This window comes from Panicum virgatum, chromosome 8N (assembly GCF_016808335.1).
Source record: "Panicum virgatum strain AP13 chromosome 8N, P.virgatum_v5, whole genome shotgun sequence".
Lineage (NCBI taxonomy): Eukaryota > Viridiplantae > Streptophyta > Magnoliopsida > Poales > Poaceae > Panicum > Panicum virgatum.
Genome location: NC_053152.1, coordinates 2,292,090 through 2,360,709, shown reverse-complemented (window position 1 = coordinate 2,360,709; position 68,620 = coordinate 2,292,090). Strand labels below are relative to the sequence as shown.

At 44.8% G+C, this 68,620-nt stretch overlaps 7 protein-coding genes and 1 long non-coding RNA gene across 19 annotated transcripts in view; 6 read left to right on the top strand and 2 right to left on the bottom strand.

The window, feature by feature from the left end:
* Positions 1-20,513: 20,513 nt before the first annotated feature.
* LOC120686614 lies at positions 20,514-21,335 on the top strand. The gene has a single exon (XM_039968820.1). The coding sequence runs from the start codon at positions 20,662-20,664 to the stop codon at positions 21,025-21,027; it is 366 nt and encodes a 121-aa protein (XP_039824754.1). The 5' UTR covers positions 20,514-20,661; the 3' UTR covers positions 21,028-21,335.
* Positions 21,336-38,693: 17,358 nt separating this feature from the next.
* LOC120685496 (transcription factor TGAL4-like) lies at positions 38,694-44,274 on the top strand. Of its 4 annotated transcripts, none has more exons than XM_039967453.1 (13): positions 38,694-39,012; positions 39,100-39,274; positions 39,490-39,608; positions 40,156-40,253; positions 40,350-40,499; positions 41,590-41,640; positions 41,741-41,800; positions 41,893-41,970; positions 42,052-42,094; positions 42,229-42,500; positions 42,735-42,971; positions 43,296-43,438; positions 43,836-44,274. In XM_039967453.1, exons 2-13 carry the CDS (start codon positions 39,177-39,179, stop codon positions 43,915-43,917), a joined length of 1,431 nt encoding a protein of 476 aa, XP_039823387.1. In that variant the 5' UTR covers positions 38,694-39,012; positions 39,100-39,176; the 3' UTR covers positions 43,918-44,274. The 4 variants fall into 4 exon arrangements, with proteins under 4 accessions (XP_039823387.1, XP_039823386.1, XP_039823390.1 ...); XM_039967452.1 differs by having other exon boundaries at positions 39,094-39,274; XM_039967456.1 differs by having other exon boundaries at positions 39,094-39,274; positions 39,888-40,253.
* Positions 44,275-44,606: 332 nt separating this feature from the next.
* Positions 44,607-46,545, bottom strand: LOC120685497. Of its 5 annotated transcripts, none has more exons than XM_039967461.1 (3): positions 46,439-46,545; positions 45,101-45,689; positions 44,607-44,944 (listed from the first exon to the last, which is right to left on the bottom strand). In XM_039967461.1, the coding sequence occupies exons 2-3, from the start codon at positions 45,636-45,638 to the stop codon at positions 44,766-44,768; spliced, it is 717 nt and encodes a 238-aa protein (XP_039823395.1). In that variant the 5' UTR covers positions 45,639-45,689; positions 46,439-46,545; the 3' UTR covers positions 44,607-44,765. The 5 variants fall into 5 exon arrangements, with proteins under 5 accessions (XP_039823395.1, XP_039823392.1, XP_039823391.1 ...); XM_039967458.1 differs by having other exon boundaries at positions 45,101-45,850; positions 46,326-46,540; XM_039967457.1 differs by having other exon boundaries at positions 46,326-46,539.
* A 2,198-nt stretch (positions 46,546-48,743) lies between these two features.
* On the top strand, positions 48,744-56,686 carry LOC120685661 (ACT domain-containing protein ACR12-like). Its single transcript, XM_039967709.1, has 10 exons — positions 48,744-48,952; positions 49,424-49,475; positions 49,789-49,902; positions 50,022-50,116; positions 50,652-50,730; positions 50,848-50,907; positions 51,127-51,182; positions 52,121-52,226; positions 52,299-52,367; positions 52,483-56,686. Exons 1-10 carry the CDS (start codon positions 48,834-48,836, stop codon positions 52,543-52,545), a joined length of 813 nt encoding a protein of 270 aa, XP_039823643.1. The 5' UTR covers positions 48,744-48,833; the 3' UTR covers positions 52,546-56,686.
* LOC120685658 (pentatricopeptide repeat-containing protein At1g22960, mitochondrial-like) lies at positions 53,680-59,672 on the top strand. 5 transcript variants are annotated; one of them, XM_039967707.1, is made up of 5 exons: positions 53,680-55,968; positions 57,068-57,155; positions 58,344-58,559; positions 58,738-58,899; positions 58,987-59,672. In XM_039967707.1, exon 1 carries the CDS (start codon positions 53,765-53,767, stop codon positions 55,913-55,915), a length of 2,151 nt encoding a protein of 716 aa, XP_039823641.1. In that variant the 5' UTR covers positions 53,680-53,764; the 3' UTR covers positions 55,916-55,968; positions 57,068-57,155; positions 58,344-58,559; positions 58,738-58,899; positions 58,987-59,672. The 5 variants fall into 5 exon arrangements, with proteins under 5 accessions (XP_039823641.1, XP_039823639.1, XP_039823640.1 ...); XM_039967705.1 differs by having other exon boundaries at positions 53,680-56,534; XM_039967706.1 differs by having other exon boundaries at positions 57,068-58,559.
* Positions 59,673-60,141: 469 nt separating this feature from the next.
* Positions 60,142-63,078, top strand: LOC120685660 (2-methoxy-6-polyprenyl-1,4-benzoquinol methylase, mitochondrial). Its single transcript, XM_039967708.1, has 8 exons — positions 60,142-60,410; positions 60,491-60,617; positions 60,702-60,763; positions 61,118-61,273; positions 61,356-61,500; positions 61,824-61,895; positions 62,350-62,458; positions 62,657-63,078. The coding sequence occupies exons 1-8, from the start codon at positions 60,266-60,268 to the stop codon at positions 62,756-62,758; spliced, it is 918 nt and encodes a 305-aa protein (XP_039823642.1). The 5' UTR covers positions 60,142-60,265; the 3' UTR covers positions 62,759-63,078.
* Positions 63,079-66,607: 3,529 nt separating this feature from the next.
* Positions 66,608-68,137, top strand: LOC120685569 (CEN-like protein 2). Its single transcript, XM_039967568.1, has 4 exons — positions 66,608-67,277; positions 67,364-67,425; positions 67,554-67,594; positions 67,681-68,137. Exons 1-4 carry the CDS (start codon positions 67,077-67,079, stop codon positions 67,896-67,898), a joined length of 522 nt encoding a protein of 173 aa, XP_039823502.1. The 5' UTR covers positions 66,608-67,076; the 3' UTR covers positions 67,899-68,137.
* The window catches only part of LOC120685570, a 2,831-nt gene continuing 922 nt past the window's right edge, over positions 66,712-68,620 (bottom strand). Inside the window, exon 2 of the long non-coding RNA XR_005679636.1 lies at positions 66,712-67,994. This is a non-coding gene — a long non-coding RNA (uncharacterized LOC120685570). The remainder of the gene's footprint in view (positions 67,995-68,620) is intronic.

Sequence of the window (68,620 nt, the reverse complement as noted above, 5' to 3'; positions counted from 1 at the left end):
CCCCTTTCCTCCCCCTCTCGCGGTCACCGCCAGGCGGGCCCCGCATGTCGGGCTCGTCCCCGAGCTCGTGCTCGAGCAGGACTCCCGGCCGAGTCCGACCGGGATCCCCGCGCTACCGCGTCTACACGGGCCAGCACGCCCAGGCCTCTTGGCCCTATAAAAGCACCGCCCCTTGCACCCCCTTGAACCCACCGAACCCTAGCCGCCGCAGCCTCTGCATCGCAAACCCTAGCTCCCAAAGCCGCCGCCTTCGTCGAGTTCGGAGCTCGCCGCCGTTCCGCTCCGACTCCTCGACAACATCGCCGCCCCGAAGCTTCTCCGTGGGGTGAGGAAGCTCGTCGTCCCCAGCTCTTTCTCTCTTTTTCTCTCTCGCGCTTGGAATAGCTCGCCGGAGCTATGTGCCGCCTCTCGCCGCCGCGCGAGCCCTCCGCAGCCTCTGCGTCCCGTCCGAGCCCCTAAACGAGTTCGCGGTCTCACTCCCCGACTCGATCCCGAGCCAAAACCCCGCCTGGTTAGCCAAGTTGGCCAACGCCGGCGAGCCCGCCGCCGCACAGCCCCGCCGCCGGCGTTAGCGTCGCCGCTTGCACCGCCACATCGCTTCTCCACCGTCCGATCTAGATCCAAGGGTCCAAATCCAACCCAAACCCCTAGTCAAACCCAAGGTACCGGTCAACCCCTGGCTTTTTGCAAAAGAGACCCTCTGTTTTTCCAAAATCAACCCGCCGTCCAAGCCTTTTGAAAAATAATTCCAGTTTAGTCCTTTTCTTTATGTTTTAGCCCCTGTTGTTTCAAAACCTTTACAAATGAGCCCATTTGATCATGTTTAGGCCATAACTTCACTGTTTTAAATCCGTTTTCGACGATTCTTGCGCTCACGCGATCCTTGCAACGAGTAGAATAGTTTTATACCCTCGTTTTATACTATTTATATTGTTTGGTATACTGTTTCTTATTTGTTGCATGTGTTTGCTTGTATGTGCTCGTGTGATGCGTAGACGACGCGCCGTTCGAGGGTCAGCAAGACTTTGAAGACGTTGGTCAGCAGCAGCAGTTCGAGGAAGGCAAGTGGCCCCTTGATCATATTTTTGTCCCAAATATTTAATAATTTATTCACATTTACTTTATTGCTTGCATGTGTCTATAATATGATAGGAACCCAATTAAGAATTTTACCTAGATTGTTTATCCATGCCTTGATCAAACCGGGTTCTATAATTAAGTTGTGTAGTATTGCTAGTTGCTCATACATAGATCATGGTTAGAGATACTTGATACAAATGTTATACATGTTACTTCATGTTCTATGGTTAATGTTGTTAAGGAAGATCATATGATTTAATTGGAACATGGAGAACCACTCAGGAAAACAGTACAACCACAATACTACATGGCTCTGGTCTTGGCTGATTAATTAGAAACTCTAGCTTGTGACAGCCTTACCGAAAGGGCAAGAGGGGCTACATCGATGGGGTATAGCTCGGTCCTCTTGGGGTAGCGGCCTTTGCTAAGGAGCTGACTATTAGGGAGGGTTATGCTCTGCTTTGACTCGAAACCTTAGCGGGTTGTCATTTGTTAGGGAATCTTTGTAAAGGCCTTGTAGCGTCCCTATGCAACCATACCTTGGAAGTGTGGTATTGTGTCTGATCAACACATGCATGGTTGGGTTCAAAGTTCTTCGGGAGTTTTACGCGAATTGTGGTGAAAATGTACAACCTCTGCAGAGTGAAAACTAACCGGTTAGCCGTGCTTACGGTCAAGAGCTGCTTGGACCCTCACATGATAATTGAACTTGAAGATGATCTAAATCGATGCTTTATTTATGTTGTTGATGATGGTTACTTCATATGCTTATTTATGGGTTAATGGTATAAACTTACATGTAGCTAATGCTTGCTAATAAAACTTGACCAATTAAAAGTGCTTATCGCAGTTAAACCATGTCAGCTATTCCTTGTTTCAGTCATGCATGTAAAATATAGATGTTTTCTTGCCACTTGTTGAGTACCAACCATAAGTGTATTCACCCTTGCATAACGTTGTTCAGACCAACATAACGATTGTCCGGAGTAACCAAAAGACTTCGAAGATTTCTAGGCGTATGTCTCCCAGTCAACTGTCTGTGCTTGAAGATTCCGCTGTTACTCTGAGACGCTATTTATTCATTTAAGATTAAGACATTCGGTTATGTAATAAAGTCTTTAATACTCTTTTTCGTTATGACATTGTTATGATATTCACTTTATTGTCTATCGTATGTGTAAACTGATCTTGGCGCACAAATGAGAATGCATTCGGTTTCCTTCATAAACCGGGTGTGACAGCTTTATCTGTAGACCTATAGTTCAGCTGTGTAAATACTGGATTTTTTTTTAAAAAAAGTTTGTATATACTGGAATTAGGATTGAGGTTTGATTCGACGAATTTGATGTTTTTGGTTGATCTGTTCTTGTTTGTTCTTATTTATTTGCTGCAAAGTTAAAATCAATTCCCGTCAAAAAAATAAAATCAAAGATAATGACGATTTTATATTGATGGAGAGGTCTGTTCAACGGTTGTCACGATTTTCAGTTTTGGATTGGAATCATTTATTCGTGGATCGGTTTGGAGTGTCAAATATTCAGATATACTACTACAGCAAACAGCGACGACCTTTTCTGAATGTTTATGATTAATTCACCATTAAATCTGCAGGTACTCAGGATCCAAGATCCAAACTGCTTGTGTACACAGCCACCACCTGACAATAGTGAGTAGTTACTAGTTACCCACTGTCAGTGTCACACACGTTGCACTAAAAAGGTAAAGTAATGATCAGCAGCCACACGTACCTGAAAGCGATGGAGTTCGTTTGAAAGTAATCAGTGGTACAGTAATAAGTCGATTGCTTGGTTGATAATTGATTGATTCCCCATTAGTTTGAGTGTTTTACATGACGGGATTTTTGAACGTAAAAAGAAGTTTACATGACTGAATATTGAATTACATTAAAAAGGGCGAGCTAGGATCATCAGGTTGTTGGTTTGACAGTAATCATCGGTGGTACATTAATAATAAGTCCAGCCGTTGGTTGATTCCCTAGTAGTAGTTTTTTCTTTTAATTTACAGAACAGGCAAGAGGCCAAAAGGCAAAGAAGAACAAAAAGAAAGAGGAACGCCTAGGCAAAAACTAAGGTGAAACAAAAGAAAAGAAACTGCAGAGCATAGGGTCGATTACTCGAAAGCATAATAACATACGGGGGTTGCCCCGTTTACAAGGGAGATACACTGTACACCCTCTAAACTCCCTCAAAAACAGAAGCAAACTAACAAAAGAAAGCAAGAAAAGCATTTGTTGAAACTTGTCGCCACGTACGCCAACCATCTCCTTGGAAAGGCTAGCTCCCGTCATGCTGCAAGGATGAGAGGCGCTGCTTCATTCGCTGGACTGCGTTGGCCACTTGGGATCCCTGCCGTTGAGTTGAGCGGCTACTCGGGGGCGGGGGCGGGGGCGGGGGCGCGCGCGTCGCTGCCGTGAGCTGCTCCTCTAACTGATGGGCTGCAGGAAACTCAACGATTTGGCCCAGCGCACATGCCAAGAATTAACGGATGCGGGGCAGGCCCAGAGCCCAGAGTGACGCGCTTAGTCAGCTTACTTTCCATTAACGAACACAGCCCATCCTCTCTCTGACTCGTGCTGGATGGGTAACGCGCACACTGCCGCGGCCGGATGCCACGGAACTAACCCACGGGCGCGGCGCAGCAGGATCCTCTGCATTACTGCGTGGTGCAGTTGGGTCACTGACATGTAGGACCGGCCCCACACGTCAGTGACGCACTCGTTCCACCGGCACCGGCCGCCTGCTGCCACCAAGCACGAGCAGGGCAGCTAGCGACGTCCAAGCAGCACGAGCCACATCTATATTCTCTAGCTAGTGCTGCTGCCTGCTTGCTATAGGTGAGTCATGCACGCACGCGCGCGTTCCAAGAACGTCACACGACGAGTCGACGGTCATGCAGATAATGCGGCAGGCATGCGCTCGAGATTCCCTAGCTAGCTCTTCCTAGCCCCACCCACCCCCCTCCGCCCGTCGTCCGTGTCCCTTTCTCGCATGTCTGCGTGGGTCGTGACGAGAGATCTCTGCAACGAACCTACTAGCTACCAGCAGCAGCGAAACAGCAATGGACGATCGGAACAAGCTAAGGTAGAAGAAGATGCATACATTGCATGAATGCCGCACGGTGGCCACCCCCTAGCCTTTGCCGGCATATGGGCAGCACGCCGAGCGCGGATCGGTCTCGACGGCGACGTCCACGTACGAGCTGCGCGCGCGCGCGGTCTGCTTTGCGGCGGCGCCGCCCCACTAGCGCGGCGGCTCGCCCACTCCTGAGCCGCCGCGTCGGCCGGCTACCTGCTGATGACACGGCCACCTCGCCCGGCCGGCCCCAGCACGGGGAGTGCATGCGTGCGAAGAATCCCTTGCCGCGCGCGACACGGTTATAAAGTATTCAACGGGCAGGCAGAAGAAAGAAAAATTCGTCACTCGATCAGCCACCGGCCGCACGTAAATCCACCAGTCCACTGTTACTTTGCCTCACCAAGCTAGCCACGTCTGACCGATTTGATCACTCCCAACCTCCTGCTTAATTAATACTCCATCCGTTCCGAAATTTTAAGTCATGTTCACCTTTTTTAGAGAGTCAAAACATTTCAAGTTTGACCAAACTTACACAAAGCACTAATATTTAATTATTTATGATACCAAATAACTATTGAGTATAAAACTAAAAGGTCTTATACATAGTACATATTCTAAAATGGACCGGGCAGGGCATATATATGATAATGTTGACAAGAACTTTAGTGTTGCATACATGCATCCAAAACGCCGTTTATTTCTCCGTTCGGTAAGGAGGAAGCATATTTATTTTAGAGAGTCTAGTGTTATAGAGAGGTTACCAGGGCGACACAGAGATAATAGCTGAATCCACTCAGTTTAAAAGCTAGGCTTGAATAATAATGAGTCTTCTAGCAGGTAATTTGACTGGCCAGCAGCAGGTTCAGTGCATGCGTCTCACCTTGTCCCTCATGATAACCAAGCCCATCCGATCCGTATGTTGCTGCACAATGCAAAGTGCTTTGCCATAGTGCGCACTAGCAGAGATCATCAGAGAGCGTACGAATCAAACAAAGAAAAGCGATGGAAACAAGTGACAAAAGGGCGAGATAGGATCATGGTGGGCCTTACGGAATGTCCGAAAGGCCACTTCCCTTGATGGATGGAGATGGAGATCGATCGACCATGGCGACGCGGCGGCTTTTGTCTTCTCTCGTGCGCCTCGACGTCTGCTTTCATGGATGGTTGAATTGGGAATACTTTTCGATGCGTTAAGTTTTACGGAGAAAGTGAATAATTAAGTGTGCGAAGTGAATCAGAAGAAGCTAGTTTTTCCAGCTCTCTGGCTGTCTTAGCTCATTTCGCCGTATAATTACTTGAAGGTTCACATAATCAGCTTAGAATCAGTTATTTTCAAAATGTTATTTGGCAGAGCTACTCCTGAAACCAGATAGGGAACTACTTTGAGAGCTCTGCTAAACAGCCCCACATTTCGTCCTTGAAAGGATCGTGGCCCAAGAAGGGGGAGTCGAATTAAGACTTCTTAAAATTTCTACCAAGTCCTTAGCCTACCACTAGTGTTGCCCAAGACTATAGTTCAAAGACCTAAAGTCTAGAGCACACTAACATGAGAAATCTAAAGTAGGTAAGCACACTAACAAAGCCATTTCCTTAGATGGATCACACTAACGTGCAAAGGCTAGCCCAATTGAAGCAAACTATCAAGTGCAAGTCCTAGTCTCAACAAACAAGCAAAGAGCAAGAACTGAAAAACAACCAATTAAATTGCTTGAAAGTAAATGAGAATGGACAAGAGACAACCGGATTTTTTCCCGTGGTATCGAGGAGTTGACGCTCCCCCCTAGTCCACGTTGGAGCACCCACAAAGGGTATCGCTCCCTTGCATCACGAAGAGCAAGTATCCACTAAGAATATCCTTTCTCTATCTCCGGAACGGCGGGTTTCAAACTGTGTACAACTTTTTCTTGGGGCTCCCACAAACTCCAAGAGCTCACCAAGAGCCTCCGATCACCAAGACCGTCTAGGTGTCGTCAAACACCAAGAGTAACAAACTCTAAGCCTTCACTTGACCATCACTCAGTTGGCCCTAAGTTTCTAGCACACTTGCACTCTTGCAATGGATTGAATTCATGTTGAATTGCTTGATCTCAAGTTGTGGATGTATTCACTCAGCTCATGGGGTGGCCTCAGGTGTTCAAGGGTTCAAAAGACAGTGAAGAGACCCGAGGTACCCCCTTAAATAGGCTAGAGATCACCAAGTGGCCGTTGCCAACTTTCTGGAAAAAGCTAACCACGTCGGATAATCCGACCTAGCAGAATTAACAGGGTCGGATCATCCGGTCCCACTGTCTTTTTCATTTTAGCTGTTAGCATTTAAATTCCTGCTGATGTCATTCATCCGACATGTTAATCCGACGCTCTGTGATCAATGCTTTGGATAATCCAGTGCTACTTTGAATTTGAATTCCAAAACAAATGGTTCTGATCAATGCACCTGAGTATTTGTCCGACGCTCAATGAAACAACCCGTCGGATCATCCGGTCCCACAGAGAGAAAAACCCAGCTGAAAACATGCTCTCTGGTACACTATCCGACTATTCATCTGACGTGCTCTTTTGACCAGGTCAGATAATCCGAACCCAGTAGCATTTTTTAGCCCCCCCAAAACATGCTCTCTGCTGACTACTGTAGTGCGGTACTGTAGTGCCGAAGTACTGTTTATATAGCCCTTTAGGTGGGCTGCCTTGGGCCCCACCTTGGGTGTCCCCTTTTGGGCCTAAATGGCCCATTAGTGCACCTAAGCCCAGTCTAATTCGGATCTCATCCTTATCAGGCTTCTTTCCCTTAAGTGTGTGACCCTATGGGCTCACATGCGAATAGATATGCCCCGAGTACTTTTACTCGGCCCAATAGTAGACAGTGGCCTCTCGCAAGACATGTCAACTCCTATACGCACACAAAGATCATATCAGACGAGCCGCCACAATATTATATACATGTTGTTCCCTTTGCCTCACGATATTTGGTCTAGCTTAAAGCCGACCACTCTTTCTCGATCCTGTGATTCGGAATCCTTGGTTAACTCTTAACCCCAGCATGGCCATACATTTCCTGATCCGAATCATTCGAGGGACCCAGAGATATCTCTCTCTTGTAGAGAGGGGTAAATCCCATCTTGACCGACTATGACTCACAGCATGCTTCTTGACAGACCCGAAGGCCACCTTTATGACTACCCTGTTACGGTGCAGTGTTTGATGGGTCCTAAGTAAGTCGGTTCACATCTTGAGTACATACGACGATCTCAGGTCTTAGGACACAGCGTACATATTGTGTAATGAGAAGTCATCATCTCGTGCTAGGTCAGTTCAGTATCATGTCTCACATGAGCCCACATTATTAGTTTGACATCCCCATGTCCATGACTTGTGAAACATAGTCAATCAACTAATACATGTGCTAGTCTAATATTCATGTGTGTCCTCACATGAACTCCGACTAGGAACATTTTAGAATATTCATACAAGTATAGAGTTTCACAAATACTTCACATAAGCATTAATCAATACAAGTTGTCATCCATGAATATTCAAGGTACACTTTATTAACCATGAATACAAGGAAATATGATTGCCTCTAGGGCATATTTCCAACAGAAGTAGCACGCTCGGTCAGAAAGGGCGACGGGGCAGCAGAAGTAGTCGGAGCTGAAGAAATGGCTGCCTCCGTGGTGACGACCGTGTAGTCCGTCTGAGGAGCGACCGAAGCCGCAAGCGACGTGAGAAGCGAGGACTCCACCGAGGCACGAATAGGAGAAGGTCGAAGAGGTGGCTGTGATGTGCTGTTGAACTGAAGTGCCTCAACCGGCAGAGTGGAGCTGACAGTAGCTGGAGGTCGGGACTAGGCAATGCTGAGCTGCTGAAAGTCCTGGAACTGTCTCTGCTAGTCAAGAAACTGTCGCCTCTGATCCGGTGTCATTGGCGTCTGCTGAGGATACCCAAACACCCCTGGGTGAAGTAGTGGCGACATCGGGAACGACGCCAAGGGTGTCTGGGGCAGGCTAGCAGCCGGACTGGTAGGAGCTGCCGGGTCCAAGGTAGGTAACTGAGCTGGAGGAGGTGGAGGGAGTCCAACGTGGCTGTAAAGTGCTCCAAAGCATCCCGAAGTACTGTAATTGCTGCTGCTGCTGGAAGAGCTGTAGTCGGACTGCCTCCTGGTGCTGCCTCATTTCCTGGAACATCAGTGCCTGTGCCTCTGCCTGACGAGCCTGCTCTGCCTGGAGACGAGCCTGAGTGGCTGTCTGTCGCTCCTGCTACTCGGCGAAGGCACGCTGCTGCTCTGTCAGTGTCTGGAGAATCTGTGCAAGCGTGTCCGGCACTGCTACCTGAGCTACTGTCACTGGAGGCGGTGTTGGGGGCCTAGTGTCGTGGCGTGGTGCTCCTGCCCCAGATGAACCGGCCTCATCGTCGTGAGCTCGTCGGACGGGAATTGTAGGAGTGTAGTCCTCGTCGTCCTCGGAGTCCTATGAGTCTGTGTCTAGAAACTGAGGGAGCCGGGCCTCTGCAGCGTCAAGTGAAGCATCAGCGGCTACGAACGGGTCCTCAGCAGCTACTGCCTCTGACTGAGCTCGCTCTCTGAGTCTCTGCTCGGCTCTACGCTGACCACGAGCTCCTCTGCGACCATCATTCGGAGAAGTGGGAGAGTAGTCCTTGAACGAAGTGGTCGAGCTCTCTAGGTTGTGCATCATCCGACCCTGGTCAAGCTGAGCTAGGATCCAACTGATCCAGTGAGCGTAGGGCTGCCTCCTGCTCGACGTGTGCCCCTCCATAATCACATCCTCAAGCTCACAGATAAAAAAAATCAATGATATCAAATGGCAAACCTCCGAGGATGTAAATAAGAAGCCACTGCTGAAGGGCTGTGATCCCCTCACTGTACTCGATCCGGAACAATAGACTCCTCTTCAAAGCAAAGTGCAGCACGTAAGCAACCGGAGTGAGCCTGCTGGGAACTCTGGGAGTGCTAGGAAGAAACAGTGGCTCACGTCCTCGTCGGAGGGAAACGTCGGCTCCTTCGACCGACGTGGTGGGTCTGCGTCACTGTAGGTGTGAAAGTCTAAAGAGTAGGGCTGCTCCGAGAGTGTACACCAAGGTACCTCACCAAGCTCTGTCTGTTCAAGCGGTACTGCTTCTTGTTGAACATGAACATGATGTACTTCTGGTCCTCTCCAACAAATAGAGTAGCATAAAACACACGGACCCACTCCTGGACATACTCACATCTCTCTGACAGGAGTGCAGGCAAGCCGGGGTATCTCTCAAACAAGGGCTCAATAGGCACACCTCCGGCTGCAACTCGTAGTGTTCCCCAGTGCAACATCCTGTGCTCGCTCATCATAATCCCCAACCAGACGTACCCGAAGTAAAAGGACTCCTGGAGGAGTGTGTGAAAGTACGGGTCTGCGTCCCTGTCCCGCTGGTCGGGAAACCAAGTCTGCTCATCCACATATCTAAACTTCCTGACTCGGTTCACCGTGAACTCCCAGACATCGATCAGAAACACGGACCTATCCCTGTCCCCAGACTGACTCTCTGGCTCACTGTCTGGCTCCTCGGTCTGAGCTGTTGTATCTGACTGTGGCGTGTGAACTCCAGGCCTCGGAGGGTGTTCACCTTGGGTGCGAGGACCACCTCGAGCAGGTGAAGTGTGAACTGTGGTCTGAGGAGGTGGGCCTCGGATGCGCACAGAATGACGCAAAGTCGGAGTGCCTGGCGGTGCCTCTGCATCTGGCTCCAACTCCCCCTGAGTGGCTGCTCGGGACTCTCTGATCTGAAACGGCCTCTGATGGCGGCCTGCAGCATCTGTGGCTGCTTGTGCACGCTCCCACTCACGCTCATCACGAGACCGCTTTTTCTTCTTAGGCTGCTCGTCAACCTTGGCTTTGCCCTTTCTGTCACCTGCCATCTATTTCAAAGAGAATGGTGGAAGATAATAGAATAAGACAGGGCTATATAACAAGTACTAGACAATATTCTAGAGACAAGAAGGCCCTAAGCAAAGCATAGGATAGATTGAGCCTAAAACATGATTATAGGGGATGTGCACTTGCCTTTAATGACTTGCAATAAAAAAAAAGTGCAAATGAGAGTGATCCATGTGCTAGGAGTGATCAAAGATAGTGAAAAGTGATGTGTGAACTCCTAACACAGCGAAGATGTGCTCTAATGTGTAAACGTGAAACATGTGTGTGAGCATGTAGGTGTAGACATGTGTGTGTGTAAGCTTGTTGCAAAAGATGATCTATGGGTAGTCAACACAAGCTAGCATGCAAGAACCAACACATGTCCTAGCAGATTTGCAAAGAAACCGAGAGAACTCGGAGAAATTTCCCTTGGGGCATTACCTCGAACACTTAGCGGGCAGCCCTTGGAGAGGAAGAGAGTGACAGGACAAGGGCTCGAGCTCTGGGCTCCCCTGGGGCGCACATGTGCGCAGAGGGTCGCCGGGGTGCTGCTGCGACATGGGCAGGCGGCGGTGGCACTAGGCGGCAGTGGCGCAAGGGTTAGCTGTGCGTGGCGGCGAGCAGCGGTGGAGTGGCGGCGCTGCTGCGGTGGTGGTGTGGTGCGGCGGCGTCACGGTGGAGTGGTGGCGAGCGGGTGGCGAGCGGGTGGCGCGGTGGCGAGATGAGTCGACGGCATACGGGCGGCGGTGGGTGGCGTACGAGTGTCGAGAGGGGTACGGTTGGTGGAGCGGTGAGGGATGAATCTGACGCCAGTGGCCCACGGGTGGAGTAAGAGAACCTGACAGACTGGGCCCGTTGACATTGAAATCATCGGATAAACCGAAGGGTTGCGGTAGAAGGCGTCGGAGCAATATTGACCGGGGATAGCGCGGGTCAAAAGCTGGCGCTCCATTAGTCCGACGGTGCAGGGTCGGATAATCCGTCCAAATGACTCGGATGAACCGACGGGCTAGGATTGATTAGGTCGGACTAATTCTGGAGAGAGACTTAGAACAGAAAATTGATGAAGGGATCGGATGATCCGGCTGGTGAAAGTGCAAGTGTCGGATAATCTGACCTTAACGAAATATTTCTGCTGAACTAAGTCTCTACTTCTGATCCAAATTTCGAAAATCCAAAGCAATAAACACTCAATTTGGACCATTTTCGAGTGACAACCTCACCCCTCAAACACTCATACTTATAGATGCTCAAAGATCTTTTACATAACATAGGCAAATGAAGATCCAAGCGATTAAGGGCTTAAAAATGGGAATGTATGAGCCATTTGCCTATGAACATAGAGATTGAAACTTTAAGTTCGCTGGGACATGACTCAGTAGGCATGAAAGCGCAACATTTATCTTATCACTCTTGTTGAGTTGTCAAAACATATTGAGCATGTATGACATTCTCTAAGCGTGATTTCTCCTTTGTGATGCCACTAACACAATGCAATGCTATGCAAGACAAGAATTAAATATGAATGCAATCTATAATGCATTGGAAGAAATTTAAATCTATCTTGTCAAGTTTGAACCCTCGGCAAGCTTCTTCATGATAAACCTTTCCTCATGCCATGAGCGAAACAAGAGATCCACCGGCTCATGCAAAACCCATGTTCATCACTACCTTGACAAGGTTAGACAAGCCCCTAATATGTACATATGAGATGCAACTATATGACAAGGCAATTACATGACGTTAGAAGCATCTAAAACGTTAAACTCACTTCGCAACCTACAAAAGGTGCTATCATCTAGGGGTTTTGTGAAGATATCCGCCAATTGATCTTCGGAATGAACACCACAAAGTGTAATGTTATTCCTTGCCACATGATCTCTTAGGAAGTGATAGCGAATATCTATGTGCTTTGTGCGAGAGTGTTGAACCGGGTTGTTAGCAATTTTTACGGCACTCTTGTTATCACAAAGGAGAGGGATCCTATCTAGTTCCACACCATAGTCCAAGAGGCTTTGCTTCATGTAGAGGATTTGAGCACAATAAGCCCCAGTGGCAATGTATTCCGCCTCCGCGGTGGACAAGGCCACGGAATTTTGCTTCTTTGAGGACCAAGAGACCAAAGAACGCCCTAACAAGTGGCACCCACCTGAAGTACTCTTACGGTCAACCCAACATTCGGTAAAGTCCGAATCCGAGTACCCTAAGAGAGTAAAGCTAGCACCTTTGGGGTACCACAAACCTATGCTAGGCGTGTGCTTGAGATATCTAAGAATCCGCTTCATGATGCTAAAGTGTGACTTCTTGGGATTAGCTTGAAAACGAGCGCACATGCAAACGCTAAACATGATATTGGGCCTAGATGCGGTTAGGTAAAGAAGCGACCCAATCATAGAATGATAAAGAGTTTGGTCTACCGATTTACCTCTCTCATCAAGGTCGAGATGCCCATTAGTTGGTATTGGAGTCTTGATCGGCTTGCAATCATCCATCTTGAACTTCTTGAGAATGTCTCTTGTGTACTTTTCTTGATGGATGAAGGTTTCTTCCTTCAATTGCTTGACTTGAAAACCAAGGAAGAAGTTGAGCTCACCGATCATAGACATCTCGAATTCCCTAGCCATCATGTCTCCAAATTCTTTGCGAAGAGTAGGGTTAGTTGAACCAAATATGATATCATCAATATAGATTTGACATACGAATAGTTCTTGATTGATGATGTTGGTGAAGAGAGTTGTATCCACCCTCCCGATCTTGAAGCCCTTGTTGATGAGGAAGTCACGAAGGCGTTCGTACCAAACCCTAGATGCTTGCTTGAGCCCGTAGAATGCCTTGTGCAACCTATAAACATGATTAGGATATCTAGGGTCCTCAAACCCAGGAGGTTGTTCAACATAAACCAACTCATTAATTAAGCCATTTAAGAACACACTCTTCACATCTATTTGAAAGAGTTTTATGTTGTGATGTGAAGCGTAAGCTAAAAGAATACGAATGGCTTCAAATCTTGCAACGGGGGCGAATGTCTCTCCAAAGTCCAATCCTTCAACTTGAGCAAAGCCCTTAGCCACAAGTCTTGTCTTGTTTCGAACCACTACTCTATGTTCATCTTGTTTGTTGCGGAAGACCCACTTGGTGCCAATGATGTTCTTGTCTTGAGGACGTTCTTCAGGAACCCAAACTTCTTTGCGGGTGAAGTTATTGAGCTCTTCTTGCATTGCCATCACCCAATCCGAGTCCTCAAGAGCTTCATCTACATTAGAGGGCTCCAAACAAGAAACAAACGAGTAATGTTCACAAAAAGAGGCATATTGACGTCTACGAGTTCTTGTACCACCCGTAGGATCACCCATGACTAAGTCAATGGGATGGTTCCTTGAAGTTCTTGTAAGCCTCTCTTGTGGTTGAGATGTTGAATCTTCTTGTGGTTCGACATTTTGTGCTTGAGCTTGGGCTTGTTCACTTGAGATGTGGGTGTCATCAAAGTGGAGTTCTTCTTGAACCACTTGCTCATCTTGGACATCTTGGGGAGGAGGAGGTTGTGGAGCTTCATCTTCTTCATCGGATGACTCATCATGATGAATTGTTCTTGAAGCTTCTTCTTTGGAGTCATCCTTGGAAGGGACTCCATCTTGAGTAGATGGTGTGATGTTCACTTCATCCTCCTCCTTTGGCTTAACTTGTCCAATGGCAATGTTCTTCATGACTTCCCGTAGTGGTTCATCACCTACATCATCACAAGCAAAAACTTCCCCTTGGGAGCCATTAGTCTCATCAAACTCCACATCACAAGTTTCTTCAATCATGCGGGAGGCATTATTGAATACTCGATATGCTTTGGAGTTTGATGAATAACCAACTAAGAAACCAACGTCACACCTACTCTCAAACTTACCTAGGTGCTTCCTCTTCTTGTAGATGTAGCATTTGCACCCAAAAACTCGAAAGTAGGAGATGTTGGGCTTCCTCCCAACAAGAAGTTCATATGAGGTCTTCTTCAAGAACTTGTGGAGATACACCCGATTTGCCGCATGGCAAGCGGTGTTGATAGCTTCCGCCCAAAACCTTTGTGAAATTCCATAGTCATCAAGCATTGCTCTTGCAAGGGTAATTAAGGTCTTGTTCTTCCTCTACACAACCCCTATTTGTTGATGTGTATAGGTTGCGGAGAACTCATGCTTGATCCTGATTTCGTTGCATAGCTCCTCAACTTGAGTATTTCGAAATTCGGAACCATTGTCACTTCCAACCTTGACCACACTTGACTTGAACTCGTTTTGGGCTTGCTTGATGAATATCTTGAAGATCCTGATGGTTTTGCTCTTGTCCTCTAGAAAGAATGTCCAAGCATATCTAGAGTAATCATCAATAATGACTAAGCAATAAAGATTATCTCCAAGGCTCTTGTAGGTGGTTGGTCCAAATAAGTCCATGTGTAGCAACTCTAGGCACCTTGATGTGGATAGGTACGCCTTCATGGGATGTGGTGAAGCAAATTGCTTCCCGGCTTGACATGCACTACACAACTTATTTTTGTCAAATATAACATCTTTAATACCAACCACCATACCTCTTTTGAATGCCTTGTTTAGTTGACTCATCCCAATGTGAGCAATCCGTCGATGCCATAGCCATCCCATAGAGTTCTTTGAAAAGAGACAAGTAGCCAAATTTGCATCGTTAGAGGAAAAATCCACAAGGTAGATATTACTATGCCGGAAGCCTTTGAAAACTCTTGTCCTCCTTGCTTGTAACAACTACACCATTATCACTAAAGGTACAAATCAAACCAAGATCACAAAGTTGTGCAATTGAGAGCAAATTAAAGCTTACCGACTCCACAAGCAACACATTTGAAATTGAGAGATCTTTGGAGATAGCAACCTTACCCAAACCTACCACTTTCCCTTTAGAATTATCACCAAAGGTGACATGCTCGTAATCGCCCACTTCTTCATCTAGTGAGGTGAACATCTTTACATAGCCGGTCATGTGTTGTGTACATCCGCTATCAAGCACCCAATGCTTTCCACCGGCTTTGTAGTTCACATACACACAAATGAATTAAGCTTGAGGTTTGGGAACCCAAGCAACTTTAGGTCCTTTGATGTGAGTAACTAAAACTTTGGGAATCCATAGTTGTCGGGGAAGCTTTTTCTTCTCTTGTGTGCCAATGAACTTGGCATTCACCTTGCCATCTTAAGCTTGCTCAACAAAAAGTGATGGTTATCAAATTGAGACTTATAGTTGAAAGGAAAGCTAGGAAGAGGGCGATTAGGAAAAGTACACTCCCTTGTGTGATGTCCAACATCTTGGCAATGTTGACAATAGGACCCTACTTCCTTGTTGAAGCAATCCTTGAGCTCCGGAGACCTTGGGACAATCTCCAGTGGCTTGGGGAAGGATCCAAGACCCTTAGTTTCAAAGTGCCTTGCATTGTTGAAGAGAATCTTCTTGTGCAAGTATTCTCCTCTTGTCACATTGAACATGCACTTGGTCAAGCTTTGGAGCTCCTCCTCAAGTTCCTTTTTCCTATCATGATTAGTCTTGGAAGAACTAGGGACATCATGATTAGTGAAAGTTTTGGAAGACTCCACATGTGTTTCACAAGAAGTTGATGCATTGATGTTTTTAGTTTTTAGAGTTTCAAGTTCATCATCAATAGCATCAGAAGCAAACTCAAGTTCTTGATATTTTGAATTGAGATTAGCATAGTCAAGCTTAAGCTTCTTGTTGGACTCTTCAAGCGACTTGTTGAGCACAACTACTTTATCATATTTTTCAACAAGTTCATTGTGCTTAACAAGTGACTTATCATGATTCTCTCTAAGTTGCTTGCTAGATATAACACATTTTTCATGAGTCTCTACTACCTCATTGTGTCTAACAAGTAACTCATCATGTGAAGACTTAAGATCAACATGCATATTTTTTAAACATTTGAGTTTGGACTTAAGCTTCTTGATCATGTCATTATATTCATCTAGAAACAACTTAAGATCACTAGGAGATAACTCATTATCACTATCATCATCACTAGAGCATGAGTCATCAGAATTCACCTTGGAGTTACCTCTAGCCATGAGGCACATGGGTGGTAGAGATAGCGGTGGTTCATCATCATGGATGGCAATCCCCACAACGACGTTCTTGGAGTCATCATCATCGTCGTCGTCGCTTGAGGTCTCACCATCGGTGATCCACTCCCCAAGGAAAGCCTTGATCTTCTCTTTCTTCTTGAAGGACCTCTTCTTCTTGTACTCTTTCTTGTCATGGTCCTTCTTGTGCTCTTTCTTGTGCCTTGGTTGATTGTCCTCATCTTGCTTCTTGTTGGACTCTTGAGGGCAATCATATGAGAGATGACCATACTTGCTACAAACATAGCCTATCTTCTTGAGATTATTTTTGAGCTTCCTTGTACAGAACTTGTTTTTCTTGAGGTCAAAGTTGTACCCCTTCTTGTTCAACCTTGACATGAGCTTTGTAGTCATCCTCATGAGGAGAGCAAGCTTGGTGTCTTCATCACCATCCTCATCAGTTGAGTCATCACTAGCTTCACTTGAACTTGACATAGGTGCCTTGCCCTTGCTCTTCTTATTTGACTTGTGTTCACCTTTAGCTTTGAGAGCAAGATCACCTTTGGCTTGAGGAGGTTCAATTTCGCCCAAGAGAAACATCTCATGTGATCGAATTTTCCCAACAACTTCACTCACTTCCAATGTGGAAAGATCTATCTCATAGAGCAAAGATGTCACAATGTTGTACTTGGGCTTGTACAATGAGTGAATAATCTTCTGGATGATGTCACTAGAAGACAAAGGAGAAATTTCAAGTGCATTAATGTTTTCAACAAGAACATTCAACCTAGCATATATTTGTTCAACTAGTTCCCTAGGATGCATCTTGAATTCATTGAATTTTTCCTTAAGCACTTGGTACTTCTCCTCACGGAGCTTCTTAGACCCAACATGGATGGTCTCAAGCTCTTTTCATACTTCATGAGCGGTTTTCTTGCTATGCACACGAGCAAACATATCTTCACCAATAGCATCAAACAAAGCATTTTTGGCTCTAGTATTCCATTTTGTTTGGTCCTCATCCATAACACCCATAGCTTTGTCGGTAACCTCCCAAGCAAGAGGGTTAAGAGCCTCAAGGTAACCCACCACGCGGGCTTTCCAATAGTTATAGTTTCGCCCATCGAGTTTGGGTGGTCCACTACTCCCCGGGACCATTTCTCTAGGTGTTAGACTCTAAAAAGAGAGCCTATGCTCTGATACCAATTGAAAGGATCGTAGCCCAAGAAGGGGTGGGGGGGTTCAATTGGGACTTCTTAAAATTTCTACCAAGTCCTTAGCCTACCACTAGTGTTGCCCAAGCCTATAGTTCAAAGACCTAAAGTCTAGAGCACACTAACATGAGAAATCTAAGTAGGTAAGCACACTAACAAAGCCATTTCCTTAGATGGATCACACTAACGTGCAAAGACTAGCCCAATTGAAACAAACTATCAAGTGCAAGTCCTAGTCTCAACAAACAAACAAAGAGCAAGAACTGAAAAACAACCAAGTAAATTGCTTGAAAGTAAATGAGAATGGACAAGAGACAATCAGATTTTTTCCCGTGGTATTGAGGAGTTGACGCTCCCCCTAGACCACGTTGGAGCACCCACAAAGGGTATCGCTCCCTTGCATCACGAAGAGCAAGTATCCACTAAGAATATCCTTTCTCCATCTCCGGAACGGCGGGCTTCAAACCGTGTACAACTTCTTCTTCTTGGGGCTCCCACAAACTCCAAGAGCTCACCAAGAGCCTCCAATCACCAAGACCGTCTAGGTGTCGTCAAACACCAAGAGTAACAAGCTCTAAGCCTTCACTTGACCATCACTCAGTTGGCCCTAAGGTTCTAGCACATTTGCACTCTTGCAATGGATTGAATTCTTGTTGAATTGCTTGATCTCAAGTTGTGGATGTGTTCACTCATCTCATGGGGTGGCCTCAGGTGTTCAAGGGTTCAAAAGGCAGTGAAGAGACCCGAGGTGCCCCCTTAAATAGGGTAGAGATCACCAAGTGGCCGTTGCCAACTTTCTGGAAAAAGACGACCACGTCAGATAATCCGACCTAGCAGAATCAACAGGGTCGGATCATCTGGTCCCACTGTCTTTTTCATTTTAGCCGTTAGCATTTAAATTCCGGCTGATATCATTCATCCGACATGTTAATCCGACGCTCTATGATCAATGCTTCGGATAATCTAGTGCTACTTTGAATTTGAATTCCAAAACAAACGGTTCTGATCAATGCACCTGAGTATTTGTCAAACGCTCAGTGAAACAACCCGTCGGATCATCTGGTCCCATAGAGAGAAAAACCCAGCTGAAAACATGCTCTCTGGTACACTATCCAACTATTCATCCGACGTGCTCTTTTGACCAGGTCGGATAATCCAAACCCACTTGCATTTTTCAGCCCCCCAAAGCATGCTCTCTGTAGAATACTCTGACTCAAAATCCGACGTGAATTCTATAGGGTCGGATAATCCGGCTTCTTTTGAGTGTTTATCCGACGTGACCTATTCGGACTATCCGGACCAACAGAGTTTTCTGTTTTCAGCATTTCTGACTTGGAGTTGATTTGAGTGTCGATCTTTTCTGCTTCCAAGTGTTTTTCTGAGTTTCTTTGCCTGTCTTGAGCTGGTCTTGAGCAAGTGTGCATGAAATCTAAAGCCAACTCTTTGGATGATCAAGCTACTCACTTAAAACCCCCCTTAATAGTTCGACCATGAATTAAAAACTTATAAGACCTATACTAAATCAAGTGTCCTTCATCTCCTTGTGACACTTGAGTCTAGAAAGGTCCTTAGCCTTGTGAATTTGAGTCCATGACTTTGAATGTTGATTTTGAGGGGTCTCCTTTCATTTGCGACTTTAACAGTTAAATGATAATCGCTACAAAACACACGTTAGTCACAAACGTCGTCAATAATCACCGAAACTTACCGTGTAGCATCTACGGGCCTAGATGCTTTCAGTCCTACATATATTCAGAACCTTTTTTGGTTATTAGTGAATAAATTTAAGATCAAGTTTTCACGTTGGAGCTAGCTAGCTAGGGAGAATAATGATTGAGAGGAAAGAAAGAGTAAGCTGCAAAAAGGGTATACCACCAAAGAAAACGAAAGAACAACTCAAAAAAGTTCAATAATGAATTTGGTTTGTGCATATACATACTTACAAAGTGTTACTTCTTTTGGATATGAGATCCCAGATGGTCCCAGAAAGAACATGCAAAATACAGTCAATTATGATTACATTCATCCACTTTTAAATATAGTCATGTTCAGTTATTAACAATAGCTATATATAGCACATGCACAATGGAAATTATATATGCATGACTTACAAACATGCAAGAAAACATGCGTAACACGAGATCTATAGATGCCGGGATTTGCAGGGAACTATACAAGCAAAACAACTTGGTGCAGTTCATGCTTTTATGGTGCGCCGCTGTTGTTGCTGACTAATGGAGTAAGGTCGTCTTCAGACTGTCCAGCACTTTCAGCAGCAGACGCATCATGGTTGGATTCATTCGTTTCGTTTTCAGCTGCAAAATCGACATCATGCGCGCGAATGATTCTTACCTCCACCAATTTCCGAGAGCTAGCAACTAGCAAGCACACAATACGGATTAGTGGGCCTTCCCCAAAAGGTGGGGCCCCAAGCATCGTAATGTTTTATGACACAATCCTTGCGTTAGCAAATTCCTGATAATGCCGACTTATTTGCCCCCTTTCTAAAAAAATACTTTCCAAAATTCAAACATGTACACATTTAAGTTGAACGTAACCATTGGCATTTGCAAGTTTGTATGGAGCAAAAAAATCGCATATATTCCTTATTGTATAGGAGAAACGCAACTACATTATCGAAGTAACATTTCTTTAAGGTTGTGTGTGGTTGTGTCTAGATTTGTGGGTTTGAGTGTGTTTCCTCCCTTGTTCTTGCTGCTCTTGTTTGGTGTTGAGGTCACCCCACTAGCTTGGTGGTGTTGTGTAACCGTCTTAATACCCTCGCCTATTAAGGTTTATAACGATCGTTCTACTCTGCTTAGGCACGTTCTCATGAAAAAAGTAACATTTCTTTATTTAAGCAAGATAGTAACAATTATGATCAGTGTAATTTCTGTCAGAGTCGTCCATAAAAGATAACTATGTGTGAATTGTACCCTAGTGCATTGCGCACATACCCCACCATCTTTTCTAGATCGACCTGTCAGTGTCCCTCGTTTCTACTGAGTGGGCTAGTCATTATAGCCAATAAGCTTTGGCATGAAGCAACTTCCATTGGTCGGCCAGTGGCATTAATGAAATATCCTCTTAATCGTGTGGCCAAATTCACAAAGCACTTCCTTTAAATACAACAATCCACTTGTGCCTCTAGCCCCCCTCTCACTTGCACACAGGCACTACTACCACACATTTGTGAACTGCGATCTTCCAAACCGTGTGTGCCTCAAGAGCTCACCACAATTCTAGCTCTCCTTGCAGCTATCCATCGTCTAGCTATTGATCAGTCATCGTCATGGGAAATTGCCTGGTGATTCAGGACAGGAAGGAGATCAAGATCATGACCGTCGTCGGCGGCAGCGAGGTCCTCAAGATGCCGTCCCCCGGCAGCTTGAAGGTCCAGGAGGCCCTCACCGACCCGAGCGTGCTCCCGGTGAAGGCGCCGGCGCCGGCTGTCGTCGACCCTGCAGGCGCCGTCAGGGTGAAGCTGGTGATCAGCAAGCAGGAGCTGAAGAAGATGCTCGACAAGGAGGGCATGTCGCTGGACGACATGGTGTCTCTCATGCGCAAAGACGCGGCAATCGATCGTGAACAGCAGCAGGAGTGCTGTGGAGGGTGGCGGCCTGCGCTGGAGAGCATACCAGAGGGCAGTGATCTATAGTAGCCTTGGGGATTGTTCAGAGGATATCAGAAGTTGCAGAAAAGAAAGGTTGCAAGATCATCGATCGATCCTACTTACAAGTTACAGGGTACTTTTTGGAATAAGCGTAAGCAAAACATATGGTAGATAGCATATATATACATGTAAATATATAGAGGTAGTGTTGATAAAGATATGGTAGGAGTTTTGAGATGGGGATTCTCTTCATCTTTTCTTGCTGCTCACATGCATGCAAGCATGCTTGTAATTTGTAAAGAAGAGGTAAAGATGATCCTGGAAACCAAGCTGGTCTCTATTTTTTGGTGCCATACTCTGTGACTCTGTGTCCTCTAGTAGTCATTAGGAGCAAAACTAGCTTTGGCTAAGTGTTGATCTTTGTTAATGGTCAGGAAATCCATGCATACTATGGGCTATGGCTGAAAACAGGAAACCCTGCTGCAAGCCACTGCAGCTTATTTCAGGTACACAGCGCACAGTTGTGATACGTAAGGTAAGGAGAACCAACAAGTGTTCCGGCAAAAAGAAACAGAGGTTCAACGAGTGACGATGAGGGACCAAACCAAACAAGGGTAATTTAGTTATTCAGTAACCTGAACTATTGAACTGCAGAGCTACAGACATGTCCTATGTATGGAAATTCCTTGAGATCCATCAGTACTGTTCTTGCAGACTCGGCGAAACAGAGTAATTACTAGCTGAGGACATCAGAGAATGGTTTCGACAAAACTAGACCAAGCTATCGCCACTTATTCAGTTGTCCGAAGCTACTGTACTATACAGTTCCTCCTTTCTAAATTGGTTTTGAAAGAGCTAAAGTTGAGTGCCAAATTTTAGCATATATTGACCCTGTTTGGTTTGTGCTACGCTAGTCATTAGCACAACTTTGACCACTAATTAAATATATTAAATAAAATCAGTTTATAAAATTAATTTCACAACCCCTGCGCTACTTCACGAGACGAATCTAATAAAATCTTTGACCTCATGATTAGAGGATGGTTAGCTAATTTTGAATTAGTTATCGTCATTAGTCTCGTCGCGTAAAGTTATACCCATCCGTGAAGAAATTTTACAAATAGACTTTATTTAGTACTTCATGCCTGCAACATTCCCTTGTAGCGTTAGGAGTTGTAGCGCAAAATAAACATGGCTATTAATACTCTGCACATGCTAAAATTTTTGAGTTTTGACCTAACATTTTTTTAGTCTGTTCAAAATTTAGTCCACTCCATTAGCACTTCTGTTTAGAGGAGCTAGCATTAAAATTTAGCACTCTCACCACTTGAATCCAAACAAGAGCTTAGGCGGACGCACGTCAATTTCGAATCTGCGGAATACTGCAGACACCAAGGTCTTCCATCTCGGCATTTTCATGCTAATTGTTGACGACCAAATTTGACACAGGTCAAACAGATCGGTCTGACCGGTGCCTGCGAGCGGTCTGACCGGTCTGGATCGTGTAGCCGGTCTGGCAACACCGACCGGTCAGACCGTACAATTAGGATTTTTTGTAGATTTAGATCTGTAATAGGATTCTTTGCGGGATAAGTCCACCTCACCCTATAAATATAAAGGGTTACGGCCCGAGTCAGGGTATCCAATCGATCGATCAATACAACTTTTATCTTTTTATTTTCTCTTGCCCTAGCTTTTCCAATCTACTACTTGTTGTTCTTCCTTCGTCTCTACGGTGATTGAAGGCGTTCTAGTTGGTCTGCCGACCCTAGAACACCCCTGCGTGTGCCTGCCCCGACGGGTTTTCCCGGGCAAGCGTTCGAAGGTGTCGTCACTGTTCTTGCCGGTGGCGACCGGTCTGACCGGTCTGTGCGGAGGTGCTGCATCGCGCGCCTCTGCTCGCTGCATGTTCGAATGCGTTCGTGTGTTGACCCTAGTTTGCGTCAACATACTTTTTGGCGACTCTGCTGGGGATAGAATCAATTGGCTGCCATGGCCGATAAAATTACTAAACCTAGTGATGTTGATGCCGCCAACATCAAAAGACCGACTGTTCAGCAACTTTCAGTCGAACATCAGAAGGCTTTTGATGACTGTGGCAGAACCGCCCAAATTAATCCGGCTCAAGTGCGCTAACCATTACCCTAAAGGTAATCCCGGCTAACACGCACTTCAAACGGAGTAATCCGGCAGTGCTGTCGTATAAAGTCCCGAAGAATCCACTTGAGCGTCGATCGAACTCAAAGCTTACATGCAACTCACACAAAGGTGAGTCCAGAGAGTACAACATTTCATAAATATATTAAATTACAGAGTCTTAACTTAATTATTACAAACCAAGTTCGAAATCTCAGAAAGGTACTTGAAATTCAAATTGAAAGTAGTTCAGAGTTCAACTGCAGCGGAAATAAATCGAGTTCTAAACGACGATACAAGATGACATGATGAAGCCCGTACATGACATCACTCGGCATTGTCATCGTTGGCCGGAGTCGTATCCCACTCCATCGACCAACCAAGAGGTAAAGTACACGGCCAAATCAAGCTAGCTATCTAATCTTCAAACGTATCACCTAAAAACAAAGTTGAGCCACAAGCAAGCTGAGTATACTAATACTCAGCGAGGCTTACCCGGCTAGGATATACTTAGTCCTCTAACTAGACATGCAAGGCTTTTTGCTGGAGGGGTTTGGTTTTGCCGAAATGCAATAAAGAGTAAGTCTTTATTTTCAGATTTTAGCTTTCAAGTTCTAGTTCACTTAACCATTCTACATTAGCATATATCCAATAGCATACATGGTAGAAAAAAATTATCTTTCATCATCCAACCAGATTCATCATTATACATTCCACTTGTTACTCTATATGGCAAAAGGGTTAAGCAGTCCCAATATCTGTGAGAGGCGGACGATTCGAATCGAATTTGTTAACCTTGCAAGGCAGACCTAACACACACGCATGGAGACCCAGTCACCCACGCGACTTTTCTCCTTTCTTTCCGGCTTATGGATCAGGATCACCCCCTTCGACTACAAGAGCCCCACGCCACAGTCGACGTCGGGTCGTGACCACGCTTGCACCCGCATGTGGCCGCATGAGAAACAATATTCAAAGAGGGTGAGGGAAAAGTCCACTCCCCGGGCCGATCAGGTACTTAAGCTTACCGATTACCATATTTCTTGGCATGTGGTTAGTACGTTTAAACGCTTAACCACCGCTACCACACACCGCGGCCTTATCCATTTCACTAAACAGACGAGGTATCACAAGTACAACAACCCCACCCGTAAACCTTATATTGCAGTGTGTAGTAAACATCCAACTCCTATAATTCTCGCGAGTGACAGGAAATCACTCGACTTCTACCGAACCATTAGCATAGCCAACTACTGACATATACATGCTAGTATTCAAACATAGGTACTTAAGATTATGCAACTAGGGTTCCAAACAATTCCTACAAACTTAAATGCACAAGTAGATAGGAATATAAGCAGTTGCATAAATTTAAAATAGATAGGACATGCTCCGGGGCTTGCCTTCCTGAGCGGAGCTAGCCTTGAGCTCTTCTGAACTTTGGTTCAGGTCTTCAGTAATTTTAGTTAGATTAACTTGAGCTTCACGCTGCTCACTCTCGGACTCCGGCACCAGCTCGTACGTACTGTCAGCGAGAGTAGTCGTATCTATATGAAATGCACATTCATGAGTGGATGATGATAACAATTTACGATTAAAGCACACTAGAGTTGTACTCCAACAACTCAAGTTAAGTGGTACGACATCATATTTATCTCTTTACTATACAATCATTTATGTTAACTCATAAAAGGAGACTAGGCGTGGGTTTCAAACCTCATCCATTCAAGCAACTCGAGTAAACCAACATATACTAGCTAGACATGTATATGTTCAAAAGTAAAGTTACATTTAGCCTCTGGTCATGATATTTTTTTACAAAAGGTGCAAAACCTAATTAGTAGACCACTGTAAAAATTCCAGCCAGTTTCATGGAGCAGAAAAAGCATGAAAAACATTTTACATAGCCACTGCTAGAAACAAAATTAATTTGTGCAGGTCAAACTATGCAAGTTCTGGTAATGAAACTTTTACTTAACGTTGTTTACCTAAATATGAGATCGGTGTAAAATTTGCACATTTAATTAAGCATCACACAGGTCATGAAAAATAGAACAATGTACAACTGCAGTAAAGAAAAATAATTTCTACAGATAGTTCTACTAAGTTTCAGAGGTTCATATTTTTCCAGCAATATGCAGTACACAAATACAGCACTGGTAAAAATATCAGATTTTTATAGGTACAAAAACTATTTTTCATGATTTAATGTATTTATCACTACCCAAAATCATTTAGCACAGTTAGGCTTAACTAAAAACTCTCAAACTTTTTCTACAGCAATTAACGACCAAAGTAAAGTTACTGTAAAAGTTTTAACTCATGAAACAGAGTATAACAACTTGGGGAAATAAAACCATTTAACCTAGGCATTAATCAAGATCTATTTCAAAACCTAAGTTAGGAGTGAGTACTGGCCATCAAATTTTGACACAAGACTACCCTACTAGCATATAGATCACTAGCCAAAAATGGTAGACATGCAGTACACAGAACTTGAGATCTAATTAAGTGACACATAAAATTGCATTTAACCTAGAGAAAAATACATTGAGAAAATAGAAACATGCATGTAAATAAAGTTGTATATCTACTTATGAGGAACTAAGAACAATTGATTTTGCATTTTTCCAATTTTTCTACAATTTTTAAACGAATTTCAAAGTTTGCAGCAAGAAATAAAGAAAGCCTAAACTAGTTTTACAGAACAGCCCCTGGATCTTGCATAAAACCCCCAGGAATCTAAAAAGAAATCGTGCAGAGGTCCCTGGCCAGAGGTAGAAGAATAGGGGAGCGGCGGCCGGCCGTTTTCCGGCGGCTGTGGTCACCGGCGGCAAGGGGGAACAGGGGGGTGAGCAAGAAGACGTCGAGAGGGACCTGTAGATGGTCTTGGACAGGGTTGGGGAGGCCGGATTGGGGGTTCTCCGTGGAGCAGTTGCTCCAGCGCCAGCGGCCAGCGGCGGAGGCGGCGTTCTGGTGAGGGAGGGGCGGCGAGGACTGGTTGGAGAGCTTCGGGGTGAGGTGGGGGACCAATTCCGAGGGCTATCTCGGGCGGAGGAGGGTCGGGGAGGGGTGCTCCACGGTGAGCTCAGGGGAGGCGGCCATGGCTGGCGGCGCGCTTGCTCTGGGCGCAGAGGGAGAAGGGGTGCGGGTTCTTGGCTCTGGGGGGAAGGAGGGAGTGGAGAGGGGAGGGGCGAGGAGGCTTTGCCTCGAAGCAACGGGGCTCGGGCGAGTTAAGGAGAGAGGCGCGGTGCAGGGAGTGGAAGGGGCAGGCGCGTGCGGCGAGCGGCGTCTTGATTTCGTGTTCGCCAAGCGGCAGTAATGGCCGGTCAGGGGCGCAACAAGGAGGGTTGGGGCGCTGCAGCGGCGACAAGATGGGGCGTGTTGGCGTGAGCGGCAGGAAGCCATGAGTGGAAGCGCAGCGAGGGGAGTTGGCGGCGTTGACGAGTGGTGGCGGCAGGCTACTATCCTCCACCCCTTTGTCAACGGCGTGCGGGCGTTCGGCAGCGCCTGGTTGTCGTCACTTCCTCGTCGTTCTCCTGTGGCGTGTGGTGGCCAGGCGTGCGGCAGCAGGCGGCGTCGCACGGGCAGCGAGGCTTCGCTGCCCACCCTGCCGTGGCGCCAGAGAAAGAACAGAGGAGGGAGAGAGAAGGAAGAAAGAGAAGGGAGGAGGGTCAACCGAAGTTTGACTCAAAATGATTCAAATTTTTGTATTGAAACTCGAAAAATGTTGAACATCAAAGTTGTAGGAAATTCAAAGATTTACAACTTTCGTGTTGGGCAAAATTTCATTCGAGTTATGGTTTAAAAATTATTTTGAATTTCCAAAAACTGTGATTCGAATGACATATCATTTCATGTGCAAAATTTTGTTTTCTCCCCAAGATTCCAACTAGTCATTTGTTAATTAAGGAAAAGGTCCCTACTCAATTTCATAGGCACGAGTGGATTGATTTGAAAATTAAAGCAATGTATATGTCACTGCACGCGTACACTTGCACATATGCACATATACATATACGTATATACACATGCAATTGTAGACAATACAAGAAATGCATTATTTACTCTTGATGATTATGCATGATGACATGGTTAGTGACCTTACTAAATTTTTTTTTAAAACACCTGAGGTGTTACAATGACATCCAAAAGAAGATCAGAGAGGAGAAGGAGAAGGAGATCCAGAAGCTGGAGGAAGAAGCTGTGAAGCACTATATCTCGCACTTCTCCATCGACCGTCAAGGGAAGGTCACACCGGATGCCGCCTTTGATGCTTCACAGTTTGAGGTACAATTCGATGAGAACGAACAGCCTGCTCTTACTTCAGAAATAGCTAATGCTATAGATGATGATGTTTCTTCTCATGTTAATAATAAGTTGGAATTTATTGGTCAAAATATTCATAATATATTTGATGATCGCTTTAGCCGAATAGAATCACATCTTGGTATGAAGCCTATCGGCAGTGATAATAATGCATCTACATCTAATACCGATAAGGCAATGAATGATTCGGCTAATTGCAAAAGTCCAATTAATAATGCTTTAGTAATTAATTCGGCTAACCAGCGCAACCAAATTATTTATAATTCAGCACCTCATGCAAATGTACCACATGGGGCAGCAAGTTCGTTGCAGCATTCTACGCTGCCAAATTTTGCTCAACATTATGGCACACCTGATCGGCCTATGGCTGATGATTTTGGAACCGGTAGCATTAAAGATGAAGTGATTAAAATCTTTAGACAAACTTTTAGTATAGATCCAAAAGGGAGATGCCGATCCTATAAGAGACGAAACCCTGAAGAATATGAGCATATTGCATATCCACAGGGTTTTAAAATTCCTGAATTTGTTAAATTCACTGGTAATGATAGGAGAACTACATTAGAGCATATCGGCCAATTTATTATACAATCTAGTGAAGCTAGCACTAGTGATATTTACAAATTGAAGTTATTTCCTTTATCTCTATCGGGTGCTGCATTTACTTGGTTTATTTCATTGCCACCCAATTCAGTTCACACATGGACCGATTTAGAGCAGAAATTTCATGATTATTTCTTTAATGGTGAAACTAAATTAAAATTGTCACATCTTACATCGATTAAGCAAAAGATACATGAAGGTGTTGCTGAATATATTATAAGATTTAGAGACATTAGAAACTGATGCTATAGTTTGACAATTTCTGATAGAGACTTGGCTGATCTAGATTTTGCTGGTTTACTCGATTTTCATAAAGAAAAGCTAGATGGATAAGAATTTCTAGATGTTAGTCAAGTTCTGCAAAAGGCTCTGGCTAATGAAAGCTGAGCTAAAGAAGTTTTGCAAAAATCCAATGGAAAGTCTACTCGTCCTGTTTATGTTCTTGATTGTGAATCAAATTGTTCAGACGATGAAGACAATAATGTTTATGCTACTGAATTTGTTTGGCCTTCTAATAATAAATCTTGCACTTGCTATTCTCTCAAACCAATTCCAAAAAATTGGCAAGATAATATTAAGTTTAATTTTGATGTATCCAAATGTGATCGCATATTTGATGAGTTAAATAAATTAGGACACATCAAATTGTCTCATGTTATTCCGCCGCTTGAGGAATTAAAGCGGTATGCTTATTGCAAGTGGCACAATTCATTTTCTCATGCAACCAATGATTGCAATGTGTTTAGAAGGCAAATTCAATCGGCTGTTAATGAAGGACGATTGTTTGTTCCACAAATACAAATTGATAACAATCTTTTCCCTGTGCATGCTGTTGAAATACATAATCCTAAGATTTTAATTTGGCCAAATCAAGCCAAATCAACAAATGGGAAGAATGTGGTCATTGGCGAACCAAGATCTGAACAGAAGAATAAATTCTTCGAAGCTTCATCAAAAAGTTCAACATTCGGGGGGCAAGATCAGAAGAAGGGCGCCAAGTCTGTACAGATCGGTCCCTCTGGAGGTTCAGTGCTCGGGGGGGCACGAGCAGCGAAAAAAGGACGGGTCTGCACAGACCGGTCTGGAGACCGGTCTAACCGGTCATTCTGAGAGTTCTGGAAAAAATTCCAGAAACAACAAAAAGAAAAGGCCGAGTTTAAGCAACTCTTGGCCAAGTATGAGGAGAAAGGAGCTACTCAGAAATAGAAGAAATGACCAGATCAAGTTAAAGATACAAATCCATCATCGGAGCGTCGTGAGCAACGGCTTCTCATGTGAAACAAGGTAATAATGCTTTTGCGCCATATTCATTTGGTGGGCCGGTTACTCCATGGTTCTGGTCGTATCCTTACTACCACACACCTTTAGATTACAGTAGATTGTATATGCGTCCATATTTTATTCAATATTCTTCTACATATTCAAGTTATGGTGCCTTTCAAAGATCGATTTTTGCTAGCGATAATTTGGTCAAAAGCAAACCTAAATGCAGTCAAGATGGTGAGAAGGATGTGAAGCAAGATAATCAATATTTACAGCCGAGGTGGTACCCCTCAGGCTTGTCTCACACTCAAAAAAGGAGGCTGCAGCGGATGCGCAAGAAGGAGTCCATGGAACAACAAGCGGAGGTTATACCAGCAAGGTCGGCGATCATGAAGCAGGTATGGAGGCCTAACCAAGTTGTTTCGTCATCAGTTTGAAGAAGAAGCAAGATATGGCCGATAAAATTTATCGCCCTTAGAACAAAATATGGCGATGCATGTTTATCATCGTCCTTAGATAATTTTGGAGTTTTGTTTTTTGGCATGCTAGCATCACCAAAAAAATAGGGAGGTATATGTTGACGACCAAATTTGACACAGGTCAAACAGACCGGTCTGATCGGTGCCTACGAGCGGTCTGACCGGTCTGGACCGTGTAGCCGGTCTGGCAACATCAACTGGTCTGACCGGTCTACCTGGAATCCGAATACAACTAGGACTTTTTGTAGATTTAGATCTGCAATAGGATTTCTTGCGGGATAAGTCCACCCCACCCTATAAATATAAAGGGTTACGACTGATTGAGGGTATCCAATCGATCAATCAATACAATTTTTATCTTTTTATTTTCTCTTGCCCTATCTTTTTCAATCTACTACTTGTTGTTTTGCCTTCGTCTCTATGGCGATTGAAGGCGTTCTATGTAGCTTGCCGACTCTAGAACACCCCTGCGTGCGCCTGCCCCGACGGGTCTTCTCGGGCTAGCGTTCGAAGGTGTCGTCACTGTTCCTGCCGGCGGCGACCGGTCTGACCGCTCCCTGAGACCGGTCTGACCGGTCTGTGCGGAGGTGCTGTATCGTGCGCCTCAGCTCGCTACACGTTCGAGTGTGTTCATGTGTTGGCCCTAGTTTGCGTCAACACTAATATCAACGACACATGGTGTTGTCAAGATTAAATCGATAGACTGTTCGTGATAAACTAGCAACATCACCTGGGCAACTTATTCTTCAGTGACTATCCTGGAGTAGCAAGGGAGATATTTCGGCAAGTTTGCGATGATGATGACCTGTCCTTTATCAAAATCCGGGTATGATCACGATGATCTAGCCCATGAAAACTCAATGCCCAGTCCAGTCGGATCAGTGAAAGCGACTCCGCCAATTGTGTGTGTGCGCGCTTGGTGCCCAGGGGCGGGCCCCATTGAATTCAATGGTATTCAGTTGAATACCAATTATTTTTGGACAAAAAATTTATATATATAGCTTATACTATGTATATGATTCAAAAAAAAATAAAAATACAAGTCACAATCTCTCTTTTAGGCCGAAAAACTGAGCAGCCCACCTCCCTTCCCTCACCGCCGGCCCACATACACGGCCCAAATTCATTAATCCACCAGAGACCACTCCCGACCACCCATCTCCTCTTCCGATACCCCTCAAGAAAAAAAATCTCCCCTGATTCCCCCCACGCACCCATCTCGACCGCTGTCCTAGCCGCCACCCATCCTGCCAGCCTGCTAGCTGCTGCAAGTTGCCGTCGCCTCGCGCCCCCGCCGCCCGCCTCCCCGGCCGTCTCGCGGAGGGGCCCTGCCGTCCTGCTCCGGCCGCCTACCGCGTCGCGCAGCCGAGCCAGGGAGCCGCCTCCCGCCTGACCGCTGCCGTGCAGCCGTGCGCCCATGGAGGCAGGCTTAGGCACGCAGAGGAGGCTCGTGCCACCGCAGGCGCGCACAGCCACGTAGGTGCCGGGGGACAAGGGGCGCAGCCGCCGTGCTATTGCTGCGTAGGGTGTTGTAATGCCCCTGTGGGCTGCGGCCAGGCACCAGGGTCGCCGCGCACGCGCACTTGCGCAGAGCCAGAAGCCGGCCAGTACCCTGTGAAGTGAACCATTGTGAGGATTCACGAATTTATCCAAATTTTGTGAATACGTCATTGCAATTTGTGATTATTATGGAATTATAGATTTGTGAGCATCCTTATTCCTTATGACCTTATCAATACCACCTCTATTTATTTTAAATGTTCGCACTTTGAAATATTGATCATTTATAACATCTATTATCTATATATGAAAAATTTCAAGTTACAAACCATTTATATTATCGGTACTCAATTATGTACTATTAATGTGTATTGGACTGTAAAAAAAATTTACACCATTTGAAATTTTGAATACCAACCTTATGAATCCTGGGCCCGCCCCTGTTGGTGCCCGAACAGCCTAGATTGGGTTGGGCCCCTCTCAGAAAAAAATAGATTGGGTTGAGTCAGGCCAGGCCCGTAACAATTAGTGCCACCTCGTCCGTGAAAGCTTGATCGCGGCAACTAATAAACAATGACCGTGAGACATTTTTGGCTGCAATCTCCAAATATGAAACAGACAAGTTTACACACTCTTTGGCTGCAATGGCTGGCACACTACATGTGTGCCTCGCTTTTTTTTGGCACACTGCATGGCCGAACAGGTGCCATTTTTGTGCGTGGTGCGGTGGTACCTCCTGCCTAAAGCTGGACGGAATATCTGCATGAAAATAAATAGAAAATCTGACTCTAGGTTACCTCTAGTTGGGCCGTGAAGAACGCACAACTGGACGGGCAATGCTCTTCTGGGCCCATCTGTGCAACTCAGCGACAGTTGAAAACGGCTCATAACAATGGTCTCTCGAGCCTGCTACGACGACCAGTGTGGGCCGTAATCATGTCATCGCCCATCCAATCCAAGGCCCACTTTATACTCGTCCAGCCCAACTTCCCAACAAGTCCAACGAACGCCGGTAACGGATGAGGGGGGTTTTACATCTTTACTATTATAACAGAATTCCTCTCGACTCTTCTTTCCCCTGCTACAGTATCAGCGGCGGAAAAAGGGCGATTCCACCTCCCGGCGCCGATTTCACTGGATTCCATCTGCCTCCGGTGGCCTCGCCGGCGCTGGAGGAGGAGGGAATCTGGGAAATCGGCGTTCGGTTGTCCATACCAGTCTAGGTCTATAGTTTGCTATAGAATAAGCTAGGGTTAGGTTTCATGGTGGCGGAGGTGTGGTCTCCGTTGCTACTTTTGCCACTCCGAGATGGCGCCGGCGAAGATCTCTTCTCCGGTGACTTTCGGAGGTTAGTCTTTTGCTTCCTCCATGTCGTTTCTGGAGTCCATGATGGTGGTGGTCGGAGTTTGGCGGAGGTTGATGGGCGCCTAGAGCATGAAGGTGTGTTATGCGGTCGATTCAGCACCGATGTGATTTTCTGCTATGCTTTATTATGCATCGGTGTTCAAATCAACCGGGGGCTTCTTTGCGCCGGATGCTTCCTTGTCGTCCGAGATGTCGTCGACTTTGCTATCACCAGCATGGCTACTGGAGGATGGAGGAATGTTCTGTCCCTAGTGGTTCTGACGACAACGACGCCGTCTGTGACTACTTTGAGAGGTTAGTCTACCAACCTAGGTTGAAATCGGGTTGGGTTTTCAATCCCACCTTTTCTAGTGGTTTGCTTTCCCACTGGGATGTGCTTTTGTCCGGTGAGATGGAGGTCTCGTCGAATCTTGAGGCACCAGGCCTCTGTTCTTCCGGCGAGATGATGGTCGTCGGCCATCCACAGCGGCCTGGACGTTTAGCGGTGTTAAGGTATGCCGATGAATTTGACATACTACTCTCGGTGCCACCAAAAAACTCTGATGTTCCGTCGGAAAGGGGATCGGCTTAAAGCTGCAGAAGATTGCTCCGATTGCCGGCGACGGGCACGACCGGGCTGTTCTTGCAAGGACCTGGGTGTAATTTTATTTTATTTCAAGGTCGTCTTTGTAAGATCTGGGATGTAAACTATCACATTCATATATGAAATTCAACCCGGTTTCTCAAAAAAAATACTATTATAACATGGCACTCGTCCGTTTAGCTCTCTTAAAATGACGCCTACATATTTAACACTCTTGTCTCGCGGCTCTTACATTTTTACCACATTTGCCTATGTGGCAGGCCACGCGGCGTAACATGCTGGCACACAGTCAGCAAGAGCATGCGAAATGTCCTTCCTACCCCTCGTCTGTTCCTCTCCTCTCCCGCTCCGACAGCTGGGTCCCGCAGCTCTTCTTGCTGCCAGGTGGGGCCCACTTGTCATATTCATCTTTCCACCTCCAGAAACCGAAGAAGGGAGGGCCCGTGCGCCGGCTACCTGCGAGCACGCTCCGCCGCCGGTCCGCCGTCGGCCGCCCACGTGGCCGCCGTCCCAACGCCCCGCGCACGCTCCGCTGCGGCGGCCCGCGAGGCCGCCGCCCCCTCCCATGCGCCTGCTCCGATGCTAGCTCCCCATGCGGCCGCCACCCCGGCCCGTGCACCCGCTCCGGCGCCTTGCTAGCCGCATGAGCGAGGGCGGCCGCAGCATCGCCTGCCGCGGAGGCGGCCATGGCCGTCGCCATTCATGGACGGAGCTGCATGCTGCTACACATGCTGCCGACCGGTCCAGTGCACATGCGCCCGTGTCCTGTCAATCCCATAGCTGGTTGGGATCCAGTGCCCGCCCATGGCACCGGTGGCCCCACGTGGACAGAGATTGGTGGACCAATCGATTGATCCCGTTCGGCCGTCAGAGATACGGGAGAGACAAGGACGCGCGAGGCGGCGGAGAAGACGATGAGCTGCGGTCGTCACGGTCCGCGAGTGCCGCGCGCGCTCTCGTGTCCGTCGGCCGGCAACGACGAGAGCAGGTGGAGCGCAAAGCGGGCGAGGAGGAGGAGGCGGCGGCAGCGTCCAGTGGAGCAGCGGGGGATGCAGGCGAGCGGGCAGCGGCGTCGAGATGGAGCAACGGGAGAGGAGGGCGGCGCGGAGGTGGAAGACGAATCTGACAAGCGAGGCCTATCTGGCAGCGAGAGGAGCTGCGGGACCCTGCCGTCGGAGAGGGAGAAGAGAGAAGCAGGTGAGGGATAGGATGAACATTTCACATGCTCTTGCTGACTGTGCGCCAGCGTGTTACGCCGCGTGGCCTATCACGTAGGGCAAATATGGTAAAATAAGAGGCGCGAAACAAGAGTGTTAAATATATGTCTAAATATATAGGCGTCATTTTAAGAGTGCTAAATGGATGAGTGCCATCCGTTATAATGGTAAAGATGTAAAAACCCCACGGAGAAGGGACCGAGGGAGCGGCAAGGCAGCCGGCGGCGACGGCGGCGCGGCGAGCTTCCGGATGGTGATAGGGGAGTTAGCGGCGGAGATGGAGATGATGCTGTCCGTCCGGAAGGTGCGGCGGCCGGACTGATTCCGCCTCCGCCGGCAAGAGTGAAGGAGGTCGGCGGCCCCACATGGCCCCACCCCCCTAAGTTCTCAAATCCCCATTTTACTTCGATTCCCATCTGGCGATTAGTGTTGCAATTTTGCGACTATCATGGGCCAATGTCGTGACTGCCTTACAAAAGCCACTGTTTAGATTGAGACCCTCGATCATGCATGCACACTTGCACAGTAACACAGCTATCTAGAGGGTATCAGACCAAGTTTTTGCTGCCTTAAAAATTGTACAGCTCTGGACTCTGGTGATCTTTCAGAGTTCAGTGCTACTTGTTCAGTAAAATTAAAAGGTAAACATTGTATGGTGAGCACTATAGAACATGCAGCTCTGTGTTGTACATATGAGCACTAAACAACTCCTATTAGGCTGTCTGCACCGGGTGCGCTAAAGCACCCGGTACGACACCTCCAGTACCGGTGTAGCGTATAAAACCGCTGCACCGGGCACTGTAAATGGGTACGCCATTTCACCGGACGACTTCCCAAACGCCATATAGAGCGTGGTACGGAGGAAACGCCACCCTGCCATGCGCAGGCCCCATTCGTCGTTTCGTGCTCGTCCCCAACCGCCGCGGAGCTTGGCCGCCCCTGCTCCTACTCCGCCGCGCCGCCACGACGTGGAGGGAGGAGGGAGGGAGGGAGCCGGACGCACACTGCCGTGGACGCGCGCCACGGACGCCGCCGCTGACGTACGCCACGGCCGCCGCCATGCGCCCGCCGCCGCCGCGAACACGCGCTTGCCGCCGTGGACGCCGCCGCGCGCTCACCACCGCTGCGGACGCACGCGAGGGATGGAGGACGGAGGGAGGAGGGGCCGCCGCCGCCGCGCTGTCCGGCGAGAGGGAGGAGGGGCCGCCACTGCAGCTCCGTCCGTCGCCCGCGCGGCATGGCTGCCGCCGCGGCGCCCCCCCCCCCCAACCCCGCCACGAGCTCCACACCATGGACCCGTGCCGAAGCTCGTGCGCGCCGCCGTGCCGGCCAGATCCACGCTGGAATGAGCCGCAGCTGGCGCTCAAGGGCCTGGGTGGGGATGGAGGACCTCGAGCTCGCCGCGAGTCCCGCCGCCGGGGGCGGGGTCCCTGCTCCGCCGCGCTGCCAGTGGCAGAGGGAGGGATGGGGCGGAGGGAGGGGGACGGAGGCCGCGCGCCGCCGGCCACCTCCGCACGTACACCGAGCGCTCGCCATGGCCCCGCGTCGGCCAAGCTCGAGCTCCATGCCCGTGGCTTGCTCGCAGAGAGAGCGGGCAACGTCCGCGAGCTCCAAGGGGCGACGACGACCGCGGTGGACCCGAGCTCTAGGGGCGGCGGCGAGCGCCAGGGAAGGGGTGGTGCGGCCCGCGGGCGGATGGAGCAGAGGAGAGGAGGGGCGGGGCAGCGGGCGGAGAAGCAGAGGAAGTGCGGACTGCGGAGAGAAAGAGAGAGAATGGGAGGGAGGGAGGGGGTTTGGGGTAAAAAGATAAAAAAATTCTGATATGCGGGTCCCGCGGCTGGTAGTTGATATAAAAGATTATATATAGAGGATGATGACTGCAGCAAAACTAGGTATAGAGGAAAGAATTTTGATGACTAGGCAAGAATATTCTCTTTTAAAGGATGGTTTTCGTAGTATGACGAGTGCAGACAGCCTTACATCAGCCCCTACTACTATCCATATCAAATGCAGGTGGTTTTCTTTTTCTTGCGTAGGGATGGGAGTTATATGCTTATGGTGCTGTTGGACATTCCTTATTAGGAAGTTTCCAGTGGAATGAATGACACAATCCTCATGTCATGCATGCATACAGCAGCCGAGCTATAATAAGCTACTTAATGCCTCACCTCCGGCCATTCTGCTTGAAGCTGTACGCAACAACAGTTCTAATCATAGAAACTACTTATTAATATAGTCGAATCCGACCAAACAACACTCAGCTCTTCGATTGATAGTGGTTAGACGAGCTACTTCAAATCATGCATGAGGTTTCAACTACTATGTGCACCAAATGTTAGCATTCATCCAGACTTTTGTTCTTTTTTAATGATAAAAGGCATAAAGATTTTCCATGTACTAGCAACTCGACTCAATACATCACCCAATCCAATCATATGCATTCTCCTTCTTTTGTGCCTCTATATAAGTTCTATTGTGCAATCTCTTCAGCAGATTTTCATGCCAATCATTGGTAGGAAAATAGTGGGTGGGGATAGAGGAAAAGAAATAAAAAGGCTTGATAGAAACAGCATAGATTAGTAAAGTACTTAATTTTTCAACTGTAAAATGAAAGGGACATTTTCTTCAAAAAAAAAGGAGAGAAAGGGCCACCTGTTCTGATTCCAGCTAACCCTCTACCCCAATTGAAAAAGGTTACGATTTGTTGGTGAATTGGTGATAACCCACAAGGAATCAAGGTAGGATCACACTTACATGCCAAATTTATCTCCTCCTTTGTGAACATCTGATGTGGAATCACACACGATAGTGCAGTTAGTTCTCTTTAATTGGATTGGATATGCTATGCCTTGTATATTTTCCACAGCTGTAAATTACATCAGTTGAGTCATGTGACCACTAGAGTTCAGGTATGGTGTGACTGTCAGACTGTGTGACTTTAGGAACCCACAGTGAAGTTTCTGGTTTACACTTTTGCATAATCACACTAGGAATGATACGTTGCTTTCAGTTGCTGTCTAATTTTTGTGCAAGAAGTTAAAAATATACAAATTATTTAATCGTAGTCCAGCACATCAATGACAAGTGACATATTAGCTAGCTAGCAAAACAAGCCCATCGATTGATTAGACTTAACACTGGACTCATGAATTCAATATGTTAGCTCGTGTTTTGGATATGGATATCATTGGATTAGGTTTTGTTTGACAAGCCATGGATGTTGACTCGTTAACAGGGGACAGTGGCGAGCAAATTAAATTAAACCAGGAATAAAAAAAATGGCTATATTGGTGTTGCCCGTCCAGTTTGATTTAGTCATTACTTTTTTATTATTGCATAATTGCGCAACGACACGAATGTTGGAGAATACATTGAATTTTAGTTGCTAGCTTAGCTAATTGGTATAAGATTCCTCAAAGGTAGATTTGTTTTTTACAGGTTTATGTTCAGATTATGCTTTCAGTCAGTTCAGTTATTTTTTTATCTTTGAATTGCTGATCTAGTTTAAATAAAAAACATAATGCATTTATATTTTTATCCAAAATGTTTTTTGAGATCTAGGTAAGACCTGAGCATTTACCATCGGGCCAGAATATATTTATATATAAACATAGGATGGAAATAAAAAAAATGTGAAAATATGGTTAGTGGTGTTCATACCTTATGTAACATAATAATTTTGGCTTTTGTGGCCTGGCCACATACCTTTCTGTTCTTATTCGTTGGTTTTTCTCCCTCTCCAGCTTTTGGAATGGAAGAGATCCTGCTTTTATTTTTCAAAAAAGACAAAAAATTGTTCAAGGTGTACATTTATGACTACAATGTTTACTCTCTATCCGATAGGTTTATACCTTTAATATATCATAGATTAACAGACATGGTCAAAGTCTAAACGTGACAGACGGTGTGGAATTGTTGAGTAGAAAACCAGTTGCTCTAATTTTTCAAAAAGAAAAAAGTTGCTCCAAGAAATTATTTTGAAGCTAAATACATAGCAACAGTTACTTTGAGTATGTAGCAGTAGAATTGTTGTCATCAATGTGAAACTGTAACTTTTTCTGCGGCACCTAAACTTTGAAAAAAAAAGGTTCTACCCATATCACTTACATGCGTTTCAAACTTTGGAACAAAAGAAGGGCAAGGAATAAAGAAAGATAAATTAGAGGGACTTGCTGGGGCCAACCGAAGTCAGTTCCAATGAGATAAGAGTGCAGCCTGGGATTCCTGTGGCTTCATGACTAGTTTTCAAGTGAAGACAAGGTCATAGGCCTGCATCTCTCTCTCTCTCTCTCTCTCTCTCTCTCTCTCTGGATAGGGAAGAACAAAATAACAGTACAAAAGAAGGGTATAAGGACAAAATCTTCCTCTGAACTGTGGGATCGGCACACATATAGAAGTTGAAACTACTACACTGTCATATCTGCATCTGAGCAAGAGCAACTCAGAGCAGAAACGGTCAAGAGTGCCGGCCCTGTTCTCTCCAACTCCTCTCCAAGGCTTCCAAGTTATTTTGGTGTCTCCTGGGATCTTGCTTGTTGTAGATCTCTCAATCCTGGTATGTTCTCATCTGCATGCATGTTTTTCTGCTAGCCGTGTGTAGCATCATCACCAGCCAATTTGATGTTTTTGTGTTTAGAACTAGGTTGCTAGCTAATCTACAAGAAACAGAAGGATTTGAGGCTGCAGGCACGGATATATCACATAAGAGCTCCTCACAGCATGGGAGAGACTAGTAGTTCTAGTCATTCAAGGCAGGATCCTTATGCTCTTGGCTATGGCTTCCATGGTGCCATCGCCAACTCTACTCCAAATTTCTTGTAAGAATCTCCCCCCCCCCATCTCTATGTCCACTGTTTTGGTAACTATGATTCATGCAAATGAAGAAAAAAGAAATGAATGAGCGACCTTGCAAGTTTTTTCCGAAGTTTTTGCAAATTTGCACGGCTTCCCAAATTCCTCTGGTTATTCTGTCATATTTCGTCAAGCTTCCTGCCTCTAATGCTTACTACTTGCCGTTTCACATGCCTGGTAGTGACCAAGAAGGAGCTACCTATTTTGGAGAGCTGGAAGAGGCTTTCATGCATCAGGTTGCCTCTCTAAGAAGAACTCAAGCTGCAACCACCTCCACAGCTCATCATGGAGATGCCACGCGTAAGCAGCTCCCTGGCGCTCTCTCTCTCTCTCTCTCCCCCTCTCAACCCTCTCTCTCTCTCTGGCTATGACCAAGACCAAAAAACACACAAACTTTTCTCTCTCTCGCTGGCCAAGGCTAAAAGCGCACAAACTTATGAGCCACTTTTGCAATGGGTTAGGGCATTGTAGTCAAAAGCAACCATGCAGGAGCAGCAGAAGGGCAGTTGTGCAGCTGTGCTATGGTGTGTGTGACTCTGACAACCTTGTGATTCCTCTCTCTCTCTCTCTCTCGTGCAGCAAGTTGAACCCCATGGGTCATGGCCATGGTAGTACACCGGTACCACACTACCAACTCTCTGGCTCTCTACAGACTACAGTCTACACTCTACAGGCACACAAGTTCAAAGAGAATAACCTCCACTCACTTTCACTGCCACAGTGGCCCCCCACTTCCCCAGCTTCCCTTGTGATCCCAATGCTTTCTATCAGTTTCAGTTTCATCTCGGCTAGAGTACTTCAGATACATGTCTTGATCTCCTTCCTCCCCTATGATATCTTCTTGCAGCCTTTTCCACTGCAACAGCTGCAACGGCTACAGCTAGGCCACCTCCTACACTGGACATCTTCCCAGCTTGGCCTATGAGGTCTCTTCACACGCCCAAGGTATGAACTTGCTAGAGTTATTTGTGCGTCTAGCTGGTACAAGCAGAAGCAAGAACACAAGTTTGCAACTGCCTCCCATTTGCTTTTGCACGTTAGAAGGGCTCAAATTTGACGGCAGACAGCACAGAGGACTCGGAGAGCAGCAGCAAGAACAACAGCAACCACTCCTCCGACCAGCACGGAGCAACAGAAAACATGGTAAGCCAGTTCGATCAAGGTTCACAGCAGCAGGAGATTCAGCACAAGGTAGGCGCTTCTCTCTGATTTCCATGGCAGCATCTCTCAGTTTTTTTTTTGACAGATTTGTGCCTCTTTGGTGTGTTCTTTGCTTCTGCATCTATCTCTCCTTTCTCATCCTTATCATGTAAATGTAATGTATTGTTCCCTATCCTGGCCTCATGTCGCTGCCTAGCCCACCAACACAAAGACCACAACTTCCAAGATGCTCAGCTAGCTCCTATTGGTAGAAGAAAACATTATTCCAGGGCATTTATGATCTTGCTGCTCCCAAGATCGCCAATCCCAACATGTTAGGTGAATTTTTTGGCCCCTAGGCCCCCTATAAAAATAAGAAAAGTTTCTAGTTGCTTCTTGAACTTGACTAGTGTTTTTTGTGTACTGCTAGTGTTAGATGGAGAATATGATCGCCTATCTTGGAATTTTCAATCTGATTTACCTTTTTGTGTAGGATGGACTACATTCTCTACAACCAGTCATTCTAGTTATTCTTCTAAGAAGAACTAGTCATTCTAGATCAACAATCTTTTTGATGTAGGTGTGGATAGATCCAGTATAGGATATGTTAGGTTAGTGCATGATAGATCATGTACTGCCATTGGTGCTGCAATAGGAGACAAGTTAGCATTCTTACAATATTATGGTCTGTAGCTTCCAAGATTGTGCCCTAATAGAAATGCACCAATTGATGCTTAAATAATGGCGACATCAGGTCAGTGGTGCTTTAGGTACTTTCTGGTCAATTGATCAACTGCCAAGATATATTGGCTGAAACATTGTATATTAACTGGATGATTCACACTTAACCAAAAGAGACTTTGCAAATTAGGGCGTGACAACAACATAAACAAAAAGGAAAACCAAGTTTTGTCTGTTGTAAGAGTGGGTGGCTTCCACCAAATGTACACTGCTGTTTTTTTTATTTCTGCTGGATGTAACTGGAATGTCGAGATCCTACCATTTATTGTTCACGCCATGGACAGCTGGACACACATAGATGAACAACAATATTCTTATTTCATTTATCCTTTTGACTAATTGTGCTCTAAGGTTTTCCAATTTACATGTTGTGACTTGTTCGTGTCTACTTGGTATGCAGAACATGGCTACAAGTTACACTACAAAGTCTGGCAAGACTCTTGATCCAAAGGTCAGGGTGCATATGCTTAAGAGTGCTTCAGTTTACCATGTGTGTGAAATAGTGGAAAATCCTAGATAATGAGTTTTATCTTCTCTCTTGGTGTCAACAGACAATCAGAAGGCTGGCTCAGAATCGCGAAGCTGCACGCAAAAGCCGGCTGCGAAAAAAGGTGATGTTTTGAGCATCAGCTATTTGGGAACTGAAGTTTTCAGCTGCAACTTTCCCAAGCTCTTGACAGTTAATTTTGTTAATGTGCCATAGGCTTATATTCAGCAGCTTGAAAGTAGCAAGCTGAAGCTTGCTCAGATGGAACAGGACATGCAGCGACCCCGTTCCCAGGTACACTTGTGCTTTTGCCTTCTGACTAGCTACTAACTGAGCATCTGAATCAATGAAATCTAAACTTGTGTGTTTCTCTAGGGCCTCTTTCTTGGTGGAACTCCAGGTGCAAATACCAGCTCAGGTGCCTAATCCTATCCTCATTTCTCAACGTTCTCGTCAGTGTTTTTATATACAGTTTTGTATTGTATCTGCATGTACCATCGGCCATAGTTTATGATCCACTTGTCTGATTGGTGAGTGCCGGTCCATATCCAGGCGCCGCAATGTTCGACGTGGAGTATGCCCGGTGGCTGGACGACCATGGCCGGCGCATGGCCGAGCTGCACGGAGCTCTGCAGGCTCACTTGCCGGATAGTGACCTTAGAGCCATCGTGGACGACGCCCTGACCCACCACGACGAGCTGTTCCAGCTTAAGGCCATGGCAGCCAAGTCCGATGTGTTCCACCTCATCACCGGGGTGTGGACGACCCCTGCCGAGCGATGCTTCCTCTGGATGGGTGGATTCAGGCCCTCCGATCTGCTCAAGGTATGAACTTGTGTCTCACAACTGAATAAAGCACCTGATGTCGAACTCACGCATGCTTAGATTTGATTACAAAACGCACCTGGCTCAGACCAAGGACAAAACTCACTTGACATGTAGACATTGCAGTGAAAGAAAATAGTACATCAATCGATTCAGTAGTTTTAAAATGAACTTAAGTAAATATGAGCTCATATGATTTTCTTAATTTTGTTAAAAATTCTCTTGTTGCTGCAGACACTGCTGCCCCAGCTAGATCCCCTGACAGAACAGCAACTGGTAGGTATCTGCAACCTTCAGCAGTCATCACAGCAGGCAGAGGAAGCTCTCTCCCAGGGCCTGGAGCAGCTGCATCAGTCACTAGCTGATACCATGGCCGGTGGATCTCTGATCGACGACGCCAACATGAGCTTCATGGGTCAAATGGCCCTTGCCCTTGGCAAGCTGTCCAACCTTGAAGGTTTCGTGATACAGGTTAGGAATATTTTTATACTTTCCATCTATACTTTAATCTTGATCATTAGGTCAGTGTTATACATTGTCCACTCAACTATCAATACTTGGTATGACAAAAATAATCAACTGTCCCTTTTGGACAATGTCCGGTTTCAATATTTTGGACTTTGCAGCTAACTCGCATCCAAATATATTATGCCTGACCATGTATAAACATGAAAATCTCAAGTCCGGATGGTAGAGAAAAACGACTTGTCAACTAATCATGTGATGATATTCTTTCGGAATGCATCTGTATATTGTTCCTGCAACATGTGATTTAACTAGACTCGTAATTTCCAGGCTGATAACTTGAGGCAACAGACTCTTCATCAGATGCACAGAATTCTCACAGTTCGACAGGCTGCTCGATGTTTCTTGGCCATTGGAGAGTACCACAACCGCCTTCGTGCCTTAAGCTCCCTCTGGGCTTCTCGGCCTCGAGAGTAAGCACCATGCGGTTCCTATGCCAATTGCCAGTCCCCCATCTTCAGTTGATTTAAGAAAGAGGGACAAATTAAGCACACATTAACATAATAGTGAGCCAGGGCTTCTGTACAGGCATGCTAAATTAATGTGACCTACTAAATCAGCAGGGAATGGACCTCCCCACTACCAGCAATCAAAAGTCAGCAAGCAACCATAACAAACAAATAAAGTCCATACTACCTTTAAAGGAGTACCATGCTATAGTATATTTCGGTTACTTTCTTTAGATGTTTGGCCAACTAACTGAATTTTATATAACTCTAAGATTAAAATAATTAGCTCAATAGCTATAGCATTTTTTTTAAGATGCTGCCCTGATATATTTGTTATTGATGGTGCCTGTACTGCCTGCAGGATGCTAGTGACAGATGAAGGCAATTGTGGAGAGATAAGCATTGCGGCACAACCATCCCAAAGTCAATTTTCAGCCTTCTGAATCACAAATGTTGTGGAACTAACCTTCAACTTAGGAGCAAGAGAAAAACGACTTGGAAGAGAAGTTTTGGATGCAAGCAATATCCGAGGGCCACAAAAGAGAGCTGGGAATGAAGGAAGCTTCCGAGAAAAAGAAGTATTTCTGGAATATTTTTTGGGGAAACAGAAACAGTGTTTCATAGAAATGTGTGGAACTTGTAAAAACAATTTCCAGGAGGTGAAATTGTGGAGTGAGAAGGGCAGGCAAAAAAGAACAGCTAGAATCTGTTATCCGGTATTGTGCATTCTTTGGGTTCTGTCCAGTCTAAATTCTCAAACAAGCTCTTCCTAGTTAATGAAAAAAATTATTCAGCAATTCTGTCGATGATTACTGGTTAGAGCATTACTACACAACCAGCATCAGAACATGTTGAATTGGGTGGTTGAGCTAACTAGTAACATGCATGACTGTATATCTAGTAATACACGAGCTGAATTAAATTAGGTTATTATGCTGTGATCTTTGTCTGTAAGCACATATTTAGTTGCATAAGAAAAATCATTAAGGATAATGTCAAATCGCAGTTGATTGACAGGGTTTGACAGGGCTAGAAAATTTGCCTACCAGACATGCTGTAAATTCATACTATGTTTTAAAGAGACCACTCCACTCAGAAGAGCTTTATCACAAATACAACTAGGGAGCATTCATAGAGTTAAAAGCTGAATAGTTGAATCATGTGCAAATGGTTGCCACGTACATTGTATTATCTGAAAAGAAGAATGTTACAATCGTACAACGGGCCTAATATGCCACTTTATGATGTTTTAAACAGGCTTTAAACCAGAGGAAAATGGTATCACATACAACTAATTTCCTTTTTTCTGAGCAGCTCGATGTTTGGACCACTCTTCCAAGGTTTTCCGGTGAAGAGCATTCATTTTTATCTTTCTTCTTTCACGTACGATATTCTCAGCATCTTTCCAAGTTTCAGCGACACCCAGTGCTACTAGAACTGCACACACAACACAAGCGCTTCTTCCATGACCTAATGTGTCCATCACAAAGGGAAAAGGGTAACAGTTAATATAGTGCTTAAATGCAAGGAAGTACAACTTTGTACATTAAAGTAACACCAAGACAGAATCATGAAATTAATTTTCTGCATACGTTGAATTATAGCAAGAGATAAATTACTACTAACCAAATGCACAATGTACATAAACAGGTTTCCCCTTGGATCTCTTTTCACAAGCCCAGCGTGCAGCAAGTTCAATTTGGGATGGTGTTGGAGCTCTTGTATCCCAAGTTGCAAAGCAAAGATACTCATCTTTTGGGACGAAGGAACTTCTTGGCAGCTCACAAGTGCAATCTATGACAGAAGGGTTTCCAGGGGGCAGATGCTTCAGCAGAAATGGCCATCCTCCCAGATATAGGCCTTCCACGATCTTGTCATGCACAGACTCCTTTCTCATGAATCTCTTAACCATTGCATATGTCCGAGCAAGCATCAAGAAAGGACCAAACAGTATAATTGACCAAAAAGGGAACCTTCCCACTGAGTTCTTGCCCAAGATCCAAGGTAGGTTGACAGCATCATGGGATGCAAAAGTGACGATGCAAGCAACAATGCCGGTGAATAGGAAAGGAAGCGTAACGATTCTCATGCCCAGCTCCCACAAACTAACAGATATGACAAGAAAAGCTGTTGCAGCGGTGCCAGTCACCTTGGATATCCCCATTGCTATGGTTTTATGATTAAGACCAGTTCTTCTGCATTATCAAGGCCAAATCTGCAACAAAGCTTCCATCAGCGACATTTGACTTAGCAGTGAAATTTGACTTCCATGAGGGAAAACACTTGTGCCTTGTGCCATAGAGATTACTAATTCCAGAAAGCAACATATAGCAAGCATACCAGTAGCTTGTTGTCATGCCAAAAGGAAAAAAATTTCTGCAGTGCCAACATTTTTGGAATATAAGTTGAACGCAGCAGTAACAAATCCCTACAATCCCATAAGAGCTGCATACTAACATCCTAAGAGCAACACTGAAAAAAAGACAAATCCCACAAACTCGACTGATCTAAACATTTCAAATCGAGCAAAATCGCTGACCAACAGGGCCGAAGAAGAAGCGCGCTGATGTGGGTGGTAACTCAAATTGGCACGCATCTTAAAAAAATGCGTTTTTGGTTGTCAGAAATGCCACCTGTCTCTGTTCAGCTCCACCATTGTAACGCACGACAAAACCGGGCCGGGATCTAAATCCCCACCAACGAGCCAAGATCCGCCCGACCCAAATACTACAAACCTAACAGAAATACCGGTAACACCGTATCGATCTGAACGACGTACCACGGCGCAGAAAGCACGTCCTCGCACGCGAGGGAATCAGAATGGAGAGGGACAGCCGTTTCCGGGGATTACCTCGGCGGCGGCAGCGAGGCGAGAGGCGGGGGCGGTGAGGACTGCGCCTGGGGGCGGCCGGATCGCAGAGGAATAGGAGGAAGCGGGAGGAAGATGGGATGGGATGGCCGCGCCCGTGGAGGGAAAGGGAACAGGGGATCCATCCGCCCTCCGTCGTTGTTGGCTCCCGGCATCGTCGGGGACGGAGAGACTGCTGCTGCGGCCGAGGAGGACTCTTTTTTTTTAAGCCTTTTCTGATCGAGTGGGCCGTATTACCTTGAGGCCTGGCCTGCCGACCCCTTCTGTTACTATTTGGGTGTCGGCCCATTTAGATGCCCACCATTCGAATACGTGTCTCTCGTTTTCTCTCAAAAAAAAAAAGAATACGTGTCTCTCGAAACTTCGCACTCCTTCGCCGTCCACAACGGGCCGAGCATCCTAAGAAGCATCTCTTCCTCGGTTTCCACGCCAAGCACCAACCTCGACGGGTTCTCTCGAGTCAAGTCATACCTCAGTCACGATATAAAAAAAAAAGAGTCATACCTCAGTCACACCATAAGAATTAACCTGCTCGCTTCAACTACGTGTACAGCTAGAGGCTAGAGCTAGACAAAATGTCCGTAGCTCGTTAGCTCATTCGGTTCGCACGTGTGGCTTGGTTCGGTTCGGTTTGGCTCAATGCAATTACAAACGAACTGAGCATGATTTTTATGCTTGTTAGTATAACGACCTATCTCCAGCTAGCTCGCGAGCTTAACGAGCTGCTTATTAGGGAGGAAGTCACAAGTTACAAGTTACTTTCCTATATATTTTGGTAATATATATCCTATGCGTGACATGTAAATATGATGATATACATTTGTGCTTGTGAGATACTAAGACTCATTATTAAGTAATATTTTTACTACTCCATCCGTTTCAAATTGTAAGTCGTTTTGAAAAATCTAGATGCATAATTTTTGCTATGCATATAAATAAACATTATGTCTAGATACATGATAAAATCTATGTATCTATATTTGTTAAAACGACCTACAATTTAGAACGGAGGAAGTAGTATAGTTTGGAAGGCTTGAACAGGAACAGTAAAACTAGTCGTAGCATAATACTATAATAGGTAGGAGCTGTGGACTAATTAATGGAACATGCAACCATATAATGTTAGCACTCACCACCTCTTCTTTTTCTGTTTGATATAACGGGAGTAACTTCTAATGTAATCTATTTGTTAAATACTAACATCTATGAATAGCTGAGCAATTATTGCTATACTGGTCAGGGTTTAAGAATCCGACCGGTCCGGTCAAACCAGCGGGCTCCGGTTCTGGTATACCGGACCGGTTTGACCGGAAACCGGTCAAAATCGGTTGGATTCAAATTTGAATTCAAAAGCCCCAGTGCTGCCGGTTTGACCGGTATACCGGCCGGTTTGACCGGTTTACCGGCCGGTTTGACCGGTTGGATTTAAATTTGAATTCAAAAGCCCCAGTGCTACCGGTTTGGACCGGTATACCGGCCGGTTTGACCGATTTACCAAGTGGGTTTTAATGGGCCGTTCATTTTTTCTTTTTCTTTTTTGGTTTAACTTCAAATGTCCGAAAAGTATGTTAAATGAACGATTTTTTGAGAAAATTTGACACAATTATATTCGTCACACCTTGAAGTATTTTTAGGAATTTTTCATTTTTTTGAATTCAAATTTAAATTTTGAATTTGGACCGGTTTGATATCGGTCCAAACCGAAACCAGACCGGACCGATTTGACCTGTAACCGGTCAAACCGAACCGGTTTCCACCGATTTGGTTAACCCGGATACTGGCTCGAGAGGTGGACCGAGTCGAGCTGGCTTTTCTGCTCGTTACTTGAACGAGCTGAGCTTCGTTTAGATAACTAGTTGGAGCGAGCGGAGCCGTGCAAGCAAACTCTTTGATTGTTATTAGCTGTCTCATCATCTTTCACAACGGCATCATCAACTCATCACTAGTCTGTAAAAAAAAGATACGGGACGATCTCTATAGAATAATCTTAGAGGTGTAAATTAGTGATTGTTGGGTGCAACTCCAACTCTTTTTAGTTCAAATATTTTTACTATTTTTAAAAATAATAGTATAAATATTTGAACTAAAAAAAAGTTGAAACTACACGATCACCAATTTACATCCCTAGATAATCCCATTTCGTATCCCATATCCAAGAAGGAAATATGATCCCGATCACGTTGAGGACATCGGAAGTCCAAACCAAAAGGTCGCCTCGGTGACGTCGTGCCGTGGCGAAACAAGGAGCAAAAGTCGATTGCAAATTGCACTGTTAATAAAGGGACACAATAAATTAAAAATAAACAAAAAACGGCCCATCAATCTGCCCAGGCCCAATAACGCAAGGGATGGATCCAAGTGGCGCGTAATAAAAAAGAAAAAAAACACACACGTCACGTCACGTCACGCTCCCTTTCCGCCTTCCCCAAGCGGCCCAACCCACGCGCTGACGCGCACGCAGCGATTCCACTCGGCTCCGCCGCGCCCCCCATGGCTGTCGCCACCTCCCACCACCTCGTCGGCGTCGCCCCCGCCGCCTCCCGCCTGCCGCGGCGGGGGCTCCTCCGCTCCCGGGCCGCCTGCCCTGCTCCGCTCGCGGCCGCGCGGAGGTGAGCGACTCTGGTCCCCGGCCGAATCCGGTTCGCTCCGTGCTTGTTTGTGGGAGGGTTGGGATCGAGTGATGCCTGCGCGTTCGCGGATCGAATCGACGGGTTTCGTGCTCGTGCCCGCCTGCGCTGCTCGTGACGGGACGGGCTCGGTCGCCGGCCGCAGCTGCAGTTCCCTTTTGTTTGTTTGTTCGTTCGTTCGTTACGGAGGAATCGAGCTGTCGAGCTCATATGGTTTAACGGGGCTGTTTCGATTTCGAACCATGGAGCGAGAGTTTTGTTTGATTCTCTAGATTCGCTTTAGATGATTGTGCCCGCGCCTATGCCAAGCTGGGCTGTGCAATTAGTCATTGGGATATCGGTATTGATTCCCATGGGGAAAAAACTCTAGTGTGCGGTAGTATCTCGTCTTATCCTGTGTTTATATGTAGCTGGCTGCTGACATATATCTTTTTTCTGCTATCATCTCACCAGAATATGTTGCCAATCTGTCAACTCAGCTAATGTGTTGGGAGCTTCTTCGACGGTATGTTCACATAGCTTTTTCTTTGTACATGCACTATTTCTTGGAACATATCTTTATATGGTGGAACCAAGCACGCCTTTGCAGTTTTCGTTATATATGCTTGCTCTGTATCAATCTGCTGGCATCATGAGCTGTTTGCGTACAAGCTGCCAATCTGCTACTACTCTTGCATACTCAATAGATTAAATGTTGGCTTAGGAAGTACTCTTTCTTATTTCTTGCCTACTGGTATTGTGACACTGCTTTTGGATTTATTCTATGCTCTGGTGATTGATGTTTTTTATGTGTATTATTCAAAAACATTTAATCCCAGACACCTGAGGAGGCAATCCCAGTCCCAGTCGTCATGATAGATCAAGATTCAGACCATGATGCGACCATTGTACAGTTGAGTTTTGGAGACCGTTTGGGGCCACTACTTGACACGGTATAAATTTCTTATACTCCTCTTGCACTTTTTCTTTGTATTGGTGCTGCTGGAAAACATGTTTTTCTAAACTTTGTCGTATCTGTCAATTATTTTGCCCTGGTATTCACTGTTTGCAGATGAAGGCACTCAAGGACCTTGGCCTTGATGTCACGAAAGGAACTGTGGCAACTGACTCAGCTGTCACAAAAACAAAGTTCCACATCATGCGATTGTGGGTCCTTGCCACTTTATGTTTACTGTATTTTTCGTATACGGCATCAATTTGTCTGTGTCCCTGTAGAAAACTAAAGAGGGCATTCACTGTTCATGCACGTATTCAGCTATCACTTTTTGAATGTTTCAAATTTTCAATCTGTTAAGTGCACAATGTCAGCTCATTTATGCTTGTGCATGTAATTTAGCTTTCGTGTGATCAGTTTCCTTGACTATACTCCGTCCCTCTACACTCATTTGTTTGTTGAAATAATGTTTCACAATTTTTTAGCTACCGTAATGCCTTTTGAAATCTTATAATCCTGGAACAGATGCTACAGCTCATCTCATCAATCTTAGGAGGAGTATAGGCTATCGTTCTTGAAATACCTTGTTCAATCATAGATGGGGAAGTTAAGAGAAAACAGCAGCCTAGGGACCTTTGGACCAGTATTCCATTTAAATTTTATACCACATCTCATTAATCATAAGAGAAATTTTATTTGGATTATTTCTTACTGTAATATCTTTCCCTCCTTTTTGCATGTATCTAGTGGGCGCAAAGTTGAGGACCCTGACATGTTAGAGAGGATACGGCTAACCATCATTAACAATCTTCTGCAATATCATCCTGTATGTTTCAGATTCTTGTGTTTGTGACTCTGTGTTGTACTGTAGTTACTACTTTACCTATTTTATTATTATTTCATTGTTTTAACTAATACAGTAATCATATCGATTGGTCCATAGGAATCAAGCGAGAAGTTAGCAATGGGTGAATTTTTTGGGATAAAATCTCCTGAGAAGAAGGCAAGTATAGTGCATGTTCTCGTTCTGCAATTTCAGATGCTATACTGTACCATACTGTTTGGGTGTAGATATCATTCCAACTAAAATATATGATTTTTTCTTAATTTTATGAAATTGCAAGAGTTTAAACAATTAGGCCTCAAATTTGTATTGTTATGCTATGGTTTGTGCTTTGATGCCTTCATCCTAAACTTACTTCTTTGGTCTTTGAACTGGCAGGTTGATATTGATATTGCAACTCACGTGGTTGTTGAAGATGATGGGCCAAAAAGAAGGTTTGATTCTGCCAGCTCCTAGTGATGTCGTACTGTTTGTTTAGCATTATACAAGAATGTATCATCACTTCTAGAATAATTGTTGTATTGCGTGTTCGATGATATGTTGTCATGTCATATTGTTTGCATGCCTACGTGTATGGTTTGTCCGAGCATGCACTTGATATTTGAAATTCATGAATAAGTCCTATACATTTGAAGATTCAAGATGGATTAGCTGTTGGTGTATGGTAAGGCATAAGCCAGAGCCTCTTAGGTTCAAGCCACGCTGATGCTCGGGAAGAGCTATCATCACTTATCACGCATGGCATGCAATTAGTAAACTGGATCAGGTTAGAGAACAGAAAGTTTTGAAGCATGACAGACAGGCCAAGAACGTGATAGCCATAGGCAACACAACTCTAGTCTAGGCCCCTTTTCTTTGTCTAGCTTGTAATCTGTCTCACTCTGGAGTCAGATTTTCCCTATATTTTGGTTTTGGCATAAGAACCTACTCTGCCTACCTATTTTCCCCCCATGTTTGAATTTTGACACAAGACCATTCAGAAATCGTGGCAATCCGATTCCATACCCAAGAGCTTAGTTTGAATTTCTCCTCTTTTGCACTAGTATATGTAAAACAATCGGCAAACCGGGTGACTCATCTTTATGCATGCCACGCTGACTAGGAATTCAATTATTCAAATACTTGGTACCCATGCCCCTACTTTCCTGTGGCGTTGTTTGCAGGAAGTTTGTATCCTGAATGACTAAATAAGAGGGCTTGCTTTTGGTCTATAAAAAAACCTAAAAGTATAAATGCATATTTGCCTCTCCCTCCCTCTCTCTCCAAGAATCATCTGCTGTACAAATCGAATTTAAATTTGCTATGTATTTCTTTTTGTTTGTGTGATGCACATCATTTTCTGTCCTTATTAATTTTTGTTGAATATGCACAGCATGCTTTACATAGAGACAGCTGATCGGCCTGGCCTGCTTCTGGAAATTATCAAGATCATTGCTGACACAAATATTGATGTGGAATCTGCTGAGATCGACACTGAGGTATGCCATATTCCATCTTCTTGTCCTTCTAGTCGCTAAGGTCATCAGAGCTCATATCTGATACTTAAACAGGGTTTGGTTGCCAAGGACAAGTTCCATGTGAGCTACAGAGGCGCAAAACTAAACAGCTCCTTATCTCAGGTGTTGTCAAGTTTTAATTAGATATTTCATTTGAAGCAGCATCATACTCGTATATCTAAACATGGTTATTTTTGCTTCTGTTCACATGGCACTCTTTTAACTTGCTTTTGTATAGGTGCTGATCAATTGTCTGAGCTATTACCTCCGAAGGCCTGAGACGGATGAAGACAGCTATTGATCGTTATGTTGTCCCGCCTTCCAAGGACTTCAAATCAGAAAGCTATGAATTCTGCCTTGTGTTCCTTTTCTGCAAAGTGCCTTGCACATGAAATCCCCCTTGTAGCAAACAAAATGTGGTTCCTCTGTTCCCAAAATGCATCTATATAAATACTTAGAGAGTTAGAAGATGGCAATGGATTTGGGTATCGAATCAGTTGGATACTGTGTCGTCAAACAGCTGGGAGCTTCAGGTTTAGGTTTCAGTGGCTGTTATCCCATTTGATTCTGATTGTGATTGGTAACATTGGAATGTACAGTACTCGATGTCTTGTGTGATGAAATAAAGGAGCATTGCCAAACTACAAGGACAAGCTTGGTTCCTGCTTCCTACCGGATGTGTTTAGTGCAACCGATTTGTGGTCGCTATTGAAAGAATTGCATTTGTGCTGACCATTGGAGAAATGGGAGAGTAAGCATGAATGTTCTGTTCTTCAGTAGTGCATCTCCCAGGCCAGGCTTCTGCGGCACTGTAAAACCAAACCTTGGCTTCCATCGAGGTAAAAACCTCGATTCTTATGAAGTTTCCTTAATGCACAACAACAATGACGGATAGATGATCTTCGATTTGGGTTAATTCTATCTTTGTGTCATCATTTCCGAACCCTAGATTCATCAGACAGTTTGGCGTGCAAGAAGCATACGAGAATTTGAGACAAAAGATTCTCACACGAATCTGACTGGAATTTGGACAGGGTTTCAGAATCCAGATGTTCAGTGGCGCTCGCTTACCACAGTAGGGTGATGAAGCTTGGCAAGATACTCACACGAATCTCAATGCAGAATCGACGGTGCAGATCGCTGCGAGCATCTGTATCGGCGCGGCGACGCCAGCGCCAGAGGTGAACGTGGCCTTCGTTTCCTCCGATCCTTCCCTCTCCACCCCCCGGGGCGCCTCCCTCGCTCTTACCAGCCGCCGCCGCCGCCGCCGCCGCTGGCCCCCGACGCTCAACTGCTGGCTACGCCGTCGCTTCCTGGGCATCTAGGTAGCCCTCTCCGCGTGCCCTCGACTCCAGGTCGGGGGCCGCCGCCTGGGGCGGGCGCGCGCCCTCGACCCCATCCGGCCGCCCGGCATCTGGTGGATGCGCCGCCGGCATCGCCGCAGGTTCCTTCTCGCCGCCGCCGCCGCCGCGCCGTCATTCATGGAGAGGCGTCGCCGGGCGGGACTAGAGCTTTAATCCATGCTATTCAACATCCCGCACTGCAAATCACAAGCTCCAGTAGCCGCCGCCGCCGCAGTCGCAGCTTTCCCCAGCCGCTTCTTGTCCTCCTCCTTGCCGGCGCTGGTCCCGCCGCCCCCGCCCCTGCCCGAGGATAACCCGTTCGCCGCGCTCCTCGCCTCTGACCCTCCGCCGCCGGAGCCTCTCCGCCTGGTGCTCGCCGCGGGCGACGTCCGCTCCGCGCTCCGCGGCCTCCCGGGCCTCGCGCGCCAGCTCTTCCGGTGGGCGGAGGCCACCCCGCGGGGCTTCCCGCGCACTGCCTCCGCGTTCGCCGACGTCCTCGTCCCGCTCGCCCATGCCAACCACCTCCGGGCCGCCTACCCCGTCTCCCTCCGCGCCCTGCACCTCGGCCTCCTCCTCCCCCTCGTGTCCCTTCTCTTCTCCGTTCCACACTCTCCCTCCAACCGATCCCTGCTCAGCCTCCTCTTACGATTGTCCACCAAGTTCCCAGCCCAATGCGGAGCTCAGGACCCCGCGCCCACCACCTGTTCGACGTTGTGCCTGGCCGCCTTCCGCGAGATGGCGTGCCACGGCGTGGCCCCTGATGTCAAGGACTGCAACCGCGTGCTGCGTGTGCTTCGTGACGCTGCCAGGTGGGACGACGTTCGTGCTGTGTATGCAGAGATGCTCCACCTTGGAATTGAGCCAAGCATTGTGACCTACAATACTTTGCTGGATTCTTTCTTGAAGGAGGGAAGGAAGGACAAGGCTGCCATGCTGCTGAAGGAGATGGAGACACAGGGGGGTGATAGCTTTCTGAATGATGTCACATATAATGTGATGATTAGTTGGCTAACCAGGGAAGGTGAACTGGAGAAGGCAGCAAGGCTTGTTGACAGAATGCGGTTGTCCAAGAAAGCTTCATCCTTTACTTACAACCCACTTATCACAGCATTGCTTGAAAGGGGTTTTGTGCAAAAGGTTGAAGCTTTGCAGTTGGAGATGGAGAATGAGGGCATTATGCCTACAGTGGTCACATACAATGCTATTATTCATGGGCTGCTTAAAACTGGGCAGGTAGAGGCTGCGCAGCTGAAATTTGTGGAGATGAGGGCGATGGGCTTAGTGCCAGACTTGATCACATACAATTTGTTGATAAAGGGTTATTGCAAGGCAGGCTATTTGAAGGAGGCATTTTGGTTGCTTGGTGATTTGAGATGTGCAGGCCTGGAACCAACAGTTTTGAAATATAACATTCTTATGGATGGTTATTGTAGATTAGGTGATTTAGACGAAGCTAGGAGATTGAAAGAGGAAATGGCAGAGCACGACTGTATGCCAGATGTTTGTACATATACAATTCTCATGAATGGTTCATGCAAGGTGAGGAGCCTTGCTATGGCAAGAGAGTTCTTTGATGAGATGCTGAGCAAAGGTTTGCAGCCAGACTGCTTTGCCTATAATACAAGGATTTGTGCAGAGCTAGCCCTAGGGGCTACTTCCAAGGCTTTCCAGTTGAAGGAGGTGATGGTGTTGGAAGGAGTATATCCTGATACAGTAACATACAATATTCTTATTGATGGAGTGTGCAAGACTGGTAACCTGAAAGATGCCATAGATCTTTGGATAAAGATGGTCAATGATGGTTTACAGCCTGATTGTATCACATATACCTGCTTGATTCATGCGCATTGTGAAAGAGGACTCCTAAGAGAAGCAACAGAACTTCTTGATAACATGATCTCAGATCGTTTTAAACCCTCAGCTGTGACCTACACAGTTTTAATTCACGCTTACTGTAGAAGAGGAATCCTTTATTCAGCATATGGTTGGTTTCGAAAGATGCTGGAGGAAGGAGTTGAGCCTAATGAAATAACATATAATGTGCTCATACATGGGCTATGCAGGACAGGCAGAACTCAACTGGCTTATCGCCATTTCCATGAGATGCTGGAAAGGGGATTAATGCCAAACAAATATACATATACATTGTTGATAGATGGGAACTGTAGAGAAGGCAAATGGGAAGATGCAATGAGATTGTATTTTGAGATGCATCAGAATGGTAGCAGTCCAGATCATTGCACACATAATGCCTTGTTTAAAGGATTTGATGAAGGCCGCATGCACCGCACAATTGAGTACTTGGAGAATATTGTTTTGAGTGAATAGATTGGTCTCCCTGAAAGATTGACCTATTGTCCTTGCTTAGCGGATATGTCCTTGTAAGCACTTCCTCTTGTATGCATTATTCTCTTCATCGGTGGTTCATCATCTAGCTTTGCTCATTTCTTCAAGCTTTATTTGCTTTTTGCTCACTCCAGACATGATAGATGGGGTTTGAGAAGGGAAAAGAAAAGAGAGTTTGAGAAGATCTTCTTTGAGTTAAGTCACTGGGTGCTTTCCAAATGACTAGTTAAGCAAAAGGAGGTCTTCCACTTGCTGCTCAAGAGATTGTTGGAGTTGGGGGCAGTTCTGTTAGAAAGAAGAAAAGCAAATAGTTGAGCAGAAACAAGTCTTCCTCTTGCTCTTAAACCTTGTCAGCATTCTTTCCTTGGCATTATATACTTTTGCCACTGGAAACTGCGTGGTAGGAATATGCTCCAGTTTCTAAAGGCCTCTCATAGTCTCATTATACGATTCTGTCCCATTTGGTATCTTCTTTTGAAGTTTTGATAAGGTGTAATGGAAACCTGTCCATGAATTCTGGATGCCAACTATCTCAAATAGTAAATGGCTGTGGGCCTTTTTGTGACTTAGCTTTCTTCAGTTATACATAGGATTTGTCTTGGTAAGAACATACCAAGAATTTTTGTAATAAATAATTCTTGTATCACCATTAATTTTGGCATAGGCATAAGTGTTATGAAATTGACCCCTCAGATATAGAACTGTGTTCTCATTCTTTGCATCAGTTAATGAGAAGGTTATCTCTTAATTTTAGCTCTGTGCACTGTTACTGAATTTTGGCAGAATTTGCATGAAAAGACTCTTTAATTTGTCAGCTCACATAAGTAATTGTTGTTTCACCTATTTGCATTCTAATTTCTGAACTCCATTTGCACCGTGTGCGTGTGTCACACTTGCAATATTTTCTGAATTTATGTACTTCATGGTACATTGATTAGTCATTAACCAAATAGAGGTGAAAGAATATGGCCTGTATGTAATGAGTTGTGATAACATGGACGAGTTAATACTTCATAATTTCATATAGGTTTTGCTAATGCCTAGCATAATTAGGTATCCTACTGTCGAATGCAGTTTCAGTTATTTGATCTGTAACAATCAGTCGTAAACTTTTTTTTTCTGTGTTCATTATAGATTAACAGTACAGCTGAGGTATGGACTTGTCAATTATAGATTAATCTTTTATCTTATCACCTTCTCAAACTGTATCTTCTAATAAAAGGTAAGAAACTTCAATACTCATGGACTTGAAGCTTTTCATCACCTACTAATCTATTGATTATTAGAATTAGTTTCCCTTTTGATTGCTTATTGGTACCATATGCATAACATAAGGTGGCATTTTTTTTACTATGTTCACTTTATTTAGAGACTCGTGAACATCCAAGGTACACTACTACCTCTTGTCCGATTCACCTGTCATTTAGGTCAATGATACAATCTCCAATGCACAAAGCTGACCAATACTTTTCCTAAGCATACGCTCTAAAACTAATGAATTTTAATGACACGTGTAATTTATCATTTGATGATGACTCGGTTGATGTTCTCGTGTGAAAAGAAAACTGAATACTTTTATATATGTTGTAACCATCAAAAATTTGATTGTTTGATTGCATGTTCTCTAGAATGACATCAATTTTGGACCAAAGGACAAGTACCGAGGTCCCACATGATGTTGTAATTATTTGATATCCTGTAGAATAATAATAGGATAAAGTGAGATTATTGTCTATCATGTTTTGCTTTAGACCAGCCTTGCTGTTGTCGGAATACAACTTCTGGAAAAAGTGGTAAACTAAATAGCAGCTCGCAGCTCCAGTTTTTAGCATTTTGAAAATGGATCTACTGTCACATAGTTGAGGGCTCTTCTCCTATCCAAGAGTGTTTAGAACTTAGTTGGTCCACCAATCTGCCAGCATGAACGTATGTCCAACTTCTGGAAGAACATGATACTAGATTCATGGAAATGCCTCTGCTGCTCAACAAGCACTAGCCTATCTTCGTATCCTTGCCAGATGTATACAGTATACAGAACCGCCATTTTGAGGGAAACGGTCAGCCTCTAATCATGATGGATTGATTTGTAGATCCATTGCTGCCTTGATTTATTCTGAAACATAAAGTAGCCAATCTATGTTGTGCCAACATATCTTAGAAAAGGTAGCCTATTTTTTATGACATTGCTTTAGTTCAACCTTGAATACATATGTTTCCTTTGGTATTTTTTTTCTTCCTGTAATTTTCATGTAAATGAACTAATATATTACTGTTTCTATCGCTGCTTGTATTACATCTTCAATTAACCTGCTCTGTGAAGTAGTATTCCATGCAATGCAATCTTTCTTCTGCATTTATATCTGAGGCTGTGATTTACCTCCATAGTTCTTGGCATTCTTATCTTCTGAAGGTGAAGGACCTCCATATCATGCTTGCTAAATATTTCTGGGTGGTGCATGGCTGCTGCAACAGAATGGAGCCACCTCTGGATCATCCACAGGTAAAGCAAGGATGACATGTTGCGTGCAATCTAGAGGGTGCTGTGCTCTTGCACAATCAGTTTCTTGAGGCCCGCATGGATACTTCAGCTGGGAAGGAAGACCATCAGTAGTTGATAATCCGCATGGTGTGTATTATTGTATTACTGGTTTTACTTTCAGCAATAGGGTGATATAGATGTCAATAGTTCATTATTTGTGATTCTGTGTAGTGTTAACTGTCAATTGTCTTTTGCTTATGAAATAGAGCATTTTTCTTTTAACAAGAAATTAAATGGCGGGTAAATTACTTTTCAATGGCTGCAGGGAATGAGGACCTTCAACTACATCTACGTCTTGCAATGAGAGGAGCAGGAGCAGCATTTGACCTATTGGAAGACTGATTCTGATGAGAGCATCGAGTTTAACCTACCAGAGAAGCCGTCTTTCCTGTCAAGGGTCCTTTGCAGAAAAGATGAAGTGAACAAAGTATTCATTAAGTGAAGCATTATTATTACTTTGCTGGCACCAATCTGTGATATTTTTAATAACAAAACTTGTTTGAAAACATGATAGAGTGCTCTGAAGCGGTCGACCACAACGACGTGTCAGGAAGGAAGGCTGGCATCCAGATCAACGTGTCAGGGTTTAGCGACCACAACGACGTGTCAGGAAGGCTGGCATCCAGATGAACCCATGGACGTTGATCAAGTTGAGCAAGGAGAAGGTGACCATAGCCGCCGTCGCTGCGTGCATGTGAGCGGATCAGACAGATGCTGCCAACATCACCACTTGCTGTGTCACCGCAGCCGTTGCCAGCCTCCACCTGGTGATGCCCCTTGCGCCGGGTGCAGCTTGGCATCCTAGGGGGCAATGTGATGCCAAAGCAGCGTCCATTTCTGCAATGGGATCATATCAGCTGCAGAGATCCCATCATCTCAGTCGTCTTCCGCATCTTGAAAGGATGTTTTGGATTAGAATGTACCTCTATTTCCAACATCCGATTATTGTAGGCATGATTCCAAGGTTGATTTCTTGCTTCTGAATGCTGGCTGTCCATTACAACATCTCCTGGTGCTGTGATCAGATTGGTGAAGAGGAGATGGTACAAGGCACTGATGAAATTCGTTACCAATCTAGATGGTTTGTCTCTTTTCTGCCTTAGACATGTGAACTCTTGAAATTCTGCAACTTTGTTGCTTTTTGGTAATGAAATTTGGGGAACACCCCACAGTGGAAAACAAGGCACTAATGCCTACTAAGTGATGGCTGGCTGATGTAGTCACGGATGGTCCCAAACAGGCTGGTAGGCTATAGGAAAGGTGCGGCAAATGGTAATTGCACGTCTCCTTTCAAATGTTCGCGAAATAGACTAGAACCGTGTGCTCTTACATAGATGCAGCATATGAAATGTTCTTCAAAGTGAAAACGACAGTTGTACATGAATTCATAGATGGTCTGAATATATGAGTGATCTTCTGAATTTCTGATGCAGTGACAATGAATGAATATATGAATGCCACAGTTCCTGGTTTTGGAATCTTCGGCTACGGTGGAAGGTTGGAAACACCAATCACCAAAAAAAAAAGAAAGAAAGAAAGTGGAAATCTCAAGGCCAAAGCCCACAGAAAAAAAAAACCAGGAAAAAAAGGCCAAAGCCCACAGAACTATGGCCCAATTATCCATCCATCGGCCTAGCCCACGTAGGTCAGAGAATTCCTTCCTCGTCGCCCGTGTCTCGTTCTATTCCGTTCATCTCGGAACTCGCCGTCGACAGAGGAGACGACTCGCCGCCGCCGCCAGGCGCCAGCCCTTGCCGCTGCCGCCCCGCCCCTCTCTAAACAAGGGGATCAGAATGGCTCTGCGAGCCGTAAGGAGGCTAGCGTCTTGCAGCCGCCAAGGACGCCTCCTCCTGCCCTCTCCGGCTCCGGCTCCGGCACCATGCAACCGCACGGAGGCCCCGGCGGCGGCCTTCCTCCACTCCCACGCCACCAGCTTCGGTGCGCATCCCTGTTATCCATCGCCCCCGCAGTCCCGCTTCTTTCGAAGTAGAGATCCTGAAATTCTCGTCTTTCGTCAGGGTACAAGCAGGTGCGCGAAGAGGAAAAGAGCAAATTGGTTGGGAACGTCTTCAGCAGCGTGGCCTCCAGCTATGACCTCATGAACGATCTCATGAGCGTCGGTCTGCATAGGCTGTGGAAGGACAGGTTGCTGCTGCTTACCCTTGCCTTGCCTTTTCTTTTGTTTTCCACACTTCCACACTCCAACCAACTTCGTTTCTTTTCTTTCAGGCTTGTTTCCAAGTTGAATCCCTTTCCGGGGATGAAGCATCTCGACGTGGCTGGTGGAACAGGTAATACTCATTCCCTGGTTGCTTTCAGCTGTGTGCCATAGAAATAAAAGAAGAACAATCTTTACCACTAACATGAACAGTAGTGGTCTATCTTACTTATATTTCCAATTCAATGTATCTGTATAATCAGTATATTGGTAGTTAGTCCTTCTGAGGTTGTTGCATGATCAATGCTATCACGTGCCTTTTCAGTTGCGATCATGCCTCATGTTTATGATTCTTGTTTTCTGATATCTGTTGAAGGGTTCTATTTCCAGGAGTTCTTGTGTAATTTTTCAAATTCACTTTGTGCAGCATGAAATTTGAAGTAGAACAAAACTCTGATGCATGTTCATGTCATTCCTATGATTTCAGGAGATGTTGCTTTTCGTGTACTGGAAAGAATTAAGAGCGTGAGCCACAGAGCTATGCAGGGTACTCTTACTGATACCGAAGAAGACACCCACATTTATGTCTGTGACATTAATCCAAATATGCTAAACGTTGGGAAGAAGCGTGCTGCAGAAAGAGGTCTCGAACATTAACTTTTTAATGTGTTTTGCCACCTCCATCTCTGGTGTGAATTCTGTTGTTCAACAGTTTTTTTATTCAGGTTACAGCGGAGAACATTGTCTTAGCTGGATACAAGGAGATGCAGAAGCTCTGAGTTTCGAGGATGGATCCATGGATGGCTATACTATCGCATTTGGGATCAGAAATGTGACACACATTGAGAAAGCCCTAGCGGAAGCTTACAGGTTGGCTAATTCAGAAATACCAAACAAAAAAACTAGTAGTGCTTATGCTTCAAGCAGTATGTTGGAAGCTGTCCCCACTGTTTTGAGCTTCCATATTTGTGTCCATTTTTCATGTGCTGTATCCTTGGATTATGTTTTTCTTCAAGTGCAGTATTATGGATTAAGTTTTTCATGTTCTACTACATTTGCTTAGTTGATGTTTGATGGTTCTAAAATCTCATTACTGTCATATGGATTGGCATGTTTTAGAGTCCAGATTCTTAGTAGATTCTTAGTTCACGGTTCTAATATCTCTTTACTGTCGAATTGATTGGATGTTTCAGAGTTCTAAAGCGAGGTGGTAGGTTCCTATGCTTGGAATTGAGTCATGTGGATGTCCCGGTATTTAAAGAGATGTAAGTTTCCTCAATCATGTTTATTTGTCTTTGTAGGATTAACTTGTAGAAGAGATGATGCTCTGAATATTTTTTTCATGCACGATAGAAAAAAAAAAGTAAACAAGCAAATACCAGGGCTACATTAATGTTTTCAACTATCTCGCAGCTAATGTCCAAAAATCACAATTGGTGCTAAGCATGTTAACAAATTGCCACCTTAGCACACTGCGTTGCCGTTAAACACTGTCAAGGGTGTCCGAATGTGATCTATTTTGTCTGTCTGTTGTAAAAAGATTGCACTGTAGTTGTTTATCCCTTAAAAAAAATCCTAATTTGTCCTTGCTAGGGCTTTATGAAAACAGAGTAAGCTTTCCTTCTCTGTTTGTTGGCAGTGAAAAAAGTAGTGCCAGCCTTATGTCATACAGTATCTTCTTTTTCCTGTCCTCTTTAAATTTGCTGCCCTTTTTTTCAGCTACGATGTTTATTCTTTTTCTGTGGTTCCAACTATGGGAGAGCTGGTTGCTGATGATCGACAGTCATACCAATACTTGGTTGAGAGTATACGTCGGTTTCCAAATCAGGTAATGGTGTGAGACTTACTAGCACTTTTGTTACACCATATATGAACACATGATTAAGTCTCCAGGTTTGCACAAGTATTAACTGGTAGCTCGTAAAGTAGACATTACATAGTTTTGCTAGGATAATGTTAAGCTATAAGATAGGGGTGAGAATGACTATAAAAAATTGATTAGCTGACCAGACTTGTACCTTCGCAGGAAAAGTTTGCTCAGATGATCCAGGAAGCCGGATTCCAGAGGGTGGAATATGAAAACCTCGTGGGTGGTGTAGTTGCCATTCACTCTGGACTGAAACTGTAGAATAGCAAGCTGAACCAGGCAGCGAGACTTGGGGTGGTAGGTTTTTTTGCCATGTTGTTGGCCTCCGAACAAGGATGGATGTTTTCACCTCCTAAAAATCAAAAGATGAATCATCGTCGTCCCACAGGAAGTTGATTTTTGCAAAGGGTGGCTCTCCAAAATGTAATGAACTACAGCCAAGATTGTGTGCCACCTATTTTCTTTTTTAGTCAGACATAAACCCTGGAATACTTATTTGCTAATTTATGCCAAGTAAGTACATTTCACATCCCACACGATGCACACAAATGAAGCAAACGTTCCAGTTCTTCCCACTTTGATGATATGACAGTTGTACATTGCATTTTTTTTTGAACCGGTTGTACATTGCATTTCACTACATGAATTTGAGTGTGGCCTGATTCAGGATTCACGCCCCACCCCCACCCCCCGGCGCATCCTGGCTACTGTCTGTCAGGCTTTTGCTCCTGTGCTGCTGCTTAAGTGCTCTGTGCAGGGTTTGCAACTGCGAGGGGTACTAGTAGTCAGTAGATCACTGCTGTGAATAAGAGATAAGATCTGTGAATCGTGTTGCAGTACACCGGCCTAGTCACCTCAGAGTCATTGGTGCCGATCGAGCAAACTGTCAGCAGATCAGACATCACAAGGTGCTTAGCTCAGACATCCGCAATCTACACTTCAGACTGCACTCGTGATCTCCGCTTGATGGCCTTGTAGTACTGTCGTTCAGAGTTTTCGCTTGAAAAGCAAGTGGGTACAGGAAAGAATCTGTTATGTTGCCAAAAATGTTGTACCAAAGAATTGAACCTCCAAAGAGAAGAGTCACACATCCTAGATGCCACTCAAGAGGCTCCAGAAACTGGTGGCCATTTCGGTGCGCACATCGATAGCGGAACCACAATGCAAGTTGGTACTGCTTGATGGGCAACTGAATTCGTTGGCATCACGCGAATGGATCCCAGATCAGAGCCCAAGTCCTGTGGATTTCAGTACATGATGATTGTGTCCGTAGAGACAACAAGAGAGCATGTTCACACGTTATCATGGGTCAGTAAAAAAAATACGCCAGTATTATTGATATGGTTTAGTTCAATAAACGTTGCTTAACAAATATCCTACAATTTGGTTTCTCTTGTAAAAGGAAAAAAATACATGGTTGATGAGAATTAGGTCGCCGCGTTCCCAGAATAACACTGGTAGACAAATTTTCCCTTTGGCCTTTCTCTTCACTGCTCTTCTTCTGAAGCACATACACGGTGATACCAGGACAGGATTAGAACCAGACTTGTGCGTCCACAGAAAGACTACACGTTTGATGACTTACATGTGCAAGTACCGCAACAAAAGTACATGTCAAGATAAACGAATTAAGCTTCGGCTGTTCTCAGGTTATAGTTTTAATATTTCCACATTTGTCAGGTTAATTTTAATAACGCAGCAGTAGCAAAAAAAAAAGTCAAGGCAGGATGGATATGAGCTTAAGAGCTTTCATGCAATTGTTGTGATTGTGGGTTGCCACATGTGGGATAAAAAATGAATCTCTCCAAATCTCGTGCCGTTGACCGCCCAATCCATGAATCAAATCTGCACGAACTTGAACACTGTCAACACCCACAATCAGAACTTTTGAGTTTTATCTTGTGTGCTTGGATAATGACTAGTACTCAATCAAGGGGGGACATGATCCATGGAGATCCGTTGCAGCATGGCCTCTTCCTTCAAAAATCTTCATGTCATGATCTGAGTATCTTTTATTTCAAAAAAAAAAGATCTGAGTATCTAATTGCTTCCCGGCATTGGCCCACAATGATCCTCCCGTCATTCAGGTTGGTTACTTACCACTCTACATATTCTAGGACAAAGGCTCAGTGGATGGCTCCTTTTTGCCGACGGGCTTCAAACATCAGATGTGTCCAATAACAGCTTATGACAATAACCAAGAAACATCACCATCTGCATGGAGGTGAAAGATGGTTATTATTGTGTTGTGCTGCAGAGATGTATAAATGGAACTTGCTAATTAAGCTGAACATTGGTAAAGCAACCTTGGACTTTTACTATTGTTTTAGTATAGGTTAGAGAGTAACTAGTGAAGATTTTGATGTAACTGAAACTAGTCAAGATGCCATAGACACTAGTCACCACTCACCATTCAGTGTACTGACCAAAAAGTTGCGCAGGGTACAAAGCGGCTGTATACCAATTATTGGTAGCCGTCTGTTATTGCTCCCATAGTACTCTGGCTACTGACCAACCTTTATCCACAGAATACAGAACTAGTAAACTTCACTGGAAAGAAACTTGAAAATCACTGAAATCAGTGGAGAGAGAGAAAAAAAAGAGAGAAACTAATGCAAATCATTTGATGTAGGGATGAGAAAGCCCTAAACTGATATCGCTAAACTGGTCCAATTTCCCGAAAATAGAGATTTTCCTACCCATGGAGCAGCTAACCATGGCCTTACCGTTGGCTGGAACAGTCGATATTGCCAAGCTGATATGCACTTACCATTGGCTGGAACAGCTACGAGATTCCACTACCTTAGCTAGGTGTCAAGCAAATATCATGGCCTTGTCTGGGAGCAGAAAATTGTCACCAAGCTGTACTTGACTCCACCTCTACCACTTGCGCATGTTGCCAAGCAGGCATGATGGCATTTGACCATAGCAGAAGAATGCACAAACCTGTACTTGGCTCCACCACTTATGGAAATCTATAAAGATTTTTTAATACCTCAATCAAGAAGAACCTAAGAACTTTTTATAACAGAATTGACATCTATGCACTAGACAGCACCCCTACATGATGAAGTGGTGGCGGCACTGCCTTCTGTTCCTTTATTCTCTTCAGCGATGACTTGTCATACCATTCCAAATAAAAGAATAAACAGATAATAATGGTAAATCAGCTGGTATCACAGTTCGATGAAAGATTCTAGCAGCAATTGAACTCAAAGCTTCCTTTTTCCTTAACAGAAAAAGAGCCAGCTAAATGAGGGTTGCCTAAACGAATAAGTAAGCAAAGATGAACATTTCAGGGTTGAGAGGCTTCCACGCGGACAGTGCAACATTTTATCCCCTAGATAACTAAACAAAATATTAGAAAACAGGAGGACAAGAATATCATCAATTTCAGTAAACATCAAATCAATTATGCCAAATGGAATTGATAGTTTCACCAAAAACCAAATTCCAAAGAATCATATTCCTTACTTTCCCCATTTAAGACTTCATAACTTGCCATGAATAATTTCAACTAGATGCCTTTTTGTTTCACATAAGGTATTTTAATGTGATCACCAGAAATCAGATGCTACTAAAATTTTCCAGAATAGCTCATTTTTTCCTTTAAAAAGTGCAGAGTGGATACAAATTTGATAAGGTGATTAAGCATCATATTCTGCAAACCTCAAAGGCTTCCACATCAATAGTGCAGCAAAATTTGTCTTCTAGACAGTGAAAAAAAATACACCCCCCCTTCCTCCCCTCTTTTATTTTCCTTTTATCCCCACAAAATTCATACTTCCTAACTTGACACAAACAGCTATGTAGAGATGCCATCTTGGTAAGAAATAAGATTAAGTTACTCAAAACATGCTCTCCACAAATCAGATGGCAGTGGTTTTATGGCGCACAACAATTTGATAACATGGTTAAGAATCAAATTCTGCGAAAACAGTGATTGTCATGCGGACCCAACTTGTAGGCGGCGAACTCTCTTTCCAAATAATACCAGATAGTTTAGCTCTGTAATCTTACTACTTCCCTGAACGTGTGTTATGTTCTATAAAGATATAACATATACATATTGATCTGTCACATATTTTCTTGAGGACTCCACAGCAAACTGAAGGACATTGTTTCAGTCTTGAAACAATATCTACAATATGTTTATATCAGTAAGAAAATAACAATTTTGCACATCTGTATTCATCATTATTCATATCAGATGGTTTTGAGGGAAATAATGCTTTATTCCAAGAACTTCAATGAAGATACACGAAGCAATGCTTGCATAGATTCTGTCTATAATTGATAGAGAAGATATAACACTCTTTGTTGGCTTTCTTGGAAAAAGCGGTACAATCTTCCTGTTGCCTTTTCAGCTGCACCCACAGCATACCCAACTAAAGAAACACACATGCTTCACATCCTCTTTGATCCTACAGTCGGCAGCAGGCACCAAACCACTATAAATAGAGGCTTGTACTCTACCAGTGCGCAATAAGCCGTTCACAGCATATCTTTGAGTGCAATAGCTCACTGCATTCAGTCAGATCATTTGTTGTGTAAAATACAAATACCTGACCCTCAAACCATGTCTAGGTCTGTGGAGCCTCTCATAGTCGGTCGGGTGATTGGAGAAGTTCTCGACTCCTTTAACCCATGTATAAAGATGATAGTGACCTACAACTCAAACAAGCTTGTCTTCAATGGCCATGAGATCTACCCATCAGCAGTTGCATCTAAACCAAGAGTGGAGGTTCAAGGGGGTGATTTGCGGTCTTTCTTTACATTGGTTAGCAGTCAAATGCTTCACAGCTGAATCCAACCATTCTATATGTACCATTCCTTCCTTAATGGCCAAAGTTCTTTGAATTTCAGGTGATGACAGATCCAGATGTCCCAGGACCAAGTGATCCATATCTAAGGGAGCACCTTCACTGGTAATATTCAGCATTTCTTTACCTCAGGGATTGCAAGATAGCTCATCTTGCATACATAAAAAATAACATGGTCCCCAAGCACTTAAAGAAAGAGTGGAGTGGCTAAATTTCATCCTTTACATTTGCAGGATCGTGACTGATATACCTGGTACGACAGATGCCTCCTTTGGTAGGTTATTCAACTGGCTCGTGGCTCGTGCTTAGTTGATTCCATGTTCCAGTTGTTCTTTGAATTAATAACCATGAGTCTTTCAGGGCAAGAGGTCATAAGCTACGAGAGCCCAAGACCTAACATCGGTATCCATAGGTTCATTTTTGTCCTCTTCAAGCAGAAGCGCAGGCAAACTGTAACTGTGCCATCCATCAGGGATCATTTCAACACCCGGCAGTTTGCTGAGGAAAATGACCTTGGTCTCCCTGTAGCTGCTGTCTACTTCAATGCACAGAGAGAAACTGCTGCTAGGAGACGCTGAAAATCTTATTGTCCACCTGATGATAAACAAGGGCCTTCTGATCTTCTTTCTACGAGGACGATGATCTTATTCTACATTACCCTATAAATAAGCAAGCTGCATTTTGCAGAGTGTATCAGTATTAGATTGTTTTCTTAGTGTCAAGATTGACAATCATGAATGATTGATGCTTGTGGTCAAATTTTATATATAAGACAACTTTTCAATGAAAATCAGAAACCAGGGTTGGACATGACCCACAGGCAAAAAAGTACATGAACATACGATATCTTCTAATCTAGACATGATGATATGATCTATTCTGATTTAGAGTTCTAAGTTATCTTAACAGTCCACAAATGTAAAATCCAAACCTATCAAACAATTGGTTTTCATATCTCTCCATCCTCTGATGAATGTGAGAATTTCTAGATTCAATATTAAACATGGTTGTTAACAATCTCATATAAAACCAATTTGTTACATTTTGATATATAATAGCGAAAGAAAACCAAGCAGAGATTCAATTGACTGGATGATTGGACCTTTTCCTTAATAATCATTGAGTGGCAAAAGATGCAATGCAAGATGACAAAGGAAGCACTAAACAATAGGGTGGAGTCTTATCATAGGTGGCAACTTCGACACCGAGTATTAGTTGCAGATAAAAGTTACGCTACAAATCACCAGACATTTATATTTTACAATTCAAATAATCATTTTACATTTTTTTTATGAAATGA

What these genes read in the sequence shown, in the direction of transcription:
- LOC120686614 (XM_039968820.1), top strand. Translation starts at nt 20,662, where the DNA reads ATGGGAAATTGCCTGGTGATTCAGGACAGGAAGGAGATCAAGATCATG.
- LOC120685496 (XM_039967453.1), top strand. Translation starts at nt 39,177, where the DNA reads ATGGGAGAGACTAGTAGTTCTAGTCATTCAAGGCAGGATCCTTATGCT. An exon ending in TCATCATGGAGATGCCACGC is followed by an intron (nt 39,609 to 40,155) that starts GTAAGCAGCTCC and finishes ATCTTCTTGCAG; the next exon opens with CCTTTTCCACTGCAACAGCT. An exon ending in GCAAGACTCTTGATCCAAAG is followed by an intron (nt 41,641 to 41,740) that starts GTCAGGGTGCAT and finishes TGGTGTCAACAG; the next exon opens with ACAATCAGAAGGCTGGCTCA.
- LOC120685497 (XM_039967461.1), bottom strand. Translation starts at nt 45,638, where the DNA reads ATGGGGATATCCAAGGTGACTGGCACCGCTGCAACAGCTTTTCTTGTC. An exon ending in TTATGTACATTGTGCATTTG is followed by an intron (nt 44,945 to 45,100) that starts GTTAGTAGTAAT and finishes TGGACACATTAG; the next exon opens with GTCATGGAAGAAGCGCTTGT.
- LOC120685661 (XM_039967709.1), top strand. Translation starts at nt 48,834, where the DNA reads ATGGCTGTCGCCACCTCCCACCACCTCGTCGGCGTCGCCCCCGCCGCC. An exon ending in CCGCTCGCGGCCGCGCGGAG is followed by an intron (nt 48,953 to 49,423) that starts GTGAGCGACTCT and finishes TCATCTCACCAG; the next exon opens with AATATGTTGCCAATCTGTCA. An exon ending in CTGCTGAGATCGACACTGAG is followed by an intron (nt 52,227 to 52,298) that starts GTATGCCATATT and finishes ATACTTAAACAG; the next exon opens with GGTTTGGTTGCCAAGGACAA.
- LOC120685658 (XM_039967707.1), top strand. Translation starts at nt 53,765, where the DNA reads ATGCTATTCAACATCCCGCACTGCAAATCACAAGCTCCAGTAGCCGCC.
- LOC120685660 (XM_039967708.1), top strand. Translation starts at nt 60,266, where the DNA reads ATGGCTCTGCGAGCCGTAAGGAGGCTAGCGTCTTGCAGCCGCCAAGGA. An exon ending in CATAGGCTGTGGAAGGACAG is followed by an intron (nt 60,618 to 60,701) that starts GTTGCTGCTGCT and finishes CTTTTCTTTCAG; the next exon opens with GCTTGTTTCCAAGTTGAATC. An exon ending in TACGTCGGTTTCCAAATCAG is followed by an intron (nt 62,459 to 62,656) that starts GTAATGGTGTGA and finishes GTACCTTCGCAG; the next exon opens with GAAAAGTTTGCTCAGATGAT.
- LOC120685569 (XM_039967568.1), top strand. Translation starts at nt 67,077, where the DNA reads ATGTCTAGGTCTGTGGAGCCTCTCATAGTCGGTCGGGTGATTGGAGAA. An exon ending in TGCGGTCTTTCTTTACATTG is followed by an intron (nt 67,278 to 67,363) that starts GTTAGCAGTCAA and finishes TTTGAATTTCAG; the next exon opens with GTGATGACAGATCCAGATGT. An exon ending in TACGACAGATGCCTCCTTTG is followed by an intron (nt 67,595 to 67,680) that starts GTAGGTTATTCA and finishes TGAGTCTTTCAG; the next exon opens with GGCAAGAGGTCATAAGCTAC.